General features: G+C 46.8%; 1 non-coding gene and 1 pseudogene across 1 annotated transcript; one reads left to right on the top strand and one right to left on the bottom strand.

The window, feature by feature from the left end:
* Positions 1-39,387: 39,387 nt before the first annotated feature.
* On the top strand, positions 39,388-39,582 carry LOC123140227 (U2 spliceosomal RNA). The gene has a single exon (XR_006469877.1). It is a non-coding gene; the product is annotated as a U2 spliceosomal RNA (small nuclear RNA).
* Positions 39,583-40,311: 729 nt separating this feature from the next.
* Positions 40,312-48,295, bottom strand: LOC123139047 (uncharacterized; annotated as a pseudogene).
* Between the last annotated feature and the right edge of the window lie 23,794 nt (positions 48,296-72,089).

Raw genomic sequence — 72,089 nt, 5'->3', positions numbered from 1 at the left:
ACACCATGTCCCTAGTAAGCCTCTATTGACTAGCTCGTTGATCAATAGATGGTTATGGTTTCCTGACCATGGACATTGGATGTCATTGATAACGGGATCACATCATTAGTAGAATGATGTGATGGACAAGACCCAATCCTAAGCCTAGCACAAAGATCGTAGTTCGTATGCTAAAGCTTTTCTAATGTCAAGTATCTTTTCCTTAGACCATGAGATTGTGCAACTCCCGGATACCGTAGGAATGCTTTGGGTGTACCAAACGTCACGACATAACTGGGTGGCTATAAAGGTGCACTACAGGTATCTCCGAAAGTGTCTGTTGGGTTGGCACGAATCGAGACTGGGATTTGTCACTGCGTGTAAACGGAGAGGTATCTCTGGGCCCACTCGGTAGGACATCATCATAATGTGCACAATGTGACCAAGGGGTTGATCACGGGATGATGTGTTACGAAACGAGTAAAGAGACTTGCCGGTAACGAGATTGAACAAGGTATCGGTATACCGACGATCGAATCTCGGGCAAGTACCATACCGTTAGACAAAGGGAATTGTATACGGGATCGATTGAGTCCTTGACATCGTGGTTCATCCGATGAGATCATCGTGGAACATGTGGGAGCCAACATGGGTATCTAGATCCCGCTGTTGGTTATTGGCCGGAGAGTTGTCTCGGTCATGTCTGCATGGTTCCCGAACCCGTAGGGTCTACACACTTAAGGTTCGATGACGCTAGGGTTATAAAGGAAGTTTGTATGTGGTTACCGAATGTTGTTCGGAGTCCCGGATGAGATCCCGGACGTCACGAGGAGTTCCGGAATGGTCCGGAGGTAAAGATTTATATATGGGAAGTCTTATTTTGGTCGCCGGAAAAGTTTCGCACTTTATCGGTATTGTACCGGGAGTGCCGAAAGGGGTCCGGGGGTCCACCTGCCCCGGGGGGCTACATGGGCTGTAGGGGGTGCTCCTTGGCCTATATGGGCCAAGGGCACCAGCCCCAAGAGGCCCATGCGCCAAGATATAAGAAAAAGGGGAGAGTCCTCAAGGGGGAAGGCACCTCCGAGGTGCCTTGGGGAGGATGGACTCCTCCCCCCCCCCTTGGCCGCACCCCTTCCTTGGAGGAAGGGGCAAGGCTGCGCCTCCCCCCTCTCCCTTGCCCTTATATAAAGGGAGGGGAGGGAGGGGCAGCCGCACCTGAAGCCCTGGCGCCTCCCTCCCTCCCGTGACACCTCCTCCTCTCCCGCAGGTGCTTGGCGAAGCCCTGCAGGATTGCCACGCTCCTCCACCACCACCACGCCGTTGTGCTGCTGCTGGATGGAGTCTTCCTCAACCTCTCCCTCTCTCCTTGCTGTATCAAGGCGTGGGAGACGTCACCGGGCTGTACGTGTGTTGAACGTGGAGGTGCCGTCCGTTCGGCACTAGGATCTCCGGTGATTTGGATCACGACGAGTACGACTCCTTCAACCCCGTTCTCTTGAACGCTTCCGCTTAGCGATCTACAAGGGTATGTAGATGCACTCTCCTTCCCCTCGTTGCTGGTTTCTCCATAGATAGATCTTGGTGACTCGTAGGAAATTTTTTGAATTTCTGCTACGTTCCCCAACACTAAGGACCATCCTCTTCGGTTTATATAGACACTGGAGAGCTAGGGTTTACATGGAGTTGGTTACAAGGAAGGAAACATAATATCCGGATCGCCAAGCTTGTCTACCACGCAAAGGAGAGTCCCATCCGGACACGAGCCGAAGTCTTGAGTCTTGTATCTTGACGCGTCTATAGCCCGGACGACGTATACAGTCCGGCTGTCCAGATACCCCCTTATCCAGGACTCCCTCAGGGGGTGCCCCCTCCCCTAGTCCAATTCGGACTCCCCATGGGGGTGGCACCTCCTGTGGCCTGCCTCCTCCTCTCCCTATGGTCCATGAGGCCCATTACTTCTCCCGGGGGGTACCGGTAACCCCTCGATACTCCGAAAATGCCCGAACCATTCCGGTGTCCGAACATAACCTTCCAATATATCAATCTTTACCTCTCGACCATTTCGAGACTCCTCGTCATGTCTGTGATCTCATCTGGGACTCCGAACAACCTTCGGTCACCAAAACACATAACTCATATAATACATATCGTCATCAAACGTTAAGCGTGCGTACCCTACGGGTTCGAGAACTATGTAGACATGACCGAGACACCTCTCCACTCAATAACAAATAGCGGAACCTGGATTCTCATATTGGTTCCCACGTATTCTATGAAGATCTCTATCGGTCGAACCGCAATGTCAACATACATTATTCCCTTTGTCATCGGTATGTCACTTCCCTAAGATTCGATCGTCGGTATCTTCATACCTAGTTCAATCTCGTTACCGGCAAGTCTCTTTACTTGTTCTGTAGTGCATCATCCCGTAACTAACTCATTAATCACATTGCTTGCAAGGCTTCATATGATGTGCATTACCGAGAGGGCCCAGAGATACCTCTCCGATACTCAGAGTGACAAATCCTAATCTCGATCTATGCCAACCCAACAAACACCTTCGGAGATACATGCAGAGCATCTTTATAATCACTCGGTTACATTGTGATGTTTGATAGCACACAAGGCATTCCTCCGGTGTCCGGGAGTTGCATAATCTCATAGTCGGAGGAATATATATTTGACACGAAGAAAGAAGTAGCAATAAAACTGAACGATCATTATGCTAAGCTAACGGATGGGTCTTTTCCATCACATCATTCTACTAATGATGTGGTCCCGTTTATCAAATGACAACTCATGTCCATGGCTAGGAACTGAACCATCTTTGATCAATGAGCTAGTCTAGTAGAGGCATACTAGGGACACAGTGTTTTGTCAATGTATTCACACATGTATCAAGTTTTCGGTTAATACAATTCTAGCATGAATAATAAACATTTATCATGAATAAGGAAATATAAAATAACAACTTTATTATTGCCTCTAGGGAATATTTCCTTCAGCTTCTCCCCCTCTACCTTCTTGTAATGGATTGAGTTTTCCCTTTGAAGTTATCTTATCGGACTGAGTCTTTAAGGATTTGAGAACACTTGATGTATGTCTTGCATGTGCTTATTTGTGGTGACAATGGGATATTCGCGTGATCCACTATGTTTTGGTGACCAACTTGCGAGTTCTGTGACCTTGTGAACTTATGCATAGGGGTTAGCACACATTTTCGTCTTGACACTCTGGTAGAAACTTTGGGGCACTCTTTGAAGTTCTTTGTGTTGGTTTGAATAGATGAATCTGAGATTGTGTGATGCATATTGTATAATCAAACCCGCAGATACTTGTGGTGACATTGGAGTATCTAGGTGAGATTAGGATGTTGGTTGATGTGTGTCTTAAGGTTTTTATTTTAGTAGGAATTCTAGGGTTGTTTGTGACACTTATAGGAATAACCCAATAGATTGATCAGAAAGAATAACTTTGAGGTGGTTTCATACCCTACAATAATCTCTTCGTTTGTTCTCCGCTATTAGTGACTTTGGAGTGACTCTTTGTTGCACGTTGAGGGATTGTTATATGATCCAATTATGTTATCATTATTGAGAGAACTTGCACTAGTGAAAGTATGAACCCTAGGCCTTGTTTCGAAGCATTGCAATACCATTTTCGCTCACTTTTGTTACTTGCTACCTTGCTGTTTTTATATTTTCAGATTACAGAAACCTATATCTACCATCCATATTGCACTTGTATCACCATCTCTTCGCCGAACTAGTGCACCTATACAATTTTACCATTGTATTGGGTGTGTTGGGGACACAAAAGACTCTTTGTTATTTGGTTGGAGGGTTGTTTGAGAGAGACCATCTTCATCCTACGCCTCCCACGGATTGATAAACCTTAGGTCATCCACTTGAGGGAAATTTGCTACTGTCCTACAGAACTTTGCGCTTGGAGGCCCAACATGAGTCTACAAGAAGAAGGATGCATAGTAGACATCATAACCTACCGTGTAAAAATATTTGACACAGTTCTAACAGTCTTGAATACCTAAACCCCCGAGGTCTTTTGGTCAACAAACCACACTCCATTTGGTTAGCCTATTTTTTTTTATTTTACTATCTCCTTGCCAAAAGAACCTAGATTTGAAATAATCCACCTTTGCAAGACCCCTTTTGGGAGTTGAAAAAATGAGAGCACACAGAAAACCATGTTTGTGGGAACATAATTGATCAAAACTAGTCACCGTCCAATAGAGAGCAACTTGCCTTTCCAACTGCTTACTCATTTCTCTAAGCGTTGTTCGACATATTTTCACACAGCGTTAGCACGAAGCCGTTAATGAACCAGAATTCCCAAATATTTCATCAGGAATTGGCCTTGCGCACAACCAAACAAGAAGTGAATTATGTGATCACCCCTTGGCTTATCCAAAAAGAACTATTCACTTTTATGGAAGTTAATTTGAAGACCTGGCATTTCCTCAAAAGCTAAAAGCAAGAATTTCAAATTCTTAGCCTTATCCAGGTCAAGTTCCATAAAAATACTGTATCATCACATATTACAAGATAGAGAGCCCCCCATCCACAAAGTGTGGCATTGCCCCTCTAATTCGACCGTCTTATTGAAACTGGAATAAGAAAGAGCAAGTCTACTCCAATGGATGAAGCAGTTGAAAATAACTTAATTTTCACTGGACACCCTTTCTTGGACTGGCCGAGGTGGCGCTAGCAGAATGGTCCCTTCATCGTCATGCGATTGATAGCCGGGGCATGGACACTAGAAGAAGGCTAGACGGACGGGCCGGCTTCCGGGTCGTTGAGGATCTTCTCGCTCCTTTCCTTCCAAATGTCTTCTAGCAGGTTTTGCAGTTCAATCTATGAGCCATAAGCCTCGCCATCCCGTGTTCGCTTTGACATAACGAAGCCTTACCCATGAGATTTGGTATCGGAGCCCAATGAAACTTCTTTAATGGAGAAGTCATCTTTGTCGTCCAGCACGGGCTTCTTGGCACACGTGGTGCAAATTGAAGTCCGATATTGTCAATAGCCCATAGAAAGGTGAGCCCCGTGGTCAGTTGGTCCTTGGGTTTTGGCGTTGGCGAATGGACATTGGCTGCCCACAGGCGCCACTTCTGGATCTAGAAAGAACTATCAATCAACTCAGATTGTGCAGATTGATGGAATTGAAAAAGATAAGGAATATTTGCCTCTACAATGGGAAGCTCGACCGAGAAGCCATAGAAGGCCAACTCCTCAGAGAATTTGGAGATCTTCCCCTTAAACATCAAGGGAAGCATTTCCTTGATGGACTTCCCCTCATAGAAAGCATTCCAAATTGACCTAGTGACATCATCCTTCCTAGTGTATTGGTTCATTGGATGAGCTCAGAGTTGGAGTGTATGGACACCCCAACTCAGAGCTACGTGCATCACGCAACTAGAGTCAAGACAGTGTCGGCTAGCTTGCACACATGCTTGTGGAGCTTGGCTACTTCCTATGTCTCTAGCAGTGTGTTCCTAGAATTCCAGGAGTTATGCTTGACGGGTGGAGCCTGGCAAAAGTGTGTAATGATTCCGGACGGAGGAGGGTTGCCTACCTCTACATCCGGGATATATAACCACTTCTCATGCCACTTTTTGTTGGTCTCGGCAAACTCTTTGGTTAGGTACCTGGATCTAGAATGCTTGCAAATGATGACCACTCTACACTCTCAATTCTCATTCATGTTGGTCGGGAGTATGAATTGGAAGTACTTCCTCCACATACCAAAGTGAGGCTCGATGTTGAGAAAAGACTCATGGAGTTGAGTTAGGAGTGAGGTGGTGCATTTGGAGGCAATAAGTGGAGAAAATACCTCGAAAGAAAGGATGGATTGGATAACCAAGACCATGGAGGAGGAATTGGATGAAGCTAACCCATTCATCGTGCTCTGGCTTTGGCACGACCTCTGCGATGATGATGCCGTCTGCCGTCACTTTCACCAGCGATCGAGGAACGGAGACGATTGGTTGTGGCAGGTAGCCGACATCGACCAAGTGTTGCAGCATGATGTCGCCAATGGTGGAGGTCGTCCACTTCCCCTTGGTCAATGAGGGACCCCTCTCTTTGGTGATGAAGGTCATCTTCCCCGCAATGGTGGCCTTGCCGCCCCTTGTTGGACGCGTGGACTTGGGTGCCATGGAGAAACACGTTGTGGAGTGGTGAAGCAACAGAATAGCGGTGCAACATCAAGGGAGCAAGAAGTGGAGGACGCAAGCGTGTAAGGGGTCTTTCACTCTGCCCATCCCCTCTTTATGTGCGAGAGGGAGGAGAAACATCGACATCTAATCTCTCCAAGTGGCAGGCAATCCCTTCGCATCCCTAGTAACATCGCTTATTGCACATGGGGATCAAGGGGATCCCCATTGACACCCATAGATATCGTGGCGCACGCCATTGTAAGATGGGACGTGGCCTTGCCCCAACCCACCCGCACACATTGTTTTGGCTGGTCGTAAGGCAAGTCATGTGGACTGGCTTGAATGATTGAAGTGACCGGTCCGGTCTGATTGAGAGCAGACTGGGTCCAAAGTTTCATTGGTGTTGTGCGGGAATCCGACCCCCGGATGTCGGTTGCGTGGGAATTCTATTATGCGGGTTGGGTATTTTCATCGACGATTCAAAATCGGAGTAATTCATCCGACTTTGGGAGCAAGACGGCTATAGGAGGCCGACGACAAACATTTGTTGTTAAACCTAGGGGGGCGGGTACCTTATATAAGCCGAGTCGAGCTTGTCGATATATAACCTTACAATCTCTCGGTATTGCATGTACACACCCCAATTGCAATATACACAAGCAGGAGTAGGCTTTACCTCGTAAGGAGGGGGCGCCTAACCTGGGTAAATCTGTCTCATGTTTTCCTCCGACCTAGTTGTCACACCGAGAATCAACCCCAACAAACGCCGAGAATTGAATATGAATGTAGACACCATAGCTAGAAACTCTCTTGTACTTGCACCAAGAAGGCATATCTAGTAGATTGGGGCTGGAACACTATTTCGGCCGGCACACGCGCAACAAACACACATCTCCCCTGGCGCGCACTTTGGGCTGACCCATTGTGGGGCAGAGCACCCCACTTTTCTCCTTTTGTTTTTCCTCTTTCTTGTTTTTTCTTTTTTTAAAACATTCGGGATTTCAAAAAAATGATGAAGTTTTAGAAAACATTCACAAATATGAAAACATGTTCGTGATTTCAAAACAGTTCATGATTTTAAGAAAAGTTCACAACTTTTTAAAATGTTCAAGAATTTGGGAATAAAAAAGATGTTCAGGAACTTCAGAAAATCTTAGTGGATTGAAAACTTATTCCCAAATTTCGAAAATTGTTCTTGAATTATTATTTTTCTTGAATTTCAAAAAATGTTCAAGAGTTTGGAAAATGTTGCCGGATTTCAAAAAAAATGATCATGAATTTGAAAAATTCCTGTATTAAAAAAAGTTTGGGTATTATAAAAAATTCAAGAATTTGAATTTTTTTCACGATTTAAGAAAGATGTTCACATATTTAAAATTTCATTCTTATTTTTAAACATTTCATGAATTTAAAAATGTCCATGGATTTGAAATAATTTCACGAGTTTTAAAGAACTTCACAAATTTGAGAAAAAAAGAGAAAAATAAGAAAACAAAGAAAAAGAAATAAAGAACCTTCCTAAAACCGGTGGGAGGAAAACCAATGCAGGGTGCTTGCATGGTCGTGTGGTAGGAGGGGTGCACAATTGCTATCTATCCTGACGGTAGGTGGCAAATATGATTCTTCGCTTGAGCCCCCGCGCTATGTAAACTACATTGTCCATCCATCCAATCCATACTAATTATCCTTGATTGCGCACAAAAAGGTGGGTGGACATATTGCCCGGCCCATCACGGAAGGACCTTGGTTCGCCGCTTGCTATGACTACCCTGGGCATGGTGCTGAATAGGGGACCTCCTATATGCCGCTCATTGGGGCAGATAGGTGGAGGTTCGCACATGCGGTAGTGCAAGTGGGCCAGTCCATTAGGTGGTAGTGTAGTGAGCAGTGTTAATTCACAAAAAAAGAGCACAGTGCCGGCGATCGACTCGGTACCCTTGACTATATAACGTGTGTAGCTAGCCTCCGCCGCACATGATGCATGTTAGTGAATAATAGAAACCATGAACTTTTAAGAACAAATTACAATGACATACAGATATTTTTCCAGAAAACAAAACACTTTTTTAAAAATTTGAACTTCTTCAGGAAACGGGAACACTTTTAGAAAATATGAAAAATCGAGTTTGTGAACAATTTCTGAAAAAGTGAACAAAATTTTCAATTTCCATTTTTGTTGAATTTTTGAACACTTTTTTTCATACGTGAATAAGGTTTAGAATTTCTATACAAAAACATGAAGATATTTAGAAATTTTGAACAGTTTTTGAAAAATTGATTTTTTTTTAAAACATGAACAAAATTTAGAAATACGGAACATTTTTTAAAGTGAAGTTTTTTTGGAACAAGTGAACAAAATACTGAAATTCTATACAACAAACATGCACAATTTTTTAAAGCATGTAATTTTTTAAAATTCCATTTTTTTGTAAAAGTGAACAATTTTTGGAAAACATGAACAAAGTATTGAACACAGAGTTTGGCTGGCTGATTTAGCGTGCATGCTCGGATGCATCTCTCAATCCAAGCGTTGACCTCGTCCATGACGAGTAGCACCCCATGGCCGGTGGCCAGTACAGCGGCATGCGAGTATGCACTAGCGGCTGATTTTGTTGATGCTGGAAGCCGGCCACTCAGGTGCTGCGTGTCGGCCTCGCACGGCCGCCGAGCTGCACCGCCCGCGTCTGCTAGGAACGCCGCCGTTGAAGGCTGCCATCGCTCGTCGTTCCACATCACGACCATTCGGGAAGAGCATTGGCGTCCATGGCTGCCGCCTTCTCGAGCTGAGACACAAAAACATATCCTGCAACGTAATTTCTGTCACAAAAAGTTTCTGCAACATGCACTTTGCTGCAAAAAAAAAAGACATTTCTGCAACGTGATCTCTGTTGCAAAAAAGAACAGTAACATTACCTCTGCTGCAAAAAAAATCTGAAGACATTTCTGCAACATGTCCTTTGTTGCAAAAAAATTATAGACATTTCTACAACGCGATCTCTGTTGCGAAAAAGAACAGTAACATAACCTCTGTTGCAAAAAAAATCTGGAGACATTTCTGCAACATGGTCTTTGTTGCAAAAAAAAAAAAAAAATCGGCAACATAACCTCTGTTGCATAGATTTATGCAACAAAACCTACATTCCAAAGGTTTCTGCAATATTACCTTTGTTGCAATGATCGAGAGTGCTGATCTCGCGGCCCGGCTGATCTTTTAAAAAGATCAGCCGGCAGACGCATAGCAGTGTCTTGAAGGTAATCTTGACCTAGCTTTCTGTACTTTCCTTCTTCATAAGTTCTTTTTATACAAAAATACTACCTCCGTCCGAAGATGGTTGTCGTTGAAATAGAAGTATCTAGTACTAAAATACATCTAAATACATTCATTTGAGCGACATTTATATTTACGGAAGGAGGAAGTATATAACTATATATAAGTATATGTGCATGTATGGATAGTTGCCTTGATAGTTGTTCGTGCATACAAATGTTTACTTGGTTTGTTTATGGATGTGCTTAGCATTTTTTGAGAGAAAAATGACTATGTTACGAGAAAAATGAATGTGCTTAGCAGGGAATTTCGCTCTTGTATAAAGAAAATTACCACATTACAAGATCTTTTGGGCGTCCGCCATAGTATGGTTGTTTGCTCAAGAAATATATATCTTTTGCATTGGTTAATTCATTAAACGTTTGTTCTTTGGTGTATACCAAAAAATCAAAAATCAAAATTGAAGGAAATTTCATACCATACCAAAAATCATAAAGCCATAGAAATGGCTCGATTCGATCTATTTCGGTATGTTTTTTTTGGTTCAGTTTTAAAATGCAGGGAGTGCATTTCTGGGTCATGACTACTTATTTTGGAACCTATGGGGTCACGTGCTTAACGACTGGTAATTTATATGAGAACTACGAGACCATAGAGTATGAGAAAATGAGTTCTATAAGTTCCCAGAAAGGTTTCAGTCTATTTATGGAAGCTCCAGAAGATTCCCGAGAATCTCCGAGAGGTTATATAGGGTACAAACCGACTTGGCTAGGACCAAGGGGGCTGCCCCCACCTGGACCAAAAGGGGCCCAATAGGGGGCCCCCTATTTATGGAACGCGACCAAACTCAATTAGGAGGGAAGGAATCCTTCTCCTCCTAGTTCAATCGAACCAGGGGCTCCTCTCTTCCCTTAAGTTGGCCACGCCCATTCACCTATCCTCTATTCTTGAATAGTTGTAACAAACTATCTATTTTTTTATCATTAAAAAAAACTTCCTATTTTTTCCTCTTCATGCAATTATGCCACATTATAAAGTCATCATAAATTACAATTTATGCACTAATGTATTCATGCAACCATGCCACCTCAGCAATCATGCATGGATTTTTTTTCACTACTTTGTGTAGGCATCATAGATTGTCATGTTACTTACTTTTGTAGCAAAGCCTACATATATTTGTACGTTGGATGCTTGGAGCAAATATATATAGGTCATGTTACACACTTGTTAAAAATTTCACCCCCTTTGACATCAATCCAATAGATTTCTCTTTTTATATAGCATTTTGTAACATGCTTTATATACTTATTGTTTTCAAAATATAACCTGAGAGCATTCTTATTTATTATTTTGCAATAGTTTTAGCCTTTTACCATCTATTTATGCATCTGTTTTACTAAGGTTCCTGCAAAAACGCGTGGGGCATCATCTAGTATATAATAGTAGTAATTGTCTACATGCTATGCACGATAATATTAAGCAAGAGATTGATTGCATTGCACATTAATATTAGACAATATATAAATTGCATTTTGTTGTTACATAGGATTAATTACTTGGTTAATGTCGGCGCTGATATTAGGCATGATATTAATTAGTACAAAACACTAATTGTGTTTAGTGCTAAACATGTTTAACGCTAAAGCCTGGAGCAACATGGACCATTGGATAGATGCGGTTGAACGGATGAGATTTGTTGGATCTTTGTAACTCGCTCTTTTTATATTCGTATATAGAGGTATATATGTTTGGTGGGATCCCCATATAACACAACAAATCTTTGTAGGAATCCCCGCATAGCTGCGCGCTCTAATCTCTCCTCCTGTCTAATTAGAATCAGAATTACAATTATTCCAGATTGCCTCTAGGCTAATCCCTCTCTCTAATTTTCTCAAAGTTCTTCTTTCTGGACAACTGGATCACTACTTTCGAACGCGTGGATGCCTCAAAGGGATCATCTACTTCGACTTTAGATCGGCGGATCAGCTCGGAAAAATTCTCGCTACATGGAGGTATAACCTAACTGCGGGAATGGTCGCACTTCACCAAACAATCTATGTTGCTTCTAGTACTCTGCTAGTTGGTGAGATTGATCGTTACCTGCCACTTCATAGTGTTCCTGAGTGCGATCGTGCATCATAATTTTGTTGTTGCGTATCACATTTCCTTTCAGTGGAATCATGATTTATTCTATGAGTAAATGCATGTACGGTTAAGAGCATATGAGATATGCAGTCATTGCACATCTCTTTGTGCCGGGTAATTAGATGAGTTCTAATTATTGGATGCTATGTTGTAACCCTTCTATTGAGGAATTTAGATCTTAACGCCAAGGACCAAACTTTGTTGCAAACATCTGGCTTTGTGGGTGCTTTTATGCTGCTCCAGAATATTCTGATCTCGACCAATGTTAGGCTTAAAATTCTTTGGGTTCCACCATAGAGTTTGACTGGCTTGTTTTCTCATCCAAAATGGTTCTCTACGTGCTAGATTTAGGGAGTGGTGGTGGCTGACGGTCTCAGGCAGCGCACCTCCTTTCCTCGCTGGCATGGTGCTCGGCAGGGTGCGACGGTCTGTTGCGTCCGGTGGCTTTGCTCCTTGGCTCTACTCGCTGGCTCTTGAGTTTTGGCCGTCGGTTGCCGCTACGAGGTGCGGTTGGCTATGGCGGTAACCCCTTCACCGATGGGCTGGTGTGGTGCTGATTGTTTGGTGGGCCTGTCGGTGCTGATGCGGGAGGATGTGCGGCCGAGGTGGTGTGAGAGCTTGGGTGAAGACCATGTCTCGGCCCTGTGCCGCGACCAGCGATGGCGGCGACTGTGGCTGTCGTGACCTTCTTGGAGGCATCGCTGATTTGCTGTTGCACCCCTTCTGCACGGATCCGGCCATCTCGGCCTCACCAGGGGGAAACCCTTGATCGTTTGATCGGACGATGGCGGCGCCTCGTGTAGGATCGAAAGTATGTCTAGAGGGGGGGGGGTGATTAGACTACTTGACCAAATAAAAATCTAGCCTTTTCCCAATTTTGAGTCTTGGTAGATTTTAGCAACTTAGCACAAGTCAAGCAATCAACCTCCACATGCAATTCTAAGGGTATAGCAGCGGAATGTAAATCATTGCATATGAAGGTAAAGGAAAGGAGTTTGGAGGGAGCAAACGCAATGTTGACACGGAGATTTTTGGCATGGTTCCAATAGGTGGTGCTATTGTACATCCACGTTGATTGAGACTTCAACCCACGAAGGGTAATGGTTGCGCGAGTCCGTGAAGGGATCCACCCATGAAGGGTCCACGAAGAAGCAACCTTGTCTATCCCACCATGGCCATTGCTCATGAAGGACTTGCCTCACTAGGGTAGATCTTCACGAAGTAGGCGATCTCCTTGCCCGTACAAACTCCTTGTTTCAATTCCACAATCTTGACGGAGGCTCCCAAGTGACACCTAACCAATCTAGGAGACACCACTCTCCAAAAGGTAATAGATGGTGTGTTGATGATGAACTCCTTGCTCTTGTGCTTCAAACGATAGTCTCCCCAACACTCAACTCTCTCTCATGGGATTAGATTTGGTGGAACGATGATTTGAGTGGAAAGCAACTTGGGGAAGGCTAGAGATCAAGATTTATGTGGTTGGAATGGAATATCTTGACCTCAACACATGAGTAGGTGGTTCTCTCTCAGAAAATGAATGTTGGAAGTGTAGGCATGTTCTGATGGCTTTCTCCACGAATAAAGAGAGGGTGGAGGGGTATATATAGCCTCCACACAAAATCTAACTGTTACACACAATTTACTGAACTTGGTGAGACCGAATCAGAAAACTCGGTCACACCGATTTAGTTCATAATGTGACCGTTAGGCATTTCGGTCGGACCGACATGTCAACTCGGTGGGACCGATTTCTTTAGGGTTAGGGCATAACGTAATCTCGGTGAGACCGATTACACAAACTCGGTGGGACCAACTTTTGTAATAAGCTAACCAGAGAGTTGGTCAGGCAAACTCGGTGGTACCGATTCGCTCATCTCGGTGAGACCGAAACATTACAAAGGGGAAACAGAGAGTTTGCATTGCGAACTCGGTGGGACTGATCGCTCATCTCGGTTAGACCAAAATGTTACAAAGGAAAACAGAGAGTTTGCAATCCCATCTCGGTGAGACTAAGATCCCTATCGGTGAGACCGAAGTGACTAGGGTTTCTGGCAGTGGCTATGTCAAATGAACTCGATGGCGCCGGATAAATCAAATCGGTGGGGTCGAGTTTGACTTTTGGTTTGGGACATATGTGGATATGAGAAAGTGGTTGAGGGTTTTTGGAGCATATCACTAAGCATCTTGAGCAAGCAAGCCATTAAGAAACACCTCATCCCCTTTTAATAGTATTGGCTTTCCTATGGACTCAATGTGATCTTGGATCACTAAAAGTAAAATGTAGAGTCTTGAGCTTTAGAGCTTGTGCCAATCATTTTTCCTTAGCATTTTGAGGGGTCCACATTCCTAATCCATGCCATGCCAATCATTGAACTTTCCTGAAATATTCATCTTGAAATAGCATTAGTTTAATGAGCTATATGTTGTTAATAATTACCAAAACCACCCAGGGATAGTTGCACTTTCAATCTCCCCCTTTTTGGTACTTGATGACAAAATATAGATCAAAGCTTCGACAAATGATAATAAGATTGAAATACATCGTCACATTGAGAAGTATGTGATAAGCAAGAGCTCCCCCTAAATTTGTGCATTATTTAAGATTTGCTTTTGAATGCAAATGCACAATCGATTAGTATAATGGGGTACTCTTCCATGTCACATATATCTTGGTGGAGTGCTCAAAATGATAGCAATTAAAAGCATGCACTCACCAAGCAAAGTGAATGATCATAGATATAAGAGATAATATCATCCAAGCAAACATTAAAGTAGCATATGATCAAACACATGATCATATAAGTATTGAATGAAATATGCCCTAGAGGCAATAATAAAGTTATTATTTATTTCCTTATATCATGATAAATGTTCAACATTCATGCTAGAATTGTATTAACCGGAAACATAATACATGTGTGAATACATAGACAAACATAGTGTCACTAGTATGCCTCTACTTGACTAGCTCGTTTATCAAAGATGGTTATGTTTCCTAGCCATAGACAAAAGAGTTGTCATTTGATTAACGAGATCACATCATTAGGAGAATGATGTGATTGACATGACCCATTCCGTTAGCTTAGCACTTGATCGTTTAGTATGTTGCTATTGCTTTCTTCATGACTTATACATGTTCCTGTAACTATGAGATTATGCAACTCCTGTTTACCGGAGGAACACTTTGTGTGCTACCAAACATCACAACGTAACTGGGTGATTATAAAGGAGCTCTACAGGTGTCTCCAAAGGTACATGTTGGGTTGGCGTATTTCGAGATTAGGTTTTGTCACTCCGATTGTCGGAGAGGTATCTCTGGGCCCTCTTGGTAATGCACATCACTATAAGCCTTGCAAGCAATGTAGCTAATGAGTTAGTTACGGAGTGATGCATTACGTAACGAGTAAATAGACTTGTCGGTAACGAGATTGAGCTAGGTATTGAGATACCGACGATCGAATCTCGGGCAAGTAACATACCAATGACAAAGGGAACAACGTATGTTGTTGTGCGGTTTGACCGATAAAGATCTTCGTAGAATATGTAGGAGCCAATATGAGCATCTATGTTCCGCTATTGGTTATTGACCGGAAACGGTTCTCGGTCATGTCTACATAGTTCTCGAACCCGTAGGGTCCGCACGCTTAAGGTTTCGATGACAGTTTTATTATGAGTTTATGAGTTTTGATGTACCGAAGGAGTTTGGAGTCCCGGATGAGATCGGGGACATGACGAGGAGTCTCGAAATGATCGAGACGTAAAGATCGATATATTGGACGACTATATTCGGACATCGGAAAGGTTCCGAGTGATTCGGGTATTTTTCGGAGTACCGGAGAGTTGGGAATACGTATTGGGCCTTATTGGGCCATACGGAAAAGAAGGAAAAGGGCCTCAAGGGTGGCCGCACCCTTCCCCTTGGTCTGGTCCGAATTGGACTAGGGAAGGGGGGCGCCCCCTTCCTTCCTTCTCCTTTTCCCTTCCTCTTTTCCTATTCCATGTGGGAGGTGGAATCCTACTAGGACTAGGGAGTCCTAGTAGGACTCCACACTTGGTGCGCCCCCTCCTAGGGCCGACCTCCTCCTCCCTTGCTCCTTTATATACGGGGGCAGGGGGCACCCCATGACACACAAGTTGATCTTCGTGATCGTTCCTTAGCCGTGTGCGGTGCCCCCTTCCACCATATTCCACCTCGGTCATATCGTTGTGGTGCTTAGGCGAAGCCCTGCGTCGGTAGAACATCATCATCGTCACCACGCCGTCGTGCTGACGGAACTCATCCCCGACACCCTGCTGGATCGGAGTCCGGGGATTGTCATCGAGCTGAACGTGTACAGAACTCGGAGGTGCCGTACGTTCGGTGCTTGGATCGGTCGGATCGTGAAGACGTACGACTACATCAACCGCGTTGTCATAACGCTTCCGCTATCGGTCTATGAGGGTACGTGGACAACACTCTCCCCTCTCATTGCTATGCATCACCATGATCTTGCGTGTGTGTAGGAATTTTTTTGAAATTACTACGTTCCCCAACAAGTATCTCACACAAGGACATAAGGTATCAAACAAGCACACAATAAAGTTCAACCAAACAAATAGCAAGAGAGACAAAAAGCAACACTCTCTCTCGAAGCCTATGATCTATACATATTTCTCCCCCTTTGGCAACAAGTTACCAAAAAGTTCAAATATGCATAGTGCTATGTGTCTCTCAGGCTTGGTCTTCGGGAGGTGGTGTAGAGAGAACTCCAAGAATGAAGGCATCAGTTGATGTAGCTGGAGCTGGTGGAGTGACTGCTGGAGGTGGCACTGAAGCTGTAGCTATTGGTGTTGATGTGGTAGCTCTAGTATCTGGTACTGGCACTGCAGCTGACCTCTGACCTCTTAGCACTCATTGAAAAGAATTTGTAGTTGCCTTCCCTTTCTTCTCCTCTGCTTCCTCCTGGAGCTGCTCAACTGCTGTCTGCATCTCAGTTACTTTCAAATCAAGATCATAGAATTTTTGTTCAATGATCCTCTCCAAGCTCTCCTGATTCTGAGTCAGGGTGGCCAAGCCCTTCTCAATCCTCAAGGTTGATTGGATCAGATATCCAAGTTGATCTTGTTTGCTCTTCAAGAACACTTGAGATGCCTCTTCAACATCCTTGCAGCTTTTTCTGCCTTTGCCTTAGATTTCTTCTCTTGTGCTTCCACTGATGAAGGTTCATCCTCATCCATTACAACTGTGTTGTCTTCAAATTCTAGGTAGAGAGGTAAATGCTCCTTGTCCAACAAGTAAGTGCGTGTGCCCATTTTTGAGTTGATGAGCACCTGAATGTGTGGAGCATACCCACAAGATCATTTTTGGTCAGCGGCTATCCTCTTGATTGTCTCTACAATCAGACTCATGACCTTGAATTTTTGAGGCACATCAAAAATGTGCAGCAAGTTAATTGAATGTCCTCTTATCATCCTATGATCTCCAGATTTGGGCAACAGAGTATGCCTTAAGATGGTGTTGATAGTAGGTAGAACAAACAACAAGTATTTCACTGAGCCCAACTTATGAGTTTCCAGGGCTTCATCGGGAATTTCCTTATACATACTTGCCATGGAGTTGTGGTCTTTCTTCTTCTTGGCATACACATCCAGATCATCCTCATGATCTTCTGGGGCATTGATCAACTTTGCCCATTCTTCAACAGTTGACTGGTACCTTGTACCTTCAGACATCCACACTATCCTTCCATCTGGATAGAAATGAGCAGTGGAGTAGAATTGCATGATTAGCTCATCATTCCATTTGGTGAGCTTATGTCCAACAAACTTGTCAACTCCACAAGCTTTGAAGCTGTCATGTACACCGGGAAAGTGATCTTCATTCTCTTTAATATATTCCCAATCAACCCATCTCATATTACAGACAATTGGCTTCTTGTCAAGCAGAATGGTCTCATAGAAATCTTGTTGTTCTTTGGTGTGGAACCTATAGTCCACAACAGTTCTCCTTCTCACAACATATGGATCAGGCTGTCTGTAACGTCTCAATCCTACATCCTTTCTGATGTTCATGTCCTCTGCCACTGGATGAGTGTCATTGTGGTCTGGAATCTTTGCTTTAAGCTTTCTGAGCACTTGGGCTTCAGCATCTTCTTCTTCATCCATCTCACGCACTGGGGCCTTGTTCTTCTCCTCAGCAGGAACGTTTCTGGTGCTTCTCTTGGGTGCAGACTTGGTGGTTTGAGCAGCAGCTTTGGGAGCAGGTTTGGGCTTAGTAGCAGCCCCTGACTTGATTGCATCTCCCATAAGCTTTTGTGACTTGGGTGCTGGTGTAGCATCCTCTTCCTCTTCCTCTTCTTCTGAATATCTTACCATAGTTGACTTTCCAAGAACTTTTGCAAATGTGGTTCTTGCCCTCTTCTTCTTCTTCTTACCATCTCCAACTGCCTCACCATCATCTGATTCTATTGTGAATTTCATGGTTTCTCCTGTTGGAACTTTCCTTGGCTTGGATGTTGGGACTCTCTTTGTTGGTGCCTTCTTATGCAACCCTGGCTTAGTTGCAGCAGCAGTGCCATACTCTTTCTTCAGCACTTTCTTCTTTGAGGTGGCCTCATCCTCAACAGCCACATAGTCCTCATCCTCAAAGTCTGAGGTTCTCTTCTTTCTTGTCCTGGTAGCTGCCTTTGGCAAGTTACTTAGTGTGCTCATGCTGCCCTCATCATAGCTGCTTGAGGAACTAGTGCCCTCACTCATTTGCACTTGCTCTTCAGATTTATTCTGGCTATCACTCTGGTCAGACATCTTGGCAGGCAAACTGACAGCAAACCCTGTGAATAGATATAGATGAGGTAGAGTAGCTGAGCATCACAAAGTGCAGAGATTTTTGCAAAACAAATGAGTCAAAAACTTAGTTTTAGTTCTCTACTGAAATGATTTCGGAGCTACAGAATTGATAAACTCGGTGATACCGAAGCAACAATTGGAACCTAAACTAGTGAACTCGGTCAGACCGAGTCACAGTTTGGTGGCATCGAGATTGCTAGGGTTTCACAGAGAATTGAACTCGGTCACACCAATTTACAGTTTTCGGTCAGACCGAAAAGCACATGTGCAATGCCCTAAGCCAAATCGGCGAGACCGATTTCTACAATTCGGTCGGTCCGAGATGAGTTCAGCGGAGACCTAACCCTAGATTTTCGAATCAAACTTAACCTAAAGGAAGTTTTCTCTGGATAGATTGATTTCATACATGGCAATGATCATGGCATTGACCTTGTGCTTAGAATCAGAGGTAAAAAGAGAGCACAAGGGGTTGAACTCATACCCTATGTTGGGGATATTACCATTGGGTGTAAACCGGCCTACTTGGGCCGGGTTAACTTCATAGTGGTATAAGCAGGTGAAGGCCCAAGGCCTATAGTCGGTTTAGAATCTGTAGCTATAAAACCGACCTGATGTATAACTTGTATTGTAAGTTAGGAATAGAGAGATACCGACCGGGATACGAATATGAACTGGCTGGGACTCTATGGACCGACGGGCGTCACCCGTGTATATAAGGGGACAGCCCGGCGGCGGTTCAAGGGAGACGACGACAACTCGGGCCTAGGCGAAGCTTGTTTGCTCCCTAGCCATCGATACCACATCAATTCCATCACAACTAGACGTAGGCTTTTACCTTCATTGAAGGGGCCGAACTAGTATAAACCCCACGTGTCTTTGTGTCCGCTTTAACCCCTTCAAGTAAACTCGTAGTGATGGCTCCATGACTAAGTCCGTTCGCTAGGACATCTGCCGTGACAAATCCACGACAGTTGGCGCCCACCGTGGGGCTATCACATGATGGTTTGACGATCTTGGAGGGCAAGCTCAAAGGACTCGAAGGCTATGTTGTGGGCCGGATGACCAAGAGTCGTCGGGTCAGGATCTACATCGATGATGCAGGATGGGGTCCTGAGGCCGATTCAATTGAGTATGGTTACCGGGTCCCCTTTGGCAGCATACACGTCTTCATTGGCAAGATCGGTGAGCCTGGGCCTGAGCCGGACATCTACACCGACCCCGTCGAGACGGCTCAGCGTGCGAGATTTACTCAGGTTAAACCAGCCATGAAGCGTGCCTTCGTTGGAGTCATCTACGGAGGAGAGCGCGAGGACGAATCAGAGCACGATAGCGAGACCATCGTCTATTCTGGCGACGAGTCCTCGACCGGAGAGACCGAGTCGCTATACCGGATGCAAGACGATCAGGTTAGGGGTTGTTCCGATGGCGACAGTATTCCGGACCCCCCAGGCCAGATCAACCGGGTTGGAATATTCATGGCTGGCACCCAGGCGGCGAATTATTCTTCGACTGCCGCAGCAATGCTCTCCAGATCCGCAGCGGCAGCGGCAGCAGGGGCAGGAGGCCTTGTGCACCCGCCGGTTCAAGTTCTATCTGATCTGTTTGACGCACTGGCCGCGCTTATGGCAGAGGATGACCCGGCGGATCAAGATGCTCATAATGCAGAAATCGCGAAGGTGAGAGAGCAGATCGTGCAAGCCAAAGCGGATCTGGCAGCAGAAAAAGACCGGATGGCCGCAGAGCGGGCCGCTTTGGACGCACAGGCCTATAAACTCATGCTTGACCAGAATGCATCACAAGAGGTTTTAAAGCGAAAGCACAGATCACGCCTGCTGTTAGGGTTTGACCCCCGAAATCTCTTTCACACTCCAGGAGCTGGACCCAGTAATCCACCGCGATACCAGGAGACAAACCGGATTGACGCGCCAGGGCCAGGAGCGACGGTCCAACCTCGCCTGATGGAGCCCCCTCACCAAAATATTGTGGTGCCTCCACCGGTCCAGACGCCCCCGGGTCATTATTCGAATCCTATGGACAACCTTGTTGCGGCCGCAGCATGGTTAGAGGCCATCCCAGTCAAAGGGGATTCTCCGCAAGCAGTGGAAACGCGCCGAGTTAAGGAGCTTCTCCGGACCGCGCTGATGCAGCAGGAGGCATACTCATACAGCCGTGATCGGATTCATTCTACGCCCCGTCCGAGCCGGAGTTACAGCAGGCGCATAGATGAACCGGCCATCAAGCAATGCGCACGGCCGTGAAGCGGCCCGTGGTGATGACCCGGCAGGTGGTGTTGTTGATGCTCGGGATGCGGTGAACCGGGCCCGGGTACAAAGGGAGGCCGAGTTAGCAGCACAGGATAATGCAGGCCAACTTACACCGGTTCGTTCTGCCACCTTTGCCGGACCAGGAATCACATCCGCTCTGGGAGTGCCTTGCTTGATCCCTGCTTTACGTAGTGTGCGCCTGCCTAAAGATTTCAAGGGCCCACGCAAGGTGCCGAATTATACCGCTGATTTACCCCCTGAAGCGTGGATAGAGAGTTATGAGATGGCCATGGAAATGCTGGATGTGGATGAGGCTGCATGTGCAAAATATTTCACCATGATGCTCGAGGGCACGGCTCGTACTTGGTTAAAGAGCCTACCGCCCAATTTATCAGCTCTTGGGCCCAGTTGCGGAGCCGGTTTATACAGAATTTCAAGGATACATGTAAGCAGCCCAAGTCCATAGTAGACCTGGCGGCTTGTGTCCAGGAAGAAGGAGAATCAACGACCCATTGGGTGCGCCGCGTTTCGGAAATTTTGCACTCGTCTGACAGGATTAATGCTGACTCTGCGGTCTTAACTCTGGAAGGCAACTGCCGGTTTGAGCCTTTAAAATTGAAACTGGGATGCATGAAGCGACTCTGTAATGACATGGGAACCCTCATGGCTGCCTTAGTGAAGTATGCCGATTCGGACAGTACCAAGGATCCCGAGCTTAATGATAATGAAGCAGGGAAGGGAAAGAAGGATAGCAACTCCAAACAGCAGCAGAATAAACTAGCGGGTCATGGAAACAGAGGCAAGCGCAAGGCGGACGGTAGCATAGACTTTGTGGCCAACACTAACGCACAGGACAGGGGGCAGCGGCGCAGAGGTAAAGCAGCAAATCATAACGGGGCTCCCAATCCTAATTCAAGCCGTTTGAACTATTTGTTGAATCAGCCTTGCCCAAAGCACGGGACGAAGGAGGCACCGGCTAGCCATCTTTGGAAAGATTGCTACATCATGCAGGAGTTCAAGAACTCTAATGCTTTCCGGTATGATCACGGATCAGGTGGCGGTTCAGGATCCGGTTTCAGCGGGCCGGATCACGATGGGGTTTCCGGTTCAGGACGTAATCAGGGCGGTCACAATTACCAGAATAATCAGAACAGCCAGCAGCAGCAGCAGCAGTCAGGCTATCAGAGCCAGCCAAAGCAGTTGAGCAATGGGCAATACCATGTCTTCACAACGGGCTTGGATAAGCGTGACCGAAAACTCCACCAACGAGCGGTGAATTCTGTTGAACCGGCCTTACCGCGTTACTTACGCTGGTCAGAGCAGCCCATCGTGTGGAGCAGAGAAGATCACCCGCCCCGGGTTGATAATCCGGGTCAGTTAGCATTAGTGGTGGACCCTCAGGTGGGGGGTTATAAATTCACCAAGGTACTCATGGATGGAGGAAGCAGTATTAACATACTATATTATGAGACATTCAGGCGCATGGGACTGACAGACAAGGATCTCAGACCGTCCAACACGGTATTCCATGGTGTTGTGCCAGGCAAATCCGCATATCCTGTTGGTAAAATAGCTCTAGATGTGGTTTTTGGAGACGAGCACGACTCCCGGTCAGAAAAATTGAGCTTCGAAGTGGTGAAGATCCAAAGCCCGTATCACGCCTTGTTTGGGTGACCGGCTTATGCCAAGTTCATGGCGCGGCCTTGTTATATCTACTTACAGCTCAAGATGCCGGGTTACAAGGGGACAATGACGGTTCACGGGAACCATAGGATCGCTTTGGAATGTGAAGAGGGTGATGCGGCTTACGTAGAGTTGGTCTGTGCCACGGAAGAGTTGAAGTATTATAAGGACAATGTCGATCCGGTGGATATGACCCCTTTAAAGAAGCCAACTACAGAGCATGATTCAGATCTGAAGTTCAAATCGGCAGCTGAGACCAAGCTTGTTGATTTCGTGCCCGGCGATTCATCCAAGCAGTTCACTATCAGTGCCAACCTGGATCCCAAATAGGAAAGCGCGCTCATCGGGTTCATCCGTGAGAATCGGGACATTTTTGCATGGAAGCCGTCTGACATGCCAGGTGTACCGAGGGAACTCGCTGAGCACTCTCTTAATGTGGATCCTAAGTATAAACCGGTGAAACAGTTCCTCCGCTGGTTTAACGAAGAAAGACGCAAAGCCATTGGAGAGGAAGTGGCCAGGCTTTTAGCAGCTGGTTTTATTATTGAGGTGTTCCATCCAGAGTGGCTTGCTAATCCGGTGTTAGTTCTTAAGAAAAATGGCACTTGGCGTATGTGTGTGGATTATACAGATCTTAACAAAGCCTGTCCGGCAGACCCTTTTGCTCTCCCCCGTATTGATCAGATCATTGATGCCACGGCAGGTTGTGAGCGTTTGAGTTTTTTGGATGCATACTCTGGATATCATCAGATCAAGATGGCGGTTAAGGACCAGGAGAAAACAGCATTCATTACTCCCTTTGGAGCCTTCTGCTATGTATCTATGCCCTTCGGGCTCAAGAGTGCCCAAGCCACCTATCAACGGTGTGTACAGAATTGCCTGCATGAGCAGATTGGCCGCAATGTGCACGCATATGTGGATGATATTGTAGTAAAATCAAGGCAGAAGGAGACACTGGTGGATGATCTGAAGGAGACTTTTGATAACTTACGAGCTTACAGGATGATGCTTAATCCAGCCAAGTGTGTTTTTGGTGTTCCAGCAGGCAAGTTACTGGGTTTCTTGGTGTCTAACAGAGGAATTGAGGCTAATCCGGAGAAGATTACGGCTATTACATCTCTAGCTAAACCGGAGTGTATCAATGATGTTCAGCGTTTGGCGGGCCGAATCGCTGCGCTGAGCCGGTTTATCAGCCGCCTCGGGGAGAAGGCTATCCCTTTGTACCAAATGCTGAGGAAGACAGACAATTTCATCTGGAGTCCAGCTGCTGACGAGGCATTTGAGGATCTGAAGCGGCAGTTAGCCAATCCACCTGTTCTTGCAGCTCCGGTCGACAAGGAGCCGCTATTATTATACGTAGCGGCTAATGCTCGGGCAGTTAGCGTGGCTATTGTGGTAGAACGCAAAGAGGCAGGCAAGGAATATCCGGTTCAGCGGCCGGTTTATTATATCAGTGAGGTGCTGATTGAGTCCAAGCAAAGGTATCCGCATTGGCAGAAGCTGGTCTATGGTGTTTTTATGGCCAGTCGGAAGTTGAAGCAGTATTTTCAAGGGCACCCCATCACAGTGGTCAGTTCAGCTCCCTTGGGTGATATTATACAGAATCGGGAGGCGACTGGCCGGATTGCCAAGTGGACTATAGAGCTGGGGCCGCACGGACTGAAGTACGTGCCTCGGACGGTAGTGAAGTCTCAAGCACTTGTTGATTTCATCAATGATTGGACGGAATTACAGGCACCAGAGGAGAAGCCGGATCACACATATTGGACTATTCATTTTGACGGATCCAGGCAATTGGAAGGCTCAGGGGCTGGAGTCGTATTAACTTCCCCACGAGGTGATAAGTTTTGTTATGTTCTCCGCTTAATGTTCCCTTGTACTAATAATGCAGCTGAGTATGAAGCCTTGCTCCATGGTCTGCGGATGGCTAAAGAGATGAATTTAAGCCGGGTTAAGTGTTTTGGTGACTCGGACCTAGTGGCTCAACAGGTGTCTGGCACTTGGGATTCTAAAGACCCGCTCATGGCTGCGTATCGTCGGGAAGTGGATAATATTGCAGGTTGTTTCAAGGGTTATCAAGTGGATCATGTGGACCGTCGGAAGAATGAAGCGGCGGATGCTTTAAGCCGGTTGGGCTCTCAGCGTAAACCGGTCCCGCCTAACGTCTTTTTGGATGTGTTGCACAATCCGTCAGTCAAGCTCCCAGGTGAAGCGGATTTAGCTATTCCTGATCCGGAGTCTCAATTGGTGGCAGCCCTGCGTGTTATTCCAGATTGGACGGTTCCTTATCTTGTGTACATGACAAGGGGGGAGTTGCCAGAGGATGAGATTCTGGCCAGGCAGATAGTCCGGCGATCCAAGTCTATGACAATTGTCAATGGTGAATTACATCATTGCAGTGTATCATGGGCGTTTCAACGTTGTGTTTCTCCTGAGGAAGGCTGTGAAATCTTAAGAGAAATCCATGAAGGGGATTGTGGGCACCACGCCGGTTCAAAGTCTTTGGTTGCAAAGGCGTTTCGTCACGGGTTCTACTGGTTGACAGCACATGCTGACGCGGAGGATTTGGTTAAACGGTGTGATGGATGTCAGAACTTTTCAAGGCGTGCTCATGTGCCGGCTCAGGAATTGAGGATGATCCCAATAACATGGCCATTTGCAACTTGGGGGCTAGACATGGTTGGACCTTTTAAAAGATCCAAGGATAAGAAAACTCACCTTTTGGTGGCAGTTGATAAATTTACCAAGTGGGTTGAAGCGGAGCCTGTCAGCAAGTGTGATGCAGCAACAGCGGTACAGTTCATCAAGAAGGTGATTTTCCGGTTTGGTTTTCCACACAGTATCATTACCGATAATGGTACCAATTTATCCAAGGGTGCTATGAAGGAGTTCTGTGAACGTGAGCACATCCGACTTGATGTGTCGTCAGTAGCACACCCCCAGTCCAATGGACAGGCAGAACGAGCTAATCAGGAAATCTTGCGAGGCATCAAACCCCAGCTTTTGGTCCCATTGCAAAGAACACCAGGATGTTGGGTTGAAGAGCTGCCATCTGTATTATGGAGTATCAATACTACGCCAAACCGGTCCACAGGATACACGCCATTTTTCATGGTCTATGGAGCAGAGGTAGTTCTCCCTAGTGACATCCGGCACGATTCGCCTCGTGTGGCAGCTTATGTTGAGGCAGACAATGAGACAGCACGACAAGATGCTTTGGACCTATTGGACGAAGAGCGTGATATAGCGGCTGCCCGTTCGGCGATTTACCAGCAAGATCTTCGTCGCTATCACAGTCGCCGGGTTAGAACCAGAACTTTTCAAGAAGGAGATTTGGTGCTTCGATTCATCCAAGATCAAACGGATATGCACAAGTTATCCCCACCTTGGGAGGGACCTTTCATAGTCAGCAAGAATCTGCACAACGGGTCGTATTATCTGATTGATATTCGAGAGCATCAAGACTCACCTACATCAGAAGAGGAGACCAACAGACCGTGGAATATAGCTCATCTTCGGCCTTACTATACTTGAGCCATTGGCTCTATCTATGTACATATTATGACAATGTATATATTATCTTTGATATATCAAACCGGAGCCTCAGCTGAAGCGAGGTCTCTGTCTTTCTCATCATGCGAGGTTACACGGAGTGGTTCTGTTTAAAGCGGCCTCCGGTTTACCCCTTGACATTTGTTTTTATATCACTGGGGGCTTTGGTCGTATCCGAACCAACGAACACCCTTTGATAGGCGACAGCCACCAGATCATTTGGGGACTTGGTCAAGTCTGAACCAGTAACGCCTCTTGGTCGGCCTAAGGCCACAAAATCACTTGGGAGCATGGTCAGGCCCGAGCCATTGCTACGCCTCTTGATTTGGCATATATGCCACGAGTCATTTGGGGACCTGGCTGACTTGAATCATTGTCACCCCTATTGGGGGCCTTGATCCTGTCCGACCATGGTAATGCCATCTGAACAGCTTAATATAGCATATTTTTGCGAATGGTTTTTATCATTACTTTCGTTTCCATGTTGTTTTCATGGTTTGTTCGTTTTTTGTTTTTGTTGGATTTCTTTATGTCAACAAGCATATTTTTTCCGGTTCAGCCAATGATTTTTGATCCCCCTTCTAATCCGGAGGAGTCTACCCGGTTTACCTTTTCCCTGTTAACATCATGGAGTAACCAGGGGGCTCGTTTTAAGTCAGTACGGTTTGAAAGATGAATTAAAGTTTTTTCAAGCAAAAGCTTCAGTACTTATGCACGAAGGCATATCCAAGGCAGAAGTTTTAACTATCCTATTACAAGGCAGCATGGTGCCCAAACAAAATCATTGCTTTTGTAGAAGGATGTTGCAAATAGCACTTCAAACCGGCTTCCGGTTCAAGCCTGCTCCTCGTCCTCCGCCGCTTCAGCTTCCTCGTCTCTACCCATTGGCTGGAAATCAACAGTGGTCCAGTCGATTCCCATTAAAGCTTGGAAAACAGCTTCTTCATGGATCAGGGAAGACGGTTCAATATCAGGGGCGTAAGTGTGCTTACGGATTGGAGGAATCAGATTCTCCGCTTCAACAGTTGGGGCAGGCACTCGCTTGTTTTGATTATTATATTGCGCTTGATAATGCGTCAAATCTGCCTCTTCAGCTAACTGGCAAGCCAGAGGGCGTACTGCACGGTTTATGGCCCTTAAATCTTCTTCGTTGAACTCAAAGCCATCTTCTTTCAGACTGGGATAGCCTTGAGCTGCTTCCACAGGATCAAAGTCGGGCACCCATGCCTTTTCCCGGATTAAGGCATTGATGGCTCCGGTTTGGGCAGCGAATTTTTTCAGCTCCTCAATCCGGGCTGGAAGCATTGACAACTTGCTAAGAGTGTCCTGGATTAAAGAGGGCGCCAGGTTGTTGTGAGAAGCTGTGCTGATGATCCATTGGGCTCCAGTGTACAACTGTTCTACCAAGGTGTAGGCAGCTTTCAATTTCTTCCGCACATCATTTCCTAAGTGCCCAATACGTGTGCCTACAAAAGGATTGGAATGGTCTCAAACCGGACTTACGATACAACAGATTCAAATTTATCACAGAAGTTACAAGGAGCTTACCAAAGATAGCAGCAGTCATGGAGTGTATTTGCCGCTGTACGGCCGTCAGTTCATCTACCACCGGTTTAAGGGCCGCTTCAGCATTTTCTGCTCTTTTGGTTAAGCCGGCCTTCTCAGTGGCCCAGTCAGCTCGCTCTTTCTTAAAATTTTGTTTCAGCCGTTCAGTAGTACTCAAAGCGCTGGTTAATTCTTCCTTGGCTTTATCTGTTTCAGCCTGTTGGGTCTTCAGGGCCTCCTGCAAATCGGCAATCCGGTCCTCCTTGATTTTAATCTCAGCCTGCATACAGATGACGTTTTAATGCTTTTCACAGTCGAGACAAGAAATTGAAGTATCAACCACATAATAAAGTTATATGCCTGATACTTGGGGGCTAATGTACCTTCAATTTTTTGTATATTGCTCAAATACAAAGTCCCAAGCTCAATACAAGTATTCAACTTGGCACTTGGGTGCTAATGGCTATTTGATCAAGTTCTGTTCTAAGGACAGCTTTTTATTTTTTAGCCCCGGTTTGCTTATGCTAAACCGGCCCTCGAGGGTTATGCCGACGGATTTCAAAATATATATATTCAGGATCAAGTCCCGGTTTGACCAAGGTCACAAACCGGCCCTTGGGGGCTACCGGGATGAATGCAAGGGCAGAAAAGAAAGAAGGAATTTACCTCAAATTTATCCCTCATCATTTTGACCAGGCCAGCTTCACAGTCACGGCTAGTGTAAAGCTGGTTCAAATAGCCAGAGTGAAGATCTTGAGCATTTAGAGCGGCGTATGTTTCTCATTCAACATCCCATTTTCCTTTATTCAAAGGGGAAGAATCCTCTTTCATGGTATGCCTGGTAAGGGTGGCAGGATTCCCGGGTTCAGAGCGGCCTACACCGGTAATCACAACATCATCATCTTTTGACTCGCCGGTTTGGGTTGGTGCGGCCGTTTTGTCAGCAGGAGTGTGGGATTTCTCAATCTGGACAGAGCTGACAGGCGGATCAGCAGACGCTGGAGTATTAATAAGACCTCCTTCAGGGATAATGTTGTCTTGCAGAGGAGGATCATTGGGGATATCTTCAGAAGTAAACATTTCATGATCCGGCGCTTGGTCATGTTCTGGGGCTATATTTTCTTCAGCCGCTTTATCCAGGCGGGCCTTCTTGCTTGGTTTCGGTTTAGCCCTGGAAGAAAAGATAAAAATTAAGGAAAAGTGTAAACCATTGCGCAGCATACTGGAAGCATATGTTCGGTTCAACTTACCCAGCAACTGTTTTCAAAGGTGGTAGCTGGGTGGCCGACGATTCACCAGATGAGGAATGAGAAGTGACCTGATAATCGGAGTCGGATGGATTAAGAGGTTGACGGAAGAAACCCGCTTTACGATTTAAATCAATAAAAAGGTCGGAGACCTCGGAGCGGCGTTTTCGAACCGGACTGTTTGGTAAACCGGCAGAGGTAACTACCTGGCCACTGTGCCGGGTTGTGCGGCGAGCTTCGTGTTGCTGAGTCTTCATAAGAAATTGGGAATCCAGATAAGCAAGAGGATGAGAAAATTTAACTTTCCGGTTTGCCCGGCGAAATTTTGGCAAAGGCAAGATTTCTGAATCGGAAGAGAGAATGGTTACCTCAACGAAAACCGCATTGCTGGCTTCAGCGTCATCCTGACAAACATCATCATCAATAAGGCGTGTAAAAAGTAAGCCAAGTGAATCAAGTTCTACCTCAAGATCCGGATTACCCACATCATCATCAATGGCTGGGTCAGATGAAGCGGTGGTTTTTCTCTTATGAGCTGGTTTCTTGACAACCTTGGTCTTGGGCCGGGTTGGCCGTCCTGCCTTCTCCGTTTTGTCTTGAGGAAGTTTCTTACTCCAGAACGGATTATCACCCTGGATCAGCAGCAATTAAAACGTTGAACATATAAAATAGTAACTCGGTTCAACAATAGAGCAATTGAAATATTACCGCTGGCGGTTTGTTGGTGGTGCAGTAAGGAAGCAGACCGGTTTGAGCACAGAGGTGCTCCGGTTCATTCAGCATCTTCTTCACAGATTCTGTGACTTCGTCCTCAGGGAGTTGGATTTTAGTGTGTCGGAGTGGGTCATCGACACTATCAGTATACTCACACATCAAATTTGGGCGCCGGCTTAGAGGCAAAATACTCCATGATATCCAGCAGCGTGCAAGGTCTATTCCTGTTAAACCGTTGGCCATGAAGGCCCGGAGCTTGGACAGTTGAGGAGCATATTTAATTCTCTCCTTAGCGCTTAGCCTTTGTGGAAAAGGGTGAGTGTTGCTGAGCCGTTCCGGACGGAAGCCAGGCAAGGGATTTTCATTGTCAGGAGATGTATCCTTGCAATAAAACCAAGTTACGTTCCATTCCTTGGGGTGAGTATGGAGTTTGACGTGAGGGTAGGTGATTTCTTTCCTCTTCTGAATGGCCATACCGCCCAGTTCGGTATTAGGGCCGTCAGTGAATTCAGTACGACGGTTCAGATGAAAGAGATCTCTAAATAACTCGACGGAAGGCTCCTCTTGAAGGTATGCCTCAGAAAGTACTTGAAAGTGACATAGATTGGTGACAGAGTTGGGGCCAATATCCTGTGGACGGAGTTGAAAGTTGGCTAACACATCCCGATAAAATTTGGAGCCGGGCGGTTTGAAGCCCCGGGCCATATGATCTGTGAAGACCACGACCTCTCCTTCCTGGGGTGTAGGAGGACATTCATCTCCAGGAACCCTCCAATGAATCGTGTCTTTGCTATCCAAAGCGCCAATCAGGACTAGATCGTTCAGCTGTGATTCTGTGACACGGGAGGGAACCCAGTTGCACTCGTACACTTGTTTGGCCATGACAAGATCTACAAGAAATAAATGATCCGGTTCAAGAACATGCCGGATAAAACGGTGTTGATCTAATTACGGTAAACCGGAGGCAGTACCCATAAACCGGTCTTCTACAACGCAGCATCAGATGGATTCTGGCGGTTCAACCAGGGGACTAATGACATATATACCGGTCTGGCAATTTTTTCTCTATGGTGAAGTTAAACCGCCTGGCCTAAGCATCGGAAGCAATCGAAACTATGGATAACTAGTTATGCAGAAACAAGTTTCACAAAATTATGTTACAGCCACGGATCTACAGCAAGCTCATAAAAACAGGAAATATTTCGAAGACTAAGACGGAAACAGAAGTGAACCATTGAGCGGATAGATGCGGGAGATCTATGAGCTTGGATGAGAAATGGTAAGCGGATGCTAAAGGGATCGCTACTAAACACAGCAAGAGTTCACAGATGCATTCAAGATCAGAGAGCAGCTATGAACGCGCGATGAACATAGCAAGAACATGGAACCCTAAGAACAGATCTAGGTTAAGAGGGAGAGAGAACTTACCAGGAACGGAGAGGATGCGGAAAGACGCCGCGACACTCTGGTACGTACAGGTTGATGCAGCGGCCTGAGACGAGGCAGAGGTCGACGGTGGTGGCGGAGCTCCAAAGCCGGCAACGTGAGGAAGAAGAAGAAGAAGGGACGAAGGGGAAGAGAAAACAAATGACCCTTCGGTCTTATTTATAAGGCAACTGAGCTAGGTCAAACGCGCGAATCCAGGAGCTGTCATTAAGAGGGCGTTATGAATTTCATAATGACGTCATGCCGGTTTATAGTAGCCAAAGTTGATGACGTCATGCCGGTTTACAGCAATCAAACATGATGACGACATGAAGATTTGCCAATTAACAGAAGACATCCAAGACGCAAGATGGTGTGAAGGATTGACATGAACCAGTTCAAATCAATCTGGGGCCTAATGTTGGGGATATTACCATTGGGTGTAAACCGGCCTACTTGGGCCGGGTTAACTTCATAGTGGTATAAGCAGGTGAAGGCCCAAGGCCTATAGTCGGTTTAGAATCTGTAGCTATAAAACCGACCTGATGTATAACTTGTATTGTAAGTTAGGAATAGAGAGATACCGACCGGGATACGAATATGAACCGGCTGGGACTCTATGGACCGACGGGCGTCACCCGTGTATATAAGGGGACGGCCCGGCGGCGGTTCAAGGGAGATGACGACAACTCGGGCCTAGGCGAAGCTTGTTTGCTCCCTAGCCATCGAGACCACATCAATTCCATCACAACTAGACGTAGGCTTTTACCTTCATTGAAGGGGCCGAACTAGTATAAACCCCACGTGTCTTTGTGTCCGCTTTAACCCCTTCAAGTAAACTCGTAGTGATGGCTCCACGACTAAGTCCGTTCGCTAGGACATCTGCCGTGACAAATCCACGACACCCTAGTTCGGTGGGAGTTCGCTACGGCGGAGCAGATTCTCATTGACGGCGACAGAAACCAGCGGCGGGAGGTTGCTGGCAGCGAGGAGACTGTCCGGGGACCCGAGGAGGCAGAGCAGGATACGCGCGGGCTAAGGGCTTTTGAAGAAATTTCCAAAATCTCACTCGTGGATATATCTATCCCAACCCTGTCGGTGTGACCGAGTGGAACAACTCGGTGGCACCGAGATGCAGAATCGCAAGCGGTTACTACAACTCAGTGTGACTGAAATGTTCAAATCGGTTGCACCGAGATGAAAACCTAGATCAACTTAGTGAACTCGGTGTGACCGAAATGGATGACTCGGTCATACCGAAATGCACAAATAGGTTTTGGAAGTTTAAGTCTATGACGAATCAGGGACTCCAAGTGCTCCTCACACAGAGTGGTTCGAATCTGACTTGATCAAACTTTGTGATGTAGCATGAATAGAGTTTGAGACGAGAAAAGCATAGATAGCTAGAGGAGGTTCTTAGGCATTCTTGTCCATCCACTTGGCAAAAGAGAAAGAGCCAAACAATCAAAGCAACTAGTGGATGTCCTCGTATGAGTAAAATATGCAACCAACATGCTCACACAATAAAAAGGCAAATGAAATATGTGGCAAAGCATGGACAAACACTCTAGCATATATCAAGCAATTTGCGATGACTAGGTCATCTATATATGAGTATATTGACTTAGGAGTCAAATGAGAACATTTGATCATAGGGCATACTCATTGTTTAAGCACAAGTGGGGTTACCACTTTTACATAAAGCATTGTTGTGTTCACACCGTTATAGTTGCTTTAGCTCAATTCTTAGAGCAATGCTCCCCCTAGATGTGATATCCCCCCTAAGAGGGATGAACTAACCTTGGGTTTTGTCGATGATGACTTCATGTAGGTGTTGATGATGTGGAGGCTCAATGTTGATGTAGATCATTCGGAGCAATCCATTGGAGTGAGTTGCACTTTCAATACATACACGGGTTAGTCCCACAAGGAACAAGCAAAGATATCCATAGACATAGAATGATGTTCACACAAGATGATGTCCATGAAAGCATTAGGTTACCCTGTCCCTTGTCTTACCAACAAGAGGGTTTTTGACTCCTCGAACTAGTGCAATATGTGGAAGTTGTTTGCATTTGTTCTTGCCAAAATGATATGAGTGAAGTGTGTTGGCGGAGTCACCCTCAAGAACTCTCTAGTTCTTCTTCTTCAGGATCCACATCATCTTGATGGGAATCCTCGGGGTTGTAGTTGTACTTGATGAAGTAGAACTTGATGTAGTCTTGGGAACCCACTTTACCAAGGCCTTGGGAGCTTCTTCAAATGCATCAATCTCCTCTTGAAGCTTATCCTTTCCTTTTTTGCTTGTGGTCTTGTGCTGGAAGATCATCTTGAGCTTGTCTCCCTTGGAAAGAAGTAGGATCATACTTCTCTTGTTGAGGAACAAACTTTTTCTTGGGGTATTGATATTCTTCCCACTCAACTCCATTGGCATTTAACTTCCGTTCAAGACCAACACCTTGATTCTTCCGGTGCCTTCCTTGCTTGCGTACAATTTCCTCAAATTTCTTACTTCCGACAAGGATCTTGTAAACACCTTTCTCTATAATTCCCTTCAATAAGCTATTTTCTTGCTCAAGTGTAACTTGGCTAAGAGAATCATGAGTGGAATCAAGAGAACTACTAGAAGCAACAACATTGGATTTAGCATGATTATTGTTACTACTAGAAGAAGAATCTTTCTTACTTGTTGCTAGATTTAACTTGTGGCATGTAAGGAGACAAGAGTAAACGCTTGGCAATGTAAGAAGAACTTTTCTTGCGAAGATCATCATTGATTGCCTTTAAAAACTCATGCTCTTGCTCTAGGTTGAGCTTTTCAAAGCGGAGCTTCCCTCATGAGTCTTTAAAAGTTCTCGATGATCTTCCAAGGTAGTTTCATGAGCTAACTTAAGAGTATTTAGTTCGTTCGTTAGACAATCAATCTCCTTCTTATCATCGTCATTCGTTTTATCTTGATTAGCATGATTAATATCAAATTCATCATAGTTTTCATAACTAGAGTTGTCAACAAGTAAATCATCATCACCTAGCAAATCATCTGCATCACTACTGAAATCAACATACTCGGGGTGTGATACCTTTGGGCCTTTAGCCATGAAGCATCTTCCAATTCCTTCATTTGGTGAGTCAAATATGTCATAGGAGTTGGTTGACACAAGTGCTAGACCGGCAACACCTTCATCTTGAGTATATTCGGAGTCGGAGTGATAACTTCTTTCGGAGTGATGGTCGGAATCGGGGCCGAATACCCATTCACCAATGTGAGCTTGATGTCTTCGTTTTGTGTAGCTCTTTGATGATTTGTCCTTCCTTACCGAATCCTTGCTTCTCGGAGAGGTTCTTCGTTGATAACGATCATCTCTACTCCTTCTCTCTCTTGGTGGTGATTCTTCTCTCCTACTTCTTATTTTAGGTGAATCTTCTCTTCTTTTGTAGGGAGCCGTACACTCATTTGAGTAGTGTCCGGGTCTTCCACAATTGTAGAAATTACGTTCACGACTCTAAGATCTTTTGTCATTGTAGGACCTTGACTTTGAACTTCTTTCCTTGCTTCTATTCTTGTAGAACTTGTTGAAGTTCTTCACAATTAGGCTCATTTTTTCATTGAAGGTTTGTTTCTCACTTGATGATGTAGGAGCATCACATGAGGCTTTGTAAGCACCACTTGACTTGTTGTGAAGCTCTTCTTTATCCTTGAGTGACATCTCATGAGCAACAATTCTTCCAATGACTTCCGTTGGCTTGAGATCTTTGTAATTGGGCATCATTTGGATCAATGTGCACACGGTAGTATATTTTCCATCCAGGCTCTTTGGATCTTCTTGATGATGAATCTATCGTTCATCTCTTCACTTCCTAAGCCGGCAATCTCATTTGTGATGAGAGCAAGCCTAGAGTACATTTCAGCGACACCTTCATCATCCTTCATTTCGAACTTGTCAAGCTGACTTTGAAGCACATCCAATTTGGATTCCTTGACGGAGTCAGTACCTTCGTGCATATCAATCAAAGTATCTCAAATTTCCTTTGCATTCTCCAGACGGCTCATTTTATTGAATTCTTCGGGGCACAATACGTTGAAGAGATTATCACAAGCGTGAGCGTTGTATTGAAGCATCTTCAACTCTTCTACGGTAGCTTCACGGTTCGGTTCTCTCCCATCGAAGAACTCACCTTGCAAGCCAATACACACAATAGCCCAAACAATGGGGTTATGTCCAAGAATATGCATTTTCATCTTATGCTTCCAACTAGCAAAATTAGTACCATCAAAGAAGGACCTCTACGGTGGTAATTTCCCTCACTAGACGCCATACTCTCCTAGGTTGTGAAACCAAGGCAATGATCACCAAAAGCTATGGAAATCAAGGCAAATGGAGACCGTAGCTCTGATACCACTTGTAGGATCGAAAGTATGTCTAGAGGGGGGTGATTAGACTACTTGACCAAATAAAAATCTAGCATTTTCCTAATTTTAAGTCTTGGCAGATTTTAGCAACTTAGCACAAGTCAAGTAATCAACCTACACATGCAATTCTAAGAGTATAGTAGCGGAATGTAAATCATTGCATATGAATGTAAAGGGGGGAGTTTGGAGGGAGCAAACACAATGTTGACACGGAGATTTTTGGCGTGGTTCCGATAGGTGGTGCTATCGTACATCCACGTTGATGGAGACTTCAACCCACGAAGGGTAACAGCTGTGCGAGTCCACGGAGGGCTCCACCCACGAAAGGTCCACCAAGAAGCAACCTTGTCTATCCCACCATGGCCATCGCCCACGAAGGACTTGCCTCACTAGGGTAGATCTTCACGAAGTAGGCGATCTCCTTGCCCGTACAAACTCCTTGGTTCAACTCCACAATATTGATGGAGGCTCCCAAGTGACACCTAACCAATCTAGGAGACACCACTTTCCAAAAGGTAATAGATGGTGTGTTGATGATGAACTCCTTGCTCTTTGTGCTTCAAATGATAGTCTCCCCAACATTCAACTCTCTCATAGGATTGGATTTGGTGGAAAGATGATTTGAGTGGAAAGCAACTTGGGGAAGGCTAAAGATCAAGATTTATGTGGTTGGAATGGAATATCTTGACCTCAACACATGCGTAGGTGGTTCTCTCTCAGAAAATGAATGTTGGAAGTGTAGGCATGTTCTGATGGCTTTCTCCACGAATGAAGAGAGGGTGGAGGGGTATATATAGCCTCCACACAAAATCTAACCGTTACACACAATTTTCCGAACTCGATGAGACCGAGTCAGAAAACTCGGTCAGACCGATTTAGTTCATAATGTGACCGTTAGGCATTTCGGTGGGACCGACATGTCAACTCGGTGGGACCGATTTCTTTAGGGTTAGGGCATAACGTAATCTCGGTGAGATCGATTACACAAACTCGGTGGGACTGACTTTGGTAATAAGCTAACCAGATTGTTGCTCAGGCAAACTCGGTGGGACCGATTCGCTCATCTCGGTGAGACCGAAATGTTACGAAGGGGAAACAGAGAGTTTGCATTGCGAACTCGGTGGGACTGATCGCTCATCTCGGTTAGACTGAAATGTTACGAAGGGAAACAGAGAGTTTGCAATCCCATCTCGGTGAGACCGAGATCCCCATCGGTGAGACCGAAGTGACTAGGGTTTCTGGCAGTGGCTATGTCAAATGAACTCGGTGGCGCCGGATAGATCAAATCGGTGGGGCCGAGTTTGAATTTTGGTTTGGGACATAAGTGGGTATGAGAAAGTGGTTGAGGGTTTTTGGAGCATATCACTAAGCATCTTGAGCAAGCAAGCCATTAAGCAACACCTCATCCCCTTTTAATAGTATTGGTTTTCCTATGGACTCAATGTGATCTTGGATCACTATAAGTAAAATGTAGAGTCTTGAACTTTAGAGCTTGAGCCAATCCTTTGTCTAGCATTTTGAGGGGTCCATATTCATAATCCATGCCATGCCAATCATTGAACTTTCCTGAAATATTCATCTTGAAATAGCATTAGTTCAATGAGCTATATGTTGTTAATAATTACCAAAACCACCCAGGGATAGTTGCACTTTCACCTCAGCATCATTTTCCCTATTGGGGGCTTCGTCTCGGAGCTCGGCATCGGCAAGCGGGACCGTGGTTGGCGGCGGTTGAGGCATCCAGACTTCTGCGCAAGGTGGCTTTTGTCGCAACGATGACGGCGGTGAGCAATGTCGGAGGCGTGGCCTTTGGTTGTGGCAGTCGGCTCTTCTTCTCCGGCGTGTGAGTGGGAGTGCCTCGACTGTCTGTTGCTGTGAAGTTGAAGCCACGGTAGGGGCCGGTGGTATACGTTGATGCGTAATAGGTGGTTCGTTCGGTGCTCCTCCGCGATGCCACCCCTGCCTAGTCTCCTTTGTAGTTTCAGTGTTTGGAGTCGGAGTTGCGCTGACTAGTATGGGTTGTGTTGGAGTGTTGTGTTGCAGCTTCTAGGGCTGTTGTTTTCTCTTCTTTTTTTCCTTTGATCTTCGGATCCTCTGGTCCTAGGACCTTCACCACCTTGTTGTTTTCCGTCGCTTCCTGCTATTATCAATGAATGTCAGCGATGCTGGATCTTTGAAAAAAACATTTAGGGAGTAGTACGTACATGAGGAAAACACAAGGGTGAAATGAAATATAGATGAAAGGGACAAGGAACCTTACTCCTTTTTTAGACGGACGAAATTGATTCCTAGTTGAACCCCCAAAACTTAACTCCTCAAAAACTTTTTAACACAAATTCATTTATTTTGAGGCCATCAATTTAAAGCTTTACTACTCAATTACTTCATTAAACAACTTCTTGGGCACATATTTGACCAGTTCCTCACTAGGAGTGCTAATACAAAGTAAAGGACGAGAAAAATTACACGCTTCAGCTTAAACACAACTTTCTTGAGTGCTTCTGTAAGTCCAATCAATAGTTTTTTCCATCTTATTGCTCTTCTCTGTTGACTTCTATAGCTTGCACACTTGTTTGTTTTCTTCCTCCTCAACCTTTGACATTGCGCCCTCTGCAATCTAATCTCTAGCAACTAGTGCATACACATCTGATAGACATCCATCAATCAGTATATCAATGTATTCTTCTTCCCAAAATCGAAAGTTGCAACCTTTTTCCATTTCACACTTGGAGAAACTCATCTGGGTTGTTCTATCGTCTTTGAGATCTAGCAGACCACCAGCCGCCAGCAGTCATCACACTTGATGATTGGCAGAGACACGCCAACGATTTGTTGGGCGAGGGCCGAGCCCGGCCGACGAACGGACGAGGATGCATCAAGGGTCGGACGACGAGCGAGACGCAAGGAGCGAGAGGAGGAAGACATACCATAAGGCGACACGGGGCACTTCGGGTAGCTACGCGGTTTAGTTTCTACCGAAATGTGATGGCGTCGTGATGTAGGTGCGTTGAATCCGGCGCTAATGGTGGCGGGTGTATATGCGGTGATTCCGGCGGCGGCGACGAGCAGAGGCCAAATCAAAGTGGGACGGCGGAGCAGTCGGTGCTATGGGGTGTCTGCGGTGGTGGGTGGTGGCCGGCGATGGCAAGGATAGCCACGTCGAAGTTGATGCAGTCGAGCAGGGCAGAAGACGGGCGTGGATGGGGAGGAAAAATATCCAAAGAAGCGGCATCGATCATGTACCACTCGAGGAGTAAATTTTTAAGGAGTTAAAGAGGATAAGAGATCGACTAGGTCCAGTTTAACTCCTCAAAACAAAATTCTATAGAGTTAAACTGTTTTAGAGGGATCGACCAAAGATGCTCTTATTAGCTTTTGCATTGGAAGTGAGAGAACCAGTTACATTTTAATTCTTTGGGTGTTTATCTTTTCACTATAAGCGCCTACCTCATGGTGACTTGCACAGTCGACCTCAATCGATGGCTACACACGATGATGATAGTAGGCTAATTAGCAAAAAAATAACATAGGAGCACTTGTATTCAATTTATTATTTAAAAAGAGTCAAAAAATCGAGAAACTTTTTATAGAATTAAACATGACCAAGTATTGCACTTGTATAAAAAGATTAAACATGGAATGACCTTTACTGCATTCGGGGTCAAAGATTTGCCAAAAAACGATAGGTACAAGAACTATTCATGCTATATTGTGGTCATAATTTTTTTCCTGAACTCTACGGTAATCATTTCTTCGCCAAATTTTTTACACGCATATAACACCTCGTCATATTTGATTCCAAAAAAGTCCCTTGTGTGCTGTAGTTTCGGCCTCGCATAAGACAACGAGCAGAACGAGCTTTTTTTTAGGGGAACGAGCAAAACGAACTGGAAAAAGCCAGCCAGGGCATTGGGCCATGGAAGCGTGCAGCTGTGTTCTTACTGGGCCTGTTCAAGCCCAAACGAGAGGCGCACAGGTTGCTTGCCGCTATTCTAAAAAGAAAAGAAGTTGATTGCGGCTGCTTGCCTACACGCAGAGAGAGGGGCCCAGGGACTCTTGGCTCTTTTGTTTAGTACCACATCGATTGCGGAGAGTTGAGAGGTGGTCGAGGAAACTATAAACTGAGACCCAGGGCATCATTACAACTCATACCTTTCTCGGCCTTTTGGCTAAGATCAAGTGTAGTATCTGTTCTTATCAGTTTAATATCTGATATGTGGGCCATGTGTCCACAACGATATTAAATTTATTTTTTATGGGGGAGGGTCCATCACAATGGCTTGCCGTTGGGCCCTCAGCTGTTGCTTGGGCGTTGCACTACAGCCCAGGCAGGCGCACCCCAACCAAAACAAGGCTAAAATTTGAATTTGCAAAGCTTTTAAAAGGTATTATCAGGGATTGTAGCTGATTAGGAGCTTACTTTGGCCTGAAATCTTCCTTCTTTTTATGATGCTAAGGAAGAAAGTGAGGATTAAAAGCCATGAAATAAGAGAGATACAGGTGAATTATGTTGTTGCTTATGTCGCTTCTTGTCCCTTGACAGATGACAAAATCGTAGTCTGCACACCTGATGAAAATCATATCTGATACGGAAGCCTTATGCCTTGTAGTTATAGGCCAATGAATGCCCTCATTGAGTTCAGAAATATTGTCCATTATTAACGAGAAATCTCCCCATTTTATAAATGGAAGCAGGCGTATCTGAAAGTTCTATCTGTGCATAAAAGGAAGCTATCATCTCTTTCTACTCGTGCATGTATCTGTTATTGAATTTCTCATGCACATCATCTTCCCTGACAAAGCTTTTCCAGAGTTGAAGAACAGAAGTACCGTGTAAAGCAAGAACCATCAGTTATCACTTATCAGTAGGCACTGCAGCGATTTGTGGCCCGTTCAAGCTTCTGAACCATAATGTAACGTGCAAGCCATCACTGAAAAGGAATTCTTGGGAAAATGGACTCTGCTATATTTTGGTTTACACATTGCGACGACGAGGCGGGCGACCAAGTCTAGATGAACTTCAGAAGATTGGCTGCAGCAACTGACAAAATCAGTAGTACGTTAAGTCGTTTTCAATTCTTTGGAATCATAATATGCAGTTGCTGCTGTACGTGCAGTTGTTGCCGATCTTGAGGGAAGAGCCAGGTGGCCGGCAAGTCGTCCCCGTTCGGCGACGCCATCACCGGCAGAAGCGACTCCGCTCTCCCTCTGGCCGCGAGGTCGGACCAACTGAAGCTGCCTCCTTTCACCATGTAGACGCTCACAGAATAGCGCAACCGCCTCACGTGCCACTCCTCACCTGTGCCGTCTTGCAGGAAGAAGATGCGGTCCGCCCACTCCTTCCGGCGCTCGTCCGGCACGCGCACGGCCCTGGAGCACCACCGCCCGACGGACAGAGCTTGGTCGCCACCGAGGGCGCCCCTCTCTTCCTTCCACCTCGACCTCGAGGTGCCGAAGTCGGCCCTGAACACGGTGATGTCCTCGTTCATTGCGCCTTCTGGCGTGACCGGCGCAGCCCGCTGCATGCGTACGCGGGAGATCTCTCCGCGGACCATCAACAGCGCGCCGTCGCCGGACTCGACGAGGTAGTGCAGCGTGACGCGGCGAAACTGGCTCAACGACGGGGGACGGCCCTTTATGACGCGGTCAAGCCGAGAGATGGTCGGCAGCTCGTCGTCGCTGCCGTCGTCAGCGACGGTGACCGCGAGCAGGTCTTCGTTCTGGTCGACGGCGTACAGCTTGCCCCTGTGTGAGGAACTTAGATCTAGCTCACATAGCCATGGCGAAAGTTGGGGATTCAATCTAGAATTTGAATTTGGCAGGCGTGTTCCTTCCAACCACCCTCACGTCTGTATCAGATACAAGGTTGACCGTAGCCACCGAGTCCATCGCCAAAAACCAAAGGAAAGCAACTAACGGCTATAAGTACTATTACACCCGAATCAACGGGCCCCGTTTGGGCTTGTAAGCCACTGGGGTATCTTCCTGGGCTGAGTGGACTTGGGCCTCGGTTCTGGCGCTGTAGCTGTCTTGCTGTTGTCGACACCAGTTGTAGTCGCCGTAGTTCCTCCTTCGTCAGTACTCACCTTGGTAGACAGTGGTTCGCTGACATCCCCCCTTCATTGAGTAGTGGCTTGACCCCAAGCCGCAGCACGAGGAAATTGTTGCCGCAGAGACTCCAGGTCTTCCCATGTAGCTTCGTCCGGAGAAGAACCACTCAACAGTATCAGGCCTTGCGCCACCGTTTTCTGACCAACCTGACGCACTCGAGACTGAAGCACTTGTACTGGCACCTGCAGATCAGAAAACTGGGATAGGAACAACTGCTGTACCAGGAGAGATCACTTTTTTGAGTTGCGATACATGGAAAACTGGATGGACTTTGCTAGTAGCAGGCAGCTCCAGCTTGTATGCCACTTCACCTATCTTGCCCAGAATTTTATATGGACCAAAGTATTTGAAGGAGAGTTTGTGGTTTGCTCGACGAACAACTAAGGATTGGACATAAGGTTGGAGCTTGAGAAAAACCCATTCACCAACTTCAAAGACACATTCAGTCCGGTGCTTATCAGCTTGAGCTTTCATTCTCTGTTGAGCCCTGTGCAGATGTTGGGTGACAGAATCTAACACAGTCTGCCTTTCTAAGAGCCACTGTTGTATATCAGGAGTAGCTACAGTGTCACTAGCAGTGATGCCAAAGTATCTGGGAGAGTGGCCATACAAAATTTCAAAGGGAGTCTTGCCCACTGCAGAGTGTCAGTTAGTATTATACCAGAATTCACACATTGCAAGCCACTTGCTCCACTGTTTAGGATGTGCACTGATAAAACTCCTGAGATAGCACTCAACTTGTTGATTCACTCTCTCAGTCTGCCCATCAGTAGCTAGATGGTAAGCAGTACTCATATTAAGCTGGGTGCCAGTTCTTTTGATCAAGGTTTGCCAAAATGCACTAGTGAAAACCGGGTCTCTGTCAGACACTATGTACTCTGGCATCCAATGCAACTTGTACACATTATCTAGGAACACTTCAGCAACCTTAGTAGCAGTGAAAGGATGTTTCAAGGGCATGAAATGGCCATATTTAGTGAACTTGTCAATAACCAAGAATATGCAATCAAATTGACCTGAGACTGGCAGACCAGAAATGAAATCCATAGTAACATATTCCCAAGCTTTCTTAGGAACTGGCAGAGGGGACAACAACCCTGGGTAGTTAACCCTTTCTGGTTTAGCTTGTTGACAGATAATGCAAGATTGTACTTTATCTTTGATGAAATTCTTCATCCCTGACCATCTGAACAGAGAATGGATCCTGTGATAAGTCACAGGAAACACTGAATGGCCACCTACTGGACTGTCATGGAAGGCAGCAAAAATCTTATCATGTAATTCTTGCTTATTACCTATCCATATGGCTCCTTTATATCTAATTATCCCTTGCAGCAATTGGTGATTGGGTTTAGCAACAGGGTCTAGAGCTAGTTGTTGCAGGAGTTCAATAGCAGACTTGTCATCATTATAACTGTCAATTACTTCAGTCATCCATACTGGTTGTATCTTAGACATAGAAAACAATTGTTGATCTGGTGGTCTTCTGGATAGGGCATCTGCTGCAGAATTCTCAACCCCTTTCTTATAAACAATCTCATAATCCAATCCCATTAACTTGGTGAGAGCTTTCTGTTGCCAAATAGTATGTAGCTTTTGGTTCTGCAGATGGACCAAACTTTTCTGATCAGTTTTAATCACAAAATGTTGCATCTGTAAGTAAGGTCTCCACTGTTCTACAGCTAGTAAAATAGCCATGTATTCCTTCTCGTAGACTGACAGTCTCCTGTTCTTGGGCCCCAGAGCTTTACTGACATAAGCCAGGGGATGGCCTTCTTGCATTAAGACTGCTCCAATCCCTTTGTCACAGGCGTCCGTTTTAATGACAAAAGGTTTATTGAACTGAGGAAGAGCTAAAACAGGGGCCTCAATCAGCTTCTGCTTCAGGATAGTAAATGCTTCTGCAGTAATTGGGGACCAAACAAATGGTACTCCCTTCTTGAGGAGTTCAGTCAGTGGTTTGCTAATTATGCCATAATGCTGGATGAATTTCCTGTAATACCCACTGAGACCAAGAAATCCTCTCACTTCCTTTACATTAGTAGGAGTAAGCCAGTTCTGAACAATGGATATTTTAGAAGAATCAGTGGATACACCTGCAGCACTAATAGTGTGGCCCAGATAATCAATTTGTTGTTGAGCAAAAGCACATTTGGACAACTTAACTTTCCACTGGTCAGCTCTGAGTAATTCCAATACCCTTCTGACATGAGCAAGGTGCTCCTTGTAAGTTTTGCTGAAGATGAGAATATCATCGAAGAAACAGAGTGTATTCTTTCTATTGACAGGTTTCAATGTATTGTTCAGAGAACCTTGGAAAGTGCTAGGACCACCACTCAATCCAAAGGCCAACACATTGAATTCATAGTGACCAATATGTGTAGAGAATACAGTCTTGTACTCTTCTCCAGGAGCTAACCGAATCTGATGATAACCAGCTCTCAAATCCAGCTTAGTGAACCATGCAGCACCAGCTAACTCATCCAGTAGCTCATCTATAACTGGGACTGGAAACTTACCAGTAACAGTAATGGCATTTAACATCCTATAATCCACAACTAGTCTCCATTCTCCTCCTTTCTTCTTAACAAGTAAAACTGGGGAAGAAAAAGGACTTTTGCTAACTCTGATCACTCCAGCTACAAGCAGTTCATTAATTTGCCTCTCAAGCTCATCCTTTAACTGAGGAACAATTCTGTAAGGTTTTGAAGTAATAGGCCTTGCCCCTGGAATCAGAGGAATGTGATGGTCACTTTCTCTCCTGGGGGGTAACTCTGTAGGAGCTACAAACACATCAACAAACTCATCGATAAGTTGTTGCATCTCATCAGGCATTGCAGTGGGTTCTGTGACTTGGATGGTTGAAATGGACACACATGCATAAGTATACTCTGTTGCATTTATACCCTGTAAGGTGACCACACTTCCTTCATAACTGAAAGACATCCACTGTTCCACCCAATCTATTTTCATAGGGCTATGCTGGGCTAACCAATCGAGTCCAAGAATACCATCATACGTGTTGAGAGATAAGAGTCTGAAATTGGATTGGAATTGTACCCATTACTGGTCCAGTTACAAGCCTCAATACTGTGCTGACACGATATAACAGTCCCACCTGCCACTGTAACCTTAACAGGAGCAATGGGAACCACACCTGACAATGTTACAAATTTGCTGTCAATAAACGAATGAGTGCTGCCCGAATCCACAAGGAAACTCAAATTATGCCCCTGAATATCTACTTGTAATTGCAAAACAGGAGCCTCAGGTTCCCTTCCCATAGCAGCAGCAGAAAGTCTGATGGAGTGCACTGAAGATGAATTAGAAGAAGGTTGTTCACTGTCAGAAGTTTCAGATTCTTCTGGTGAGCTAATCTGCAACTGTTCAATCATCTCCTGAACAAAATGCAGTTGCACAGTGGACTTGCACACATGATCTCTGGACCATTTCTCACCACAAACAAAACAGAGACCCTTGGATCTCCTGAATTCTCTCAACGCTGACCACTTATCTTCAGTTCGGTTGGTTTTGGCAGTTTCAGTCCTCCTCTTTTCTTCTGCAGTTTTGACAATGGAAGGAGAAATGGTCGGTGCAGTAGCTGACATGCGCTTGGCTGAATAGCTATTGATCGGTGTGAACCCTTCACCAAGCTCCTCATGTAACAGGGCCAGTTCATAGGCAGCATCTAAATTCTTAGGTTTCTGCAGAGCCACCGCAATCCGCACACCTGGTTTGAAGCCGTCAAGGAATCTGGTAGTATAATGCAAGTCATTTGGTGTATCTTCATAAGTTGTCAGTTGGTCATACAGTTCTGCGAAACGATCCACATAATCTTCTACAGAACTTGTTTGCGCGATTCGAAACAGCTTGCGCAGGAGAGTTTGGTGCTGGTTGCGGCCAAACCTGGCTTGAAGAGCAGAACAGAATTCAGTCCAACTGGAATTGGGCATACGACGCTGCACAGACTCCAGCCAGCGCGCTGCTGCTCCTTCAAACTGCGCTGTAGCCAGAGAAATCCACCTGTGGGCAGGGACGCTCCACAATCTGAACTGATCCTCACAACGATTTTGCCATAATCGAGGATTGGTACCATCGAATCGAGGCATCTCCAGATGCAGAGAGAAGGAAGACGACTCAGAAGTATCCAGAACAGAGAATTCGCGAGGCGAAAAAATTTTGGGCGAAGGATTCAGATCTCGCGCACCTCTCGCCGGTGGAGGCACATAGATGTTGTGGGACTTGCCGTGGTGGTCGCTCTCGAACCCCAACCCGTCGCTGGCTGCGCCGCCTAGAGACGGTCTGCCCTGACGAGATGGCAAACTCCCCTCCGGTCTGGGTCCCTGATCCACCGACTCAAGCTTGTTGACGTCGGCCCGCACCTGCTCGATGTCGAGGGCGATCTCCTCACGGATACCGTCAGCTCTTGCCGACATGAGGTTGTCAAGCGCCGAATTATTTGCTTCCAGCATCTTACTCATGGATTTGAGGAGAGATTCACCTTGCGCCTTGAGCTTCTGGGCCAAGTCGATGTTGATTTCATGGCGAAGCAGATCAAACACAGCGCGACTCTCGTCGCTGAGCTCCTCCATGGCTTGGCGTCGCCGACGGTCGCTGAATCTGGTGTGGTGGTGGTGTAGTGGAAACTCCAGGTCGAATGGCTCTGATTACCAACTGTGAGGAACTTAGATCTAGCTCACATGGCCATGGCGAAAGTTGGGGATTTGATCTAGAATTTGAATTTGGCAGGCGTGTTCCTCCCAACCACCCTCACGTCTGTATCAGATACAAGGTTGGCCGTGGACACCGAGTCCATCGCCAAAAGCCAAAGGAAAACAATTAACGGCTATAAGTACTATTACACCCGAATCAACAGCCTAGTTTGGGCTTGCAAGCCACTGGGTATCTTCCTGGGCCGAGTGGACTTAGGCCTCGGTTCTGGCGCTATAGCTGTCTTGCTGTTGTCGACACCAGTTGTAGTCGCTGCAGTTCCTCCTTCGTCAGTACTCACCTTGGTAGACAGTGGTTCGCTGACACCCTGTAGAAGGCCATGTCTTTGAGCCGCCTCCATTCGTCTTGGCCGCTCAGCGATCACGCAGGAGCGCCCGGCCGGCACAGCGCGAGCTTGCCGTGCCGCCCTTGGCCAACGACCGCGGCGACGAGGCGGGCCGAGCAGACCACGAGCTTGAGCAAGGACACAGTGGTCTGTGGCTCGGCGTCTCTCTCACACGGGATCCACGGATGCCTGCACTCCGGCAACTCCCGCTCGGCCAGGGCCACGATGGGCTCTTGACGGACACGCACACGGGACACGCTCGGGAGTAGCGCCACAGGCGCCGTGGCGTCGGAGAATGGGTCCAGCAGCGAGTATGCGCTGTCATCATGCTCGAAGACGAGCCACTTGCCGCAGGTGGCCCGCGGCGACGGGCAGGCGGAAGGGCCGAGCTTCCACGGGGAAGCCGCGGAAGGTGTCGTCAGTGAAGCAGAGACACGGCAGCAGCGGGGGCGCGTGGTGCTGCAGCACCGACGAACGCCACGAGCGTCACACGGCGCCGAAACAGATACGGTCGGCGTACGACGGCACGCGGGCTAGGACTTCGCCGGCAATGTCCGGCGCGAGGTCCGGCAAGGAAGGCTCTAGCCATCGATCGAAATCGCCTGCGCTCTGTGAGGTGTGTTGGCGCCGCCTCCTCGCCGCAGCGCCCTTCTTCTTCCTCACAACTCTCACACATGGTGACGAACTCTACACACGCACGGACACACACATGCACCAAGGAAGAAGACCAAAATGGCTTTGCCAAGAGAAACTTCCTTGATGCCCACCACGGCTACATTGTGTATCCAGCCCTCACGGCCGCTTTTCTCATTCATTTACTCAACTTATATAGCCAAGTACAAGACTCACACACACACCCACTAACCCCACGCACACACGCATGCATGGTCAAGCCCACGGTTGCTTGATCCGGTTAGTACTCCACGGGCTAGCTACACACGCTTGGGTAACAGCCAAGTCTCCAGAATCTTTGGATACACACGTATAGGACCAAGCCTCAACTATTGCTTCCTATTCTTCCTCCACGCAGAACTGCCACGCGACTCAGCTGCGCCGGCTCCATAGCTAGCTAACTAATCCATCCATGCATGCAGATCACACACATGAGCACATACTCATGCGTGGCTTATTCCTAACATTCTCCCCTCTAAGCCACGACCTCGCCGCCCATCTTGACAGGACTCCGGCCTCTCGTCGACTGCCACGGAGAACGCCCTTCTTCATCTCCGGCGACACACGCCGCAGCTTCTCTTCCTGGCACACCAATGACCTTGATTCCCTCGAGCTCGAACTCGACTCCGGGTACTGCCATTACAACGTACACGAGGGGTTTTATATCCAGGGACGCGCCGGGCACGCACCCACGTCCCAGCCCACATCGAGCGCCCGCCCCGCCCGCTCTGCCCGCGCCCCCTCCGACATGCACGCACACGTCTGGGCGCGGCGAGCCCGCGATGGACCAGCTCAACGCGCACACCCCCGCTCGCCAACGGCCACCCTACACCATGGTCCCGCCGCGCCTGACACGCCCGGCGCGCGCCCATACACACGCCTGATGCATCCGACACGAGCGCCGCGGCTCCGTGCCACGCGCCTCCACGGTTGTCGCGCCGAGCCGCCGCGACCGCTGCGCCACCACGCAGGTCCTTCACGACCTCCTCGTCTCCGCGACCGCCTTGCCCTTCGCGCACACTCCCCACGTTCCCGCGCTCCCGGCCCGCGCTCCCGCCGCGCACGTACGCGATCTGCGCAACCAGGTCCAGCGCCTTGACGAGGTCCACTCCCGCGGTCCCAATGCGCCCGACGCGGTCCCGTGCGCACCCATAACACGCACCGGTCGCGCCCGGCTCGCCGCCGCGCTCATTGCCCTGCACCGTTGCGGACTCCATGCCGCCATGCAGTGCCGCGCCGCCGCGCCACCACGCAGCGCCTCGGCGGCCTCCGCGGTTGCCGCACGTACGACGTCACTGCCCGCCGCCTCCGCCACGCACCATTGCAGCCACAGCGCCACCCACCTCCATAGGCTGACACACGGCCCGGAGCTCCATCACGCTGTTGGGGAACGTTGCAGAAAACAAAAATTTTCCTACTCGTTTCACCAAGATCATCTAGGAGTTCATCTAGCAACGAGTGATTAGATGCATCTACATACCTTTGTAGATCGCGAGCGGAAGCGTTCAAAAGAACGGTGATGATGTAGTCGTACTCGACGTGATCCAAATCACCGATGACCAGCGCCGAACGGACGGCACCTCCGCGTTCAACACACGTACGGGACGGGAGACGTCTCCTCCTTCTTGATCCAGTAAGGGGGGAGGAGAGGTTGATGAAGATCCAGCAGCACGACGGCGTGGTGGTGGATGCAGGGCGTCACAGCAGCAGGGCTTCGCCGAGACTACGAGGGAGAGACGTAACGGGGGGAGATGGAGGCGCCAGGGGCTGGTGTATGAAGTCCCTCCTCTCCCCCACTATATATAGGGGTGCCAGGGGGGGCGCCGGCCCTAGTAGATGGCATCTACTAGGGGGGGCGGCGGCCAAGGGGAGGTTTCCCTCCCCCCCAAGGCACCTAGGGGTGCCTTCCACCACTAGGACTCCTCCTAGGGGGAAACCCTAGGCGCATGGGCCTTGTGGGGCTGGTGCCCTTGGCCCATGAAGGCCAAGGCGCACCCCCTACAGCCCATGTGGCCCCCCGGGACAGGTGGCCCCACCCGGTGGACCCCCGGGACCCTTCCGGTGGTCCCGGTACAATACCGATAACCCCGAAACTTGTCCCGATGCCCGAAATAGCACTTCCTATATATAATTCTTTACCTCCGGACCATTCCGGAACTCCTCGTGATGTCCGGGATCTCATCCGGGACTCCGAACAACATTCGGGTTTCTGCATATACATATCTTCATAACCCTAGCGTCACCGAACCTTAAGTGTGTAGACCCTACGGGTTCGGGAGACAAGCAGACATGACCGAGACGACTCTCCGGTCAATAACCAACAACGGGATCTGGATACCCATGTTGGCTCCCACATGCTCCACGATGATCTCATCGGATGAACCACGATGTCGAGGATTCTATCAACCCCGTACGCTATTCCCTTTGTCTATCGATATGTTACTTGCCCGAGATTCGATCGTCGGTATCCCAATACCTCGTTCAATCTCGTTACCGGCAAGTCACTTTACTCGTACCGTAATGCATGATCCGTGACCAGACACTTGGTCACTCTGAGCTCATTATGATGATGCATTACCGAGTGGGCCCAGTGATACCTCTCCGTCATACGGAGTGACAAATCCCAGTCTTGATCCATGTCACCCAACAGACACTTTCGGAGATACCCGTAGTCTACCTTTATAGTCACCCAGTTACGTTGTGACGTTTGGCATACCCAAAGCACTCCTACGGTATCCGGGAGTTACACGATCTCATGGTCTAAGGAAAAGATACTTTGACATTGGAAAACTCTAGCAAACGAACTATACGATCTTGTGCTATGTTTAGGATTGGGTCTTGTCCATCACATCATTCTCTCAATGATGTGATCTCGTTATCAATGACATCCAGTGTCCATAGTTAGGAAACCATGACTATCTGTTGATCAACGAGCTAGTCAACTAGAGGCTCACTAGGGACATGTTGGTGTCTGTTATTCACACATGTATTACGATTTCCGGATAACACAATTATAGCATGAATAAAGACAATTATCATGAACAAGGAAATATAATAATAATGCTTTTATTATTGCCTCTAGGGCATATTTCCAACAGTCTCCCACTTGCACTAGAGTCAATAATCTAGTTACATTGTGATGAATCGAACACCCATGGAATTCTGGTGTTGATCATGTTTTTCTTTAGGGAGAGGTTTAGTCAACGGATCTACTACATTCAGGTCCGTATGTACTTTACAAATCTCTATGTCTCCATCTTGAACATTTTCACGAATGGAGTTGAAGCGACACTTGATGTGCCTTGTCTTCTTGTGAAACCTGGGCTCCTTGGCAAGTGCAATAGCTCCAGTGTTGTCACAGAAGAGCTTGATCGGCCCCGACGCATTGGGTATGACTCCTAGGTCGGTGATGAACTCCTTCACCCATATTGCTTCATGTGCTGCCTCCGAGGCTGCCATGTACTCCGCTTCACATGTAGATCCCGCCACGACGCTTTGCTTGCAACTGCACCAGCTTACTGCCCCACCATTCAAAATATACACGTATCCGGTTTGTGACTTAGAGTCATCCAGATCTGTGTCGAAGCTAGCGTCGACGTAACCCTTTACGACGAGCTCTTCGTCACCTCCATAAACGAGAAACATTTCCTTAGTCCTTTTCAGGTACTTCAGGATATTCTTGACCGCTGTCCAGTGTTCCTTGCCGGGATTACTTTGGTACCTTCCTACCAAACTGACGGCAAGGTTAACATCAGGTCTGGTACACAGCATGGCATACATAATAGAACCTATGGCTGAGGCATAGGGGATGACGCTCATCTCTTCTATATCTTCTGCCGTGGTCGGACATTGAGCTGAGCTCAATTTCATACCTTGTAACACAGGCAAGAACCCCTTCTTGGATTGATCCATATTGAACTTCTTCAATATCTTATCAAGGTATGTGCTTTGTGAAAGACCTATGAGGCGTCTCGATCTATCTCTATAGATTTTGATGCCTAATATATAAGCAGCTTCTCCAAGGTCCTTCATTGAAAAACTTTTATTCAAGTAGGCCTTGATGCTGTCCAAGAGTTCTATATCATTTCCCATCAACAGTATGTCATCTACATATAATATGAGAAATGCTACAGAGCTCCCACTCACTTTCTTGTAAACGCAGGCTTCTCCATAAGTCTGTGTAAACCCAAACGCTTTGATCATCTCATCAAAGCGAATGTTCCAACTCCGAGATGCTTGCACCAGCCCATAAATCGAGCGTTGGAGCTTGCACACTTTGTCAGCATTCTTAGGATCGACAAAACCTTCCGGCTGTATCATATACAATTCTTCCTTAAGGAAACCATTAAGGAATGCCGTTTTGACGTCCATTTGCCATATTTCATAATCATAGAATGCGGCAATTGCTAACATGATTCGGACGGACTTCAGCTTCGCTACCGCTGAGAAAGTCTCATCGTAGTCAACCCCTTGAACTTGTCGATAACCCTTAGCGACAAGCCGAGCTTTATAGATGGTCACATTACCATCTGCGTCTGTCTTCCTCTTAAAGATCCATTTATTTTCTATGGCTCGCCGCTCAACGGGCAAGTCAGTCAAAGTCCATACTTTGTTTTCATACATGGATCCTATCTCGGATTTCATGGCTTCTAGCCATTTGTCGGAATCCGGGCCCGCCATCGCTTCTTCATAGTTCGAAGGTTCACCGTTGTCTAACAGCATGATTTCCAAGACAGGGTTGCCGTACCACTCTGGTGCGGAACGTGTCCTTGTGGACCTTCGAATTTCAGTAGGGGCTTGATCAGAAGTATCTTGATCATTAACTTCCTCTCTAGTCGGTGCAGGCACCTCAGGAACATTTTCTTGAGTTGCGCCATTTTCCGGTTCAAGAGGTAATATTTCATCAAGCTCTACTTTCCTCCCACTTACTTCTTTCGAGAGAAACTCTTTCTCCAGAAAGGACCCATTCTTGGCAACAAAGATCTTGCCTTCGGATCTGAGGTAGAAGGTGTACCCAATAGTTTCTTTTGGGTATCCTATGAAGACGCATTTTTCCGACTTGGGTTCGAGCTTTTCAGGTTGAAGTTTCTTGACATAAGCATCGCATCCCCAAACTTTTAGAAACGACAGCTTAGGTTTCTTCCCAAACCATAATTCATACGGTGTCGTCTCAACGGATTTCGACGGTGCCCTATTTAAAGTGAATGCGGCAGTCTCTAAAGCATAGCCCCAAAAAGAAAGCGGTAAATCGGTAAGAGACATCATAGATCGCACCATATCTAACAAACTGCGATTACGACGTTCGGACACACCATTACGCTAAGGTGTTCCAGGCGGCGTGAGTTGTGAAACTATTCCACATTTCCTTAAGTGTGCCCCAAACTCGTGACTCAAGTATTCTCCTCCACGATCTGATCGTAGAAACTTGATTTTCCTGTCACGTTGATTTTCAACCTCACTCTGAAATTCCTTGAATTTTTCAAAGGTTTCAGACTTGTGTTTCATTAAGTAGATATACCCATACCTACTTAAATCATCAGTGAGGGTGAGAACATAACGATAGCCACCGCGAGCCTCAACACTCATCGGACCGCACACATCAGTATGTATGATTTCCAATAATTCGGTTGCTCGCTCCATTGTTCCTGAGAACGGAGTCTTGGTCATTTTACCCATAAGGCATGGTTCGCACGTGTCAAATGATTCATAATCAAGAGACTCTAAAAGTCCATCAGCATGGAGCTTCTTCATGCGTTTGACACCTATGTGACCAAGGCGGCAGTGCCACAAGTATGTGGGACTATCATTATCAACCTTACTTCTTTTGGTACTCACATTATGAACATGTGTAGCATCACATTCGAGATTCATAAAGAATAAACCATTCACCATAGGAGCATGACCATAAAACATATCTCTCATAAAAATGGAACAACCATTATTCTTAGATTTAAAAGAGTAGCCATCTCGAATTAAACGAGATCCCGATACAATGTTCATGCTCAAAGCTGGCACTAAATAACAATTATTAAGGTTTAAAACTAATCCCGAAGGGAGATGCAGAGGTAGCGTGCCGACGGCGATCACATTGACCTTGGAACCATTCCCGACGCGCATCGTCACCTCGTCCTTTGCCAGTTTCCGCTTATTCCGCAGCCCCTGCTTTGAGTTACAAATGTGAGCAACTGCGCCGGTATCAAATACCCAGGAGCCACTACGGGCACTAGTAAGGTACACATCAATTACATGTATATCACATATACCTTTTGTTTTGCCGGCCTTCTTATCCGCTAAGTACTTAGGGCAGTTCCGCTTCTAGTGACCGCTTCCCTTGCAATAAAAGCACTCAGTCTCGGGCTTGGGTCCATTCTTTGGCTTCTTCCCGACAGCTTGCTTGCCGGGCGCGGCAACCTCCTTGCCGTCCTTCTTGAAGTTCTTTTTACCCTTGCCTTTCTTGAACTTAGTGGTTTTATTGACCATCAACACTTGATGTTCCTTCCTGACTTCTACCTCTGCTGATTTCAGCATAGCAAATACTTCAGGAATGGTCTTTTCCATCCCCTGCATATTGAAGTTCATCACAAAGCTCTTGTAGCTTGGTGGAAGCGACTGGAGGATTCTGTCAATGACCGCATCATCCGGGAGATTAACTCCCAGCTGAGTCAAGCGGTTATGCAACCCAGACATAGTGAGTATGTGCTCACTGACAGAACTGTTTTCCTCCATCTTACAGCTGAAGAATTTGTCGGAGACTTCATATCTCTCGACCCGGGCATGAGCTTGGAAAACCATTTTCAGCTCTTCGAACATCTCATATGCTCCATGTCTCTCAAAACGCTTTTGGAGCCCCGGCTCTAGGCTGTAAAGCATGCCGTACTGAACGAGGGAGTAGTCATCGAAACGTGCCTGCCAAGCGTTCATAACATCTTGTTCTGCAGGGAGAACGGGTGCGTCACCAAGCGGTGCTTGTAGGACATAATCTTTCTTGGCAGCTATGAGGATGATCCTCAGGTTCCGGACCCAGTCCGTATAGTTGCTGCCATCGTCTTTCAGCTTGGTTTTCTCTAGGAATGCATTGAAGTTGAGGACTACGTTGGCCATTTAATCTACAAGACATATTGCAAAGATTTTAGACTAAGTTCATGATAATTAAGTTCAACTAATCAAATTATTAGTGAACTCCCACTTAGATTAGACATCCCTCTATCCATCTAAGTATTACATGATCCGAGTTAAACTAGACCGTGTCCGATCATCACGTGAGACGGACTAGTCAACATCGGTGAACATCTTCATGTTGATCGTATCTTCTATACGACTCATGCTCGACCTTTCGGTCTTATGTGTTCCGAGGCCATGTCTGTACATGCTAGGCTCATCAAGTCAACCTAAGTGTTTGCATGTGTAAATCTGTCTTACACCCATTGTATGTGAACGTCTGAATAAAACACCCGATCATCACGTGGTGTTTTGAAACAGCGAACTGTCGCAACGGTGCACAGTTAGGGGGAACACTTCTTGAATTTATTGTGAGGGATCATCTTATTTACTACCGTCGTTCTAAGTAAACAAGATGCAAAACATGATAAACATCACATGCAATCAAATAATAAACGTGACATGATATGGCCAATATCACATAGCTCCTTTGATCTCCATCTTGGGGCTCCATGATCATCTTGTCACCGGCTTGACACCATGATCTCCATCATCATGATCTCCATCATCGTGTCTCCATGAAGTTGCTCGCCAACTATTAATTCTACTACTATGGCTAACGCGTTTAGCAATAAAGTAAAGCAATTTACATGGCGTTTCTTGATGACACGCAGGTCATATAAAAGAATAAAGACAACTCCTATGTCTCCTGCCGGTTGTCATACTCATCGACATGCAAGTCGTGATTCCTATTACAATAGCATGAACATCTCATACATCACATATAGATCATTCATCATTCATCACAACTTTGGCCATATCATATCACAAACCACTTGCTGCAAAAACAAGTTAGACGTCCTCTAATTGTTGTTGCAAGTTTTACGTGGCTGAATTAGGGTTCTAGCAAGAACGTTTTCTTACCTACGTTAAAGCCACAACGTGATTTGTCAACTTCTATTTACCCTTCATAAGGACCCTGTTCATCGATTCCGCTCCAACTAAAGTAGGAGAGACAGACACCCGCCAGCCACCTTATGCAACTAGTGCATGTTAGTCGGTGGAACCGGTCTCACGTAAGCGTACGTGTAAGGTTGGTCCGGGCCGCTTCATCCCACAATACCGCTGAAGCAAGAAAGGACTAGTAACGGCAAGAAAGTTGACAAATCTACGCCCACAACAAATTGTGTTCTACTCGCGCAAGAAGAACTACGCATAGACCTAGCTCATGATGCCACTGTTGGGGAACGTTGCAGAAAACAAAAATTTTCCTACTCGTTTCACCAAGATCATCTAGGAGTTCATCTAGCAACGAGTGATTAGATGCATCTACATACCTTTGTAGATCGCGAGCGGAAGCGTTCAAAAGAACGGTGATGATGTAGTCGTACTCGACGTGATCCAAATCACCGATGACCAGCGCCGAACGGACGGCACCTCCGCGTTCAACACACGTACGGGACGGGAGACGTCTCCTCCTTCTTGATCCAGCAAGGGGGGAGGAGAGGTTGATGAAGATCCAGCAGCACGACGGCGTGGTGGTGGATGCAGGGCGTCACAGCAGCAGGGCTTCGCCGAGACTACGAGGGAGAGACGTAACGGGGGGAGATGGAGGCGCCAGGGGCTGGTGTATGAAGTCCCTCCTCTCCCCCACTATATATAGGGGTGCCAGGGGGGCGCCGGCCCTAGTAGATGGCATCTACTAGGGGGGCGGCGGCCAAGGGGAGGTTTCCCTCCCCCCCAAGGCACCTAGGGGTGCCTTCCACCACTAGGACTCCTCCTAGGGGGAAACCCTAGGCGCATGGGCCTTGTGGGGCTGGTGCCCTTGGCCCATGAAGGCCAAGGCGCACCCCCTACAGCCCATGTGGCCCCCCGGGACAGGTGGCCCCACCCGGTGGACCCCCGGGACCCTTCCCGTGGTCCCGGTACAATACCGATAACCCCGAAACTTGTCCCGATGCCCGAAATAGCACTTCCTATATATAATTCTTTACCTCCGGACCATTCCGGAACTCCTCGTGATGTCCGGGATCTCATCCGGGACTCCGAACAACATTCGGGTTTCTGCATATACATATCTTCATAACCCTAGCGTCACCGAACCTTAAGTGTGTAGACCCTACGGGTTCGGGAGACAAGCAGGCATGACCGAGACGACTCTCCGGTCAATAACCAACAGCGGGATCTGGATACCCATGTTGGCTCCCACATGCTCCACGATGATCTCATCGGATGAACCACGATGTCGAGGATTCAATCAACCCCGTACGCTATTCCCTTTGTCTATCGATATGTTACTTGCCCGAGATTCGATCGTCGGTATCCCAATACCTCGTTCAATCTCGTTACCGGCAAGTCACTTTACTCGTACCGTAATGCATGATCCGTGACCAGACACTTGGTCACTCTGAGCTCATTATGATGATGCATTACCGAGTGGGCCCAGTGATACCTCTCCGTCATACGGAGTGACAAATCCCAGTCTTGATCCATGTCACCCAACAGACACTTTCGGAGATACCCGTAGTCTACCTTTATAGTCACCCAGTTACGTTGTGACGTTTGGCATACCCAAAGCACTCCTACGGTATCCGGGAGTTACACGATCTCATGGTCTAAGGAAAAGATACTTTGACATTGGAAAACTCTAGCAAACGAACTATACGATCTTGTGCTATGTTTAGGATTGGGTCTTGTCCATCACATCATTCTCCCAATGATGTGATCTCGTTATCAATGACATCCAGTGTCCATAGTTAGGAAACCATGACTATCTGTTGATCAACGAGCTAGTCAACTAGAGGCTCACTAGAGACATGTTGGTGTCTGTTATTCACACATGTATTATGATTTCCGGATAACACAATTATAGCATGAATAAAGACAATTATCATGAACAAGGAAATATAATAATAATGCTTTTATTATTGCCTCTAGGGCATATTTTCAACACACGTAGCCGCCGACGAGCGCTGCCATCGCTGCCACGCCTTCGGCACGGCAAGCACGCCCAAGACACCAAGCTCATGATACCAATTGTTGGCGCCGCCTCCTCGCCGCAGCGCCCTTCTTCTTCCTCACAACTCTCACACATGGTGACGAACTCTACACACGCACGGACACACACATGCACCAAGGAAGAAGACCAAAATGGCTTTGCCAAGAGAAACTTCCTTGATGCCCACCACGGCTACATTGTGTATCCAGCCCTCACGGCCGCTTTTCTCATTGATTTACTCAACTTATATAGCCAAGTACAAGACTCACACACACACCCACTAACCCCACGCACACACGCATGCATGGTCAAGCCCACGGTTGCTTGATCCGATTAGTACTCCACGGGCTAGCTACACACGCTTGGGTAACAGCCAAGTCTCCAGAATCTTTGGATACACACGTATAGCACCAAGCCTCAACTATTGCTTCCTATTCTTCCTCCACGCAGAACTGCCACGCGACTCAGCTGCGCCGGCTCCATAGCTAGCTAACTAATCCATCCATGCATGCAGATCACACACATGAGCACATACTCATGCGTGGCTTATTCCTAACAAGGTGTATACTACGAATTGACAACAGACTGGCAGTGTTCCAAAATAATCTCCTACCTAGTTGAGTTAGGCTCTCTTGAGAGTCATTCCAGCTCCTAAAAATACGGGAAGCTGCGCAGCATCTCTTTCCCATCTCAGTGCTTTTTAACTCCAGCTTCGGAAGAAGAGCAGTGGTGGAGTGGCAGGGCTCCGTATAGGGACTTAGTTTCCATGTGGTATTGGAGTTGGACGCGACTAATGTCCTAAGAGCATCTCCAACACGCTCGCTATCTTAGCCGCACACTGAAAAAAAAACTATCATTTTGCACGCGGGGAGCCGAAAGAGGCGCTCCAATAGCCGCGCAATAATCATGTGCGTGGTAATAATGGGTTCAGCGCGCGGAGAAAAACGGCATCGCGCGCTGCTTATTTCGTGCACCCGTTCCCGCGCATTGGACAAGGACGACTCACGTGCGACTTCACCAACCGCCAGATCCGAGACCTCCAGACGCTGGCGCCGCCGCCCGCACCTTCCCCGTTTGCTTCGGTGACCCGTCGGCGCTTCCCCCGCCTACCCTGCACGCTGCCGCTTCTTCGTCCACCTCCTCTCCGTGCCGTCGTCCCTCGAGCACACCATTTCTCCGACGAACAGCGCTCAATGGCCCATTGCAGCTCGGTGCCCACATGGTGTTTGACAAAACACTTGCATGGTATGTATTGCTTCAACTTTATATTTTGTAGATGAATTTGATGCATGTTGTTTGTAGTTTTATAAACTAGTTTAAATTCAATATTGTAGATGGGTTCGGCATACGATTCTTCCGACGAAGAATTGGATATTCAAGAGGAGGACCTCACAATGATACTAGCTATGCACGCCAATAAAAAGTCGAAGCACGGTGGTTTGGTTATGGGTCATCATAAATTTTAGAGGGATAAGATCGATGCCCACAACAGATTGGTGAGGAACTATTTTGCGAAGAGTCCCACATACCCCGAGTCCTACTTTCGGCATCATTTTATGATGAGCATCGAGTTGTTCAAACGCATTGCAAAGAAACTGGCGAGCCATGATCAGTTTTTTCAGCAAAGGATGACTACTGTAAGGGCATATTTATCCCTAAGTGGTTTTGGTGATTGATGACAATGCGTTTGCGGACTAATCGTGTGCATTGAGCATTTCAGATATCTCATGTCTAGGCACTAGACGATTTGATGCCCCTTGGAGCCTATCGAAGACGGTGTTTCTCTATGTTTCTTTTTGGTGGAACCGAGTCATAGGAAAGCCGTACTATTAAGGGGGGTCCGCTTCGGAAAGGTATGGGTGGAATCAACACGTACACAACCCCATATGCACCCACAGCCTCCTTCCCATCTCCGGAGTCTTTCCAAAGTTCTTCTGTGGTGTTTTCAGCATCTTGCCAGCGGTAGTACCGCCAGTACCCACGGTAGTACCGCTGCTACTTCTGTGGCACTACCGCTTAGGGCTTCCCCGAGCTTGCAACTTTCGGTTGCTTGTTTGCTTTTCTCGGTAGTAGGGTGGTAGTAGTGCGGTAGTACCGCTCCGGCGGTACTACAGCCCGTACTACCGTCTCTACTACCGCTTGCGGGATTTCCTTTTGTTCAAGGTTCTGTTCCCACTTCGCCTCAAGCGGTAGTAGAGCAGCACTAGGACGGTAGTACCGCTTGGCACGGTACTGCCACCCCCAGGCACCCTCTACTACCGCTGCCTCTCCAGGACTAAAACACAAGGTGGTAGTACCGCCCGGGTCTGCGGTAGTACCGCTCCGGCGGCACTACCATAGCTACACTATGTGTGGTCTTAGGCCTGTGGGGAGTAGTACCGCCTAAGCGGTAGTACCGCTTAACTGCGGGGCTGGGCAGAAAACGGTTGGATTTTGGCTCCACTATATAGGGGGGGGGTCTTCTTCTTCCTAAGGCTGACCTCTTCCCCCCAAAGCTCCATTGCCAGTCAAAAGATCATTCTTGCCCGATCTCTCTCCCTAGCCAACCAAACTTGTTGATTTTCTAGGGATTGGTTGAGAAGGCCCCGATCTACACTTCCACCAAGAGATTGATTCCCCCCACTAATCCCTTGCGGATCTTGTTCCTCTTGGGTGTTTGAGCACCCTAGATGGTTGAGGTCACCCTGGAGCCATATTCCATTGTGGTGAAGCTTCGTGGTTTCGTTGGGAGCCTCCAATTCGGTTGTGGAGAGAGCCCCAACCTTGTTTGTAAAGGTTCGGTCGCCACCTTCAAGGGCACCAATAGTGGAATCACGACATCTTGCATTGTGTGAGGACGTGAGGAGAATACGGTGGCCCTAGTGGATTCTTGGGGAGTATTGTGCCTCCACACCGCTGCAACGGAGACGTACTTCCTCTCAAGGGAAGGAACTTCGGCAACACATCCTCGTCTCCACCGGGTCCACTCTTTGTTATCTCTTACCTTTACTTGTGCAAGCTTATATTGTGTTGTATCCTTTGCTTGGTTGTGTGCTTGTTGTTGTTGCATCATATAGGTTGTTCACCTGGTTGCACATCTAGACAACCTACTTTGATGCTAAGTTTAATTTGGTCAAGAAAAGCTAAAAATTGTTAGTTGCCTATTCACCACCCCTCTAGTCAACCATATCGATCCTTTCAATTGGTATCAGAGCCTTGTATCTTTATTAAGGACTTTGCCATCCGAAGAGTATGGTTGACACCACGGACGAGGTGGAGGGTCACCCTGGTGCGAATCCCACTTTGTCCACGACCGATGCGGGATCCTCGGTCTCTCGTGAGTAGTTCAATGTGGCTATGGACACATTGAAAACCTCCATGACGGCCGATATTAAAGGCATGTTTAAGGAGTTTCTTGATGGGCTTAAATTATCCACCGAACCCTTGGAAGTGGTTGATCCCGCTAATAAGGTGACGGATGCTAACTCCAAAAAGGGGGAAGCTAGTAGTGAGCATGCTCCTATGCCTAGTGGTAGAAGTGGAAGTGGCATCTTTTACCATGTTGAACCTCCACTTACTTATGGAGGACCGGTTCCCTCCACACATATGAATCATGTTGGTCCTCCTCCTAAGCTTGTGAAAAATGAGGATTTTGCTTCTTGCGTATATCGCTTTAAACGTCATTTAAATCATAGTTCTACTAATCTTTGGAGAATTATTGAGCAAGGTTTCTACCCGCACGACCCAAGCAACTTCACTCCTAGAGAAGCCGCGAATCATCAATTCAACAAGTCCACTCTGTTCATTCTCCAAGAAGCAATCCCTCCCAAAGATATTGCACACCTCCGACCTTTCACCGTGGCCAAGGAAGCATGGCAACATGTTGTTTCCATTTACAAGGGAAGTGCTAGCATTCAACGCTCCAACTTTGAAATGGTACAAGATGAAGCCGATGAGTTTGCTATGAATGAAGATGAAGAACCTCATGAGCTTTACTGGAGATTAACCACTCTCGCGGTCTCACTCTGAGATCATGGGAGCAAGGATACAGATGACAATTGGATCAAGCGCAAGTTTCTCAAGGCCATGATGCCCTACCACAAGGCCATGTCATTCGTCATCCGTCATCCGTCAAAGGCCGGACTTTCACGCCTTGTCCTCAAGTGAAGTGTTGGATGAGTTTGTTGCTATGAGGATCTTGGACAAGATCGCCGACAATGCGGTGTTGCATTCTCAAAGATCAAAGAAGCCCAACCTTGCTTTGAAGGCCAAGGCTAGTGTGGAAGAAAAGAGTGAAGAGGAAGAAGAGGAATGTTGCCTCGAAGATACCAAGTATGCTTATCATGAGCACATGGCTCTTGCGTCACGGCAATTTGGAGCAAGAAGAACACAAGGCCCAACTTCAACAAGAACAACTCAAGTGGCACCAAGGGCAAGCAACGTGTGAGGACATGCTATAATTGTGGCAACGTGAGCCACTTTGTTGCGGAATGCCCGTATGAGAAGAGGGAAGACAATGGAGGCAAGCTTATCCGGAAAGACAAGGCCAAGTCCTTCCCCAACAAGAACAACTTCACCAAGAAGACTCCTCCCAAGGGTTGGTGGCACAAGAAGAGTATTGTCGGTGTCCTGGATTTGGGGGTATCCAGCCCTGCCTGCCTGTGGCCCACCACGTGGCTTTATCGACGGCCTGGTATAGCCCAGCTTCAGCACCAACACCACAAGACCAGCCTCGCGAGGCGGACGACACCAAGACCCCCGAAGGAAGTGGCCTCCTCAGGAGGGCTCCTGAGGGGCGGAGAGTTCTATGCAAGATATCTCATGAGGCTCGGTCTGACATGAGACATGATGACCAAGGCCAGGCGGGCGCCAGGCGGGTGCAGAGCGCATGTTTCCTCTTTGGTGCAAGGGAGGCGAGCCACAGGCGCAGAGTCCTGAGGAATCAGCCAAAGGTTTCCATTCCGGTGCAACAAGACCAAGACCTCCAGGACAGCAGGACGGAGGTCATCAACGAGCCCACCGCAGTGTCATGACCAGAGGCTTTTCGCAGACGAAGACTACTTTTGTCAGGATAGATTGTACTACTTGTCCCCTTTCAAATCCCGCCGTTGTGGAATCCCTTCCCGCTCATATTTGGGAAGAGGACCAAGGCCACTATATATAGGACTAGCCACCACCATAGGAAGGGAACCGAAATCAGAACAAGTAGAGCACCACACCAGCTCAAGAACACCTCACCTCCTGAGGCTTGTTCATCCTTTGTACTAGTTCATCCATAGCCCGTCGAGGCAATCCACCGCACCACACTGGATTAGGGTATTACACCACAACGGTGGCCCGAACCAGTATAAATCTCTGTGTCTTTGTGTCTCTTTTAGCTCGACGCACTAGGCTAGGGAGGATCACGAGTAGGCAGGCTGGGCAGTTTGAGATCTCCGCACGCACCCCAGAGTTTGAACCTCTCAAGGGTTGCCGGATCCCTAAATCCCACATTTGGCGCGCAGGGTAGGGGTGCGGCGGATCCTCTCTTCCGTTGTTCGATCCGTCTCCGCTCCGACATCTCCATGGCCGACGCGCGTAGGGCTCGCGTCGAGCGTCGGGCTGCAGTCGCCGCCCGTGTTGCTCAGACGGCTCCGACGGGTGATGGCTGCACCCGCCGTGCTCCCTCTCTGATGGCCAACGCCACCACACCCTGCTGGCCATGAGCAGCAAGCTTCATTGCTCCACCCGTTGGTGCACCGCGATGGCCGCACCGCTACTCCATCACTGACCCCAACAGCTTTGTCATCCCACGCGCGCCGCGGCCAGGTGGACGCGCAGGCCGCTCTGCTCATGACGCGGGAGCTTCTTCGCTACCGTCCGGTGGGTGACCTCTATGAGGAGTGGCTTGAGCAGATCGCCGAGCTCATCAACGTCGCGCACGGGGGCTCTGACGGGCCGGCTCGCTCGCTGCCTCAGCAACCACCTGCAGCCGGCGACGTCGCGAATGGGGCTCCTCCTCCACCTCTGGCCCAGGGCGCCATCATCGAGCCAAGGCGTATGGCTCCATGGCGCGACCCACAGTGCCCGGCGCCGGCTCGAGATGACGGGAGCTGCCAGGTGGTGCAACATCCCTAAGGAGAAGCGCGCGTGATTCCAGCACCTCAGCACCAGGCTCGCGCGCGGCCACAGGAGGTGGCGATGCGCGTGCACCAGGACCATGTTCCACCCCCTCGACGACCTCCGGTGGCAACGACAGGGTGCCGTGTGTTCACTGCGGAGCTCCGCAATGTCGTCTGGCCCAGCAAGTTCAAGCCTGGCCTGCCTCCACGCTACGACGGCACGGCAGGCCCCGCCGAGTTCCTACAGCTCTATGAACTGAGCATCAAGGCGGCCAACAGCGATGAGAAGATCATGGCAAACAGGTTCCCGATGTCCCTCAAGGATGGCACACGTTCTTGTCTCCTGAACCTGACCGAGGGGTCGGTTTCTTCCTGGGAGGAGATGGGCAACCGCTTCATCGCCAACTTCCAGGGCACTCGCGACCGCCCGTCGGCCGCAGGTGACCTGCGTCGTGTCAAGCAGCAGCCTGGAGAGACCCTGCATAAGTATATCCAGCGCTTCAACAACGTTTGCCTCAAGATCCCTAAGGTGTCTGACGAGGCCATCATCTCCGCGTTCACCGATGGCGTCTGCGATGTCAAGATGAAGGAGGAGCTGGCCATCCACGAGGACCTCTGCACCACTCTGGAGATGTTCAACATGGCGAACAAGTGTGCAAGGGCTGAGGAGGGACGCCTTTCCCTCCTTGAGCTCCCTGATGCTGATCCAGAAGACAAGAAGACCAAGGCCAAGGACACGAAGCGCAAGGGGCCAGCTGTGCTTGCGGCTGAGCCAGAGACCAAGCATGGCTGCGACCACCCCGAGTCATCCAAGGGCAAGCGACCGTTCTGCGCCTTCCACAATGTCTACAGCCACAACACCAGCGACTGCCTGGAGCTCAGGGCTCTCCGTGATGGGCGCCTCGGTCAATGCCCCGAGCGCAACGATTGGGGCTACGGTCACGGAGGTGGCCGAGGTGGAGGGCGCTGGGATGGACGCGACCGCCGTCAGGAGTGGCGAGACCAGCCTCGCGAGGATCGCTGGCAGGACCAGCCTCGTGAGGGCAACTGGAGGGAGCAGCCTCGTGAGGACCGCCCTCAGGGAAACGCTGCCTTGCCTCCTCTACATCCACCACCAAGAAGGAATGAAGATCACCAACAGGACGAGGGGGCTGGGGGCTTCCAGGAGCCTCGGGCCATTGCCTGCATCTTGGGCAGCTCGCAGGCCCCAGCCTCCCACCGTGTCTTTAAGCAGTTTGCACGCGAGGTGAATGGAGTGCTCCCAAAGCCTGAAGCGATTCGCTCTCTCAAGTGGTCCATGTGCGCCATCACGTTCGACTCCTCATACCGGCTCAAGTGTGCGGCTACCGCAGGCACACTTCCCATGCTCTGCTCCCCTGTTATCAGCAACGTGACCGTCACCAAGACTCTCAATGATGGCGGGGCAGGGCTCAATGTTCTCTCTGTCCAGACATTCGACAGGCTTCAGGTGCCATACTACCAGCTGCACCCCACCAAGCCGTTCTCAGGAGTGACCAACGGATCAACGCACCCGATCGGGCAAGTTCGCCTCCCTGTCACCTTCGGCGAGCGCAACAACTACTGCACCGAGCTCATCGATTTGGACGTCGCTGACATTCGTCTTCCCTACAACGCCATCCTAGGGTACTCAACACTAGCTAAGTTCATGGTGGCCACACACCACGGCTACAACGTCCTCAAGATGCCAGGAAGCGGCGGCATCATCATGTCGCCTGCCAAGAGAAGGATGTTGTGTGCTCCCTTGAGCGCGCCTTCCAGGCTGCAGCAGTTGAGAACCCAGAAGACGAAGATGACACCCTCCCTCCTGAGGTCGCCCCAAGACGAAGAAGCTACAACTGGGCCAGGGGTCTCGTGAGGGAGCATCACCCGAGGACACAACACTGAGTCTCGCATTTCCGGACGCAACACCTTCACCCATCACATAGGAAGGCGCGCTCAGCGCTCCTCTCAGGCTGGGCTCGGGGGCTCTCCTCTGGAGGGCCTTAGACCTAGCCAATGTCACGAGAGTGGCACTCGGGCACCATATGGAGGCGCCCTTCAGAGCACACTTCCCAGGAGAAGACAGTGGGCGTGAGGCACTAGGCGTTCAAAAGTTCATCAGCAGGGCAATCGAGGAGATTCAGGAAGGAAGGGTTCTGCAAGGCGATCATCGCCTGCCGCATGGTGCAGCTCACTGCCCTGACGAGGGTAAGGAGTTCCGTGTCTGCATTGACATTCCCGGGCTCAACAGGGCTGTGATAACCCTCAAGTATACGGGATAGCTGTAGCCTCTTTCGATAAGTAAGAGTATCGAACCCAATGAGGAGCTAAAGGTAGAACAAATACTCTCTCAAGTCCTATCGGCCACTGATACGACTCTACTCACGCTTGACGTTCGCTTTACCTAGAACAAGTATGAAACTAGAGGTACTTTGTAGGTGATAGAATAGGTTTGCAAGATAATAAAGAACACGTAAATAAAAAGTAGGGGCTGTTTAGATAAAGATGCAATAAAGTAAATATAGCGAGTGTGGAAAAGTGGTGGTAGGAGTTGTGGAATTGTCCCTAAGCAATTGACTACTTTACTTGACCGATAGCAAGTTTTATGTGGGAGAGGCCACTGCTAGCATGTCATCCCTGACTTGGAATTCTATGCACTTATGATTGGAACTATTAGCAAGCATCCGCAACTACTAACGTTCATAAAGGTAAAACCCAACCATAGCATTAAGATATATTGGTCCCCCTTCAATCCCATATGCATCAATTTCTATGCTAGGTTGGAGCTTCTATCACGCTAGCCCTCCAATACATAGTCATATCAACATAAAACTAACCCTATGGTGTGATCCACGCGCGCGCTCATATGATGGGCACCAAAGTACAGCAACATAACCACAAGCAAATTAAATCAATCATAGCAATTCATCAACCACCAATAAGACAACGAAAATCTACTCAGACATCATAGGATGGCAACACATCATTGGATAATAATATGAAGCATAAAGCACCATGTTCAAGTAGAGGGTACAGCGGGTTGCGGGAGAGAGGACCGTTGTAGATAGAGGGGGGAAGGTGATGGAGATGTTGGTGAAGATGACGGAGGTGTTGGTGAAGATCGCGGTGATGATGATGGCCCCCGGCGGTGTTCCGGCGCCACCGGAAGCAAGGGGGAGAGAGGCCCCCTTCTTCTTCTTCTTCCTTGACCTTCTCCCTAGATGGGAGAAGGGTTTGCCCTCTGGTCCTTGGCTCCCATGGCTTGGGAGGGGCGAGATCCCCTTCGAGATTGGATCTATCTCTCTGTCTCTTTCTGTTTCTGCCTTCTCTGATCCTTCCCCTTCACCGTTTCTTTTATATCCGGAGATCCGTAACTCTGATCGGGGTGAATCTTTCCCCCAGATTTTTCCCGTAAAATTAGCTTTCTTGCGGCAAAAGAAGAGCGCCAACCGCCTTACGAGTGGCCCAGGAGAGTGCCAGATGCGCCTAGGGGGGGAGGGCGTGCCCCCTATCTCCTGGCCACCTCGGGCACCGTTTCGCATTGATTCTTCCTCCGGAAAATCCCAAATATTCCAAAATAATTCTCCGTCCGTTTTTATCCCGTTTGGATTCCGTTTGATATTGGGTTTCTGCGAAACATAAAACATACAACAAACAGGAACTGGCACTGGGCACTGGATCAATATGTTAGTCCCAAAAATAGTATAAAAAGTTGCCAAAAGTATATGAAAGTTGAAGAATATTGGCATGGAACAATAAAAAATTATTGATACGACGGAGACGTGTCAGCATCCCAAGCTTAAGTCCTGCTCGTCCTCGAGTAGGTAAATGATAAAAAACATAATTTCTGATGTGGAATGCTACCTAGCATAATCTTGATCATATGTCTAATCATGGCATGAATATTAAGACACAAGTGTTTCAAGGCAATAGTCTATCATTTGACATAAAAACAATAATACTTCAAGCATACCAACCAAGCAATTATGTCTTATCGAAATAACATAGCCAAAGAAAGCTCATCCCTACAAAATCATATAGTCTGGCTATGCTCCATCTTCATTACACAAAATACTCCCATCATGCACAACCACGATTTCAGCCAAGCAATTGGTTCATACTTTTTAACGTGCTTCAGCTTTTTCAACTCTTACGCAATACATGAGCGCAAGCCATGGACATAGCACTATGGTGGTATATGGTGGTGGTTGTGAGGACAAAAAGGGAGAAGATAGTCTCACATCAACTAGGCGTGTCAACGGGCTATGGAGATGCCCATCAATAGATATCAATGTGAGTGAGTAGGGATTGCCATGCAACGGATGCACTAGAGCTATAAATATATGAAAGCTCAACAAAAGAAACTAAGTGGGTGTGCATCCAACTTGCTTGCTCACGAAGACCTAGGGCATTTTGAGGAAGCCCATCATCGGAATATACAAGCCAAGTTCTATAATGAAAAAATTCCCACTAGTATATGAAAGTGAAAGCATAGGAGACTCTCTCTATGAAGAACATGGTGCTCCTTTGAAGCACAAGTGTGGTAAAAGGATAGTAACATTGCCCCTTCTCTCTTTTTCTCTAATTTTTTTATTTTCTTTTTTATTTCTTTTTTATTTTTATTTTTTGGTGGGCTTCTTTGGCCTCTTTTTTTATTTGGGCTTCTTTGGCCTCTTTTATTTTTCATAAAGTCTGGAGACTCATCCCGATTTGTGGGGGAATCATAGTCTCCATCATCCTTTCCTCACTGGAGCAATGCTCTAATAATGATGATCATCACACTTTTATTTACTTACAACTCAATATTACAAGTCGATACTAGACCAAAGACATGACTCTATTTGAATGCCTCCGGCGGTGTACCGGGATGTGCAATGATCTAGCATAGCAATGCCATCAAAAAACGGACAAGCCATGAAAACATCATGCTAGCTATCTTACGATCATGCAAAGCAATACGACAATGATGGAGCGTGTCATAATAACGAAACGGTGGAAAGTTGGATGGAAATATATCTCGGAATGGCTATGGAAATACCATAATATGTAGGTATGGTGGCTGTTTTGAGGAAGGTAAATAATGGGTTCATGATACCGGCGAAAGTTGCACGGCACAATAGAGGCTAGCAAAGTGGAAGGGTGAGTGTGCGTATGTCCATGGACTCACATTAGTCATAAAGAACTCATATACTTACTGCAAAAGTCTACTTGCCCTCCAAGCAAAGTACTACTACGCATGCTCCTAGGGGAAGGGTTGGTAGGAGTTAACCATCGCGCGATGCTGACCTCCACTCGTAAGGAAAGCAATCAAACAACACCTCATGCTCCAACTTCGTTACATAACGGTTCACCATACGTGCATGCTACGGGACTTGCAAACCTCAACACAAGTATTTCTCAATTTCACAATTACTCAACTAGCACGACTCTGATATCAGCACCTTTATATTGCAAAAATATTGGAAGGAATCAAACATATCATATTCAGTGATCTACAAGTTTTATGTAGGATTTTATGACTAACCATGTGAATGACCAATTCCTGTCATCTCTCTAAATAGATATAAGTGAAGCAAGAGAGTATAATTCTTTCTACAAAAGATATGCCCACGCTCTAACAAATATAAGTGAAGCAAAAGAGCATTCTAGAAATGGTGGTTTTCTATGTGAAGAGAAACAGGCAATCCAAACTTCAAATGATATAAGTGAAGCACATGAAGCATTCTATAAAGCCATACTCAAAAGATTTAAGTGAAGTGCAATGAGCATTCTATAAATCAACCAAGGACTATCTCATACCAGCATGGTGCATAAAATAAAAAATGAAAACTAAATTTAAAATACGCTCCAAGACTTGCACATATCGCATGAATGAAATGAATCCGAAAACATACCGATACATGTTGAAGAAAGAGGGGATGCCTTCCGGGGCATCCCCAAGCTTAGACGCTTGAGTCTCCTTGAATATTTACTTGGGGTGCCATGGGCATCCCCAAGCTTGAGCTCTTGCCCCTCTTCCTTTTCCTCATATCGAGACCTCCTCGATCAAACACTTCATCCACACAAAACTTCAACAGAAAACTCGGTAAGATCCGTTAGTATAATAAAGCAAATAACTACTCTAAGTACTGTTGCAAACCAATTCATATTTTTTTTGCATCGTGTCTACTGTAATATAACTTTTCCATGGCTTAATCCACTGATATAAATTGATAGATTCATCAAAACAAGCAAACTATGCATCAAAAATAGAATCTGTCAAAAACAGAACAGTCTGTAGAAATCTGAACATTCTCCATACTTATGGTACCCCAAAAATTCTACAAAAATTAGGAAAAATAAACAAGTTGTATATCAAGACAGTTCAAAAGGAATTAGAACCATTGGACGTTCCAGTTAAAAATGTAAAATCGTGCACTACAGCCAAAGTTTCTGTCCTGCACCGTACAAACCAACAAGCATTGTAAACATCCTAAAGGCAAACCTTGGCACATTATTTTTATAATACAATGGAATTGTACAAGGGTATAATTATTTTTGTTGAAAAGTTTCTGTAATCAAGATTCACAACGTTTCCGTGAGCATGAACAAAGTTCAAGGCTAGCTCCCTCTTCAACAATGCTTGTCTTTCTCACTTCCACTTTCCTTTTTGAAAAGTTTTTAGGTTCCCTCTTTATTTTTTTGTTTTTAGAATATATAAAAGCACTCAACAGAAATAAATGACTCTCTAAAACTTCTGAGTTGTCTCCCTGGCAGCGCTTTCTTTAAAGCCATTAAGCTAGGCATTTAGTGCTCAAGTAATGAATCCACCCGAATCCCAAGGTATATCAAAGCCAATTTTAATTAACAATGATTTGTAATTTAGTAGTGAGCACAAAGTAACATATATCAAGCAACAACGAAGTCTAACTCTCTTCCTATGCATCGGCATGTCATAAAAGAACAATTCATGCACACCAAGTAAAGGCCAATGCATAGTATAAGCAGTTTCTTGCAATTCTATCGTGTTGGAAACATAAAGAGGCAGAGATGTAGTTCCTCTCTCATAATAATTGCAAGTAGGAGCAGCAAGCACATGCATATTACATTCATCAAAATCATCATGTGCAATGGTAAAAGGCAACCCATCAATATAATCCTTACTAAGCGCAAACTTCTCCGATATAGTGTAGTTTGGAGAATTCAAAAAGATAATAGGACTATCATGCGTGGGTGCAATAACAACAATTTCATGTTTAACATAAGGAACTATAGCAAGTTCATCTCCATAAGCATAATTCATATTGGCATCTTGGTCACAAGCATAGCAAGTATCATCAAAAAGAGATATTTCAAGAGAATCAACACGATCGTAACAATCATCATAGCAATCATCCTTCGGTAAGCACAAAGGGGAATTAAACAATGTATGAGTTGAAGAGTTACTCTCATTAGAAGGTGGGCACGGGTGATCAATCTGCTCTTCCTCCTTTTGTTCTTCGCTCTCCTCATCATCTTTTTCATCCAATGAGCTCATAGTTTCATCAATTTCTTCTTCCATAGCTTCCTGTAAAATATTAGTCTCTTCTTAGACAGCGGAGACTTTCTCAATAAATGCATTAATATTGTAATTGTATTCATAATTTTCATAGCAATATCTAAGTATAGCAAAATTTTCAGGCCTATAAACATCATCATCTAAAGCTTCATACTTTTCAAACAAAGATTCAATTTCATAAGAAGCCTTAAAAGCAACAAATTCTTCTATTTGTTCCACATCATAGTAATCATATATACCATTAGCATAAGAAGCTAAGGTTTCATTATCATTAAATTTGCATGAAAAGGGAAGGTGTGGAGCCTTCATCCTAGAGCAACAAGTAATATCATATCTCAAGCATACCAACGGAACATATTAATTTGATCCCATAATAATTTCCCTTTTTGTGTCAAGCGATAATACCTACAGTATTCACGTTGATCCAACATTACTCCCATTATAAAGTTGAATGGGGTTTTCTCAGGATTATCAAAGTAGTACATAATATCTTAGACATAACGAGCATCGAGGGTTTTAGGAGGTACCCCATCTCCATGAGTAGCATCTACACCTAATTTTTTTTGGTATTTCGTGTTCCATATCCATAACTAAACATAGAGAACAACTTATAACAGCAAATAAAAATTACTTAGTGATAAAGCAAACAAGCACACACGAGAATATTCACCCCATGCTATGACTCCTCGGCAACGGCGCCAGAAAAAGGTCTTGATAACCCGCAAGTATACGGGATAGTTGTAGCCTCTTTCGATAAGTAAGAGTGTCAAACCCAACAAGGAGCTAAAGGTAGAACAAATACTCTCTCAAGTCCTATCGGCCACTGATACGACTCTATGCACGCTTGACGTTCGCTTTACCTAGAACAACTATGAAACTAGAGGTACTTTGTAGGTGTGATAAAATAGGTTTGCAAGATAATAAAGAATACGTAAATAAAAAGTAGGGACTGTTTAGATAAAGATACAATAAAGTAAATATAGCGAGTGTGGAAAAGTGGTGGTAGGAGTTGTGGAATTGTCCCTAAGCAATTGACTAATTTACTAGACCGATAGCAAGTTTTATGTGGGAGAGGCCACTACTAGCATGTCATCCCTGACTTGGAATTCTATGCACTTATGATTGGAACTATTAGCAAGCATCTGCAACTACTAACGTTCATTAAGGTAAAACGCAACCATAGCATTAAGATATATTGGTCCCCCTTCAATCCCGTATGCATCAATTTCTATGCTAGG

This window comes from Triticum aestivum, chromosome 6B, assembly GCF_018294505.1.
Source record: "Triticum aestivum cultivar Chinese Spring chromosome 6B, IWGSC CS RefSeq v2.1, whole genome shotgun sequence".
Lineage (NCBI taxonomy): Eukaryota > Viridiplantae > Streptophyta > Magnoliopsida > Poales > Poaceae > Triticum > Triticum aestivum.
The sequence above is the reverse complement of the archived record's forward strand: the minus strand, read 5'-3'. Positions and strand labels throughout refer to the sequence as shown.